Genomic DNA, 72,089 nt, shown 5'->3' on the forward strand with positions numbered 1-72,089 from the left:
AAATAACATTTTTCCAGAAAATGAAGAACAATATGATCAGTGTGCTCGGCTATATTTGGGGACTACTGAAACGGACTTCTCCAAAATTCAATTATTTCATCCCGAATAGCTCACTTCCTTCTTTTTTTAGAAAACAAAGTCTGTGATTTATCATTTTTACTTTGAAGGATTCACTTTTTGCTTGCTTTAGATTGATACAATTTGCTAACTATCAAGACTGCTTTTTGTTTAAAACTTTCTTCTTTCAATCTCAGATCCACAGGGAGCAAATTTATGTAGTATAAATATTTTTACATGAAATCAGTACTAAATGTTATTACAAATTAATTTTTTATTGAGATATAATGTATCACTATCTCTTAAAGTGGTTTTTAGTATATTCACAAGTCATGCCACCGTCATGACTAATTTCAGAATATTTTTATCACCCCAAAAAGAAACCCCATTCCCATGAGCAGTCACTCAGTACTTCCCCTCTCCCCCCAGCTCCTGGCCACCACTAATCTACTTTTTGTCTCTATGGATTTGCCTTTCCTGGACATTTCTTACAAATGAAATTATACAAGATGTGGTCTTCTGTCTGGCTACTTCGCTCAGCATAATGTTTTCAAGGTTCATCCATGCTGTAGCATGAATCAGCACTTCATTCCTTCTCATGGATGAATTATATTCCATTGTATGGAGAATTATCACATTTTGTTTATCCATTCATTAGTTGATGGACATTTGGGTTGCCTCCACTTTGGACCTAACGAATAATACTGTTAGGAGCATTCCTATACAGGCTTTTATGTGAAAATATGTTTTTAATTATCTTGGGTCAAATTAAAATTTTAAGACAAAAAATCATTTTTAAGACAAAATGCATAACATAGATTTGGGTGTCCTTATAGCAAAGGGCAGATTAAATGTCCTGCATCTGTGCATCAGGCCAGGTGACTTCCTGGGGAATAGGGGCATGCTGGGAGACTGCCGGCTGGCCTGTTTGGGACCCAGCTGGTACAGGCAGGAGCTTTCTCTTCAAGCCCCCATTACCACCACTACCCTCTACTAGGTATCCACACCCCACTCTGTATTTCAGGGGGTTCCTGAGCATCCTGGCTGTCATCCACTTGTGAGGAGTTGGGGAGGGGGCCCTGAACAAAATCTCAGAGCACAGATGGCATCACTCACGTCGGATGATTGATGAGCATTGTGCACTCCTCTCTGGACCTCAATAGGTGGCATGGATGGGCCCGTGCTTGGCTTTGAGAGGGCCTCCTGGCATGGGAAACACACCACGCCGATTCTGGTGGGAGCTCATGGTCCTTCACTTGTATGCTGCACCCCTTTCAGGTGCTTCCTCCCAATCCTTCCCAATATATTTCTTCCCACCCCCTGGGTTCTTTTAAACTATCCTGCCTTTCACCACCTCTGCAACTGTCTACCTTTCACCAGCATATGTTGAATTCAAGACTCAAATATGCCACCTGTATTGTGCTGTCTTCGGGGCCTCTCTCCACCCAGAGGAGAGGGTAACTCATGTCTGGCTACCTGGGTTGGGGGAAGGAGGAGGTGAAAAGCCCAAGTAAAGGAAACTCATTTTTATATACAACTTCGGAGTAGAAGGAGGAAGAAGAACTGATCATTTTCAACATTATCCCACACAGCAGTGCACTCAGTAATGCCATACCATTTCTTAACGATAAATTATCCCAGGAGACTAAGAATAACCATAGGTTTGATATTTTTCTGAGACATTTAAGAAGAAAGACATTCACTAGTATCCCTGTGAATTTCCCCCACCTGGCACAACCTTAGCCCTTTATGGAACCCAGTTTTGGAAATGAAGCACCCCAGAGCGTGCGGCCACACAAAGGATCTATTTTGAGCCTAGATGTCCTCAACTAGTCCCAACTGAGGAGTTAGGATAGCTAGGTATGCTGCAGAAACAAAAGACCCCAAACTTGAACTGGCTTACAATAACCAAGGTTTATTTCTCACATAGTTATATGCCCACGTGGGTCTGCTATGGCTCTGTTCTGTGTCATCCTCACGCCAGGATCCCCATGGAAAGCAGCCACTATCTTGGAACACTGCCAGCAAGAGGAAAGAGAGAGCAGGCTGAACCAGGCCCTGGCTCCCTGCCTTGCCCAGAAGTGACACACATTACTTCCTCCTCCATTTCATTGGCCAGAGCAAATCAAGTCCCACAGCCATGGCCAAATTCATGGGGTGGGGATGTACAACCCTCTCATGGGGAAGAGCATTACAGTGAGGAGCCCTGAATTTCAGTGAACAATAAAGAAGTCAACTATGGGACCAGAACCAGAAAGCCCCACAAAATCTGGACCCTCGTGTAGGTCCTAAGTCACCAAGCCATACATTCTGTTTCCCTCAATGAGTCCTTTGAGATCATTTGGGTCCTTCTCTACTGGGATCACACCTCCTGGTCAAAGCCATCTCATTCTACCCCATCTCTATATCTGCCTCTCACTTTGAATCTCAGAAAGTAGGGGTTGGGGTCTCAGACTCTTCCCTCTGAGCAGGCGCTTGGCTCCTTCCTCCTTGGCAATGGGCACAGCATTCTGCTGACTGCCTGTTCTACTCCCTACTCAGAGGCAATGTCAGGGGCAGGAAGCCACCTCAGGAATGGGCTACATAGCGAGCTCCAATCCCAGGCCAAGTTGTGGAGGGCTCTGGAAGTGTGAGCCACCAATTTTCCCTGTTCATGATTTCCTCCATACAGTCACATTGACTCATCAAAGAATAAGTACCACATCTTGGATATAAAACCATACAATGAATTAACTAAAGCCAGCAGGAGATGTAACAAGTCCAAAGCACTCAACAAGTTCTCTCAAACATGCACGTTTTTATTATCCTAAATCTAAAACCCTCCCTTGGGGCTTCCCTGGTGGCACAGTGGTTGAGAATCCGCCTGCCAATGCAGGGGACACAGGTTCGAGCCCTGGTCTGGGAAGATCCCACATGCCGTGGAGCAGCTGGGCCCGTGAGCCACAATTACTGAGCCTGCGCGTCTGGAGCCTGTGCTCCGCAACAAGAGAGGCCGTGATAGTGAGAGGCCCGTGCACCGCGATGAAGAGTGGCCCCCACTTGCCACAACTAGAGAAAGCCCTCGCACAGAAGCGAAGACCCAACACAGCCAAAAATAAATTAATTAATTAATTAATTTAAAAAATATGTACTTAAAACCCTCCCTTTCTCTGATCGCTGTATCAATTAAGATTGCATTCACTGCAAATAACAGATCCCCCCTCCCCCTCCCCCTGCACGCATTGGTGACTTAAATAACTCCCATAAAGGAGTATGTTTTTTTTCATTTAACATGACCTTGTAAGTTAAGCAGAGCTGGTACTGAAGTTCCACGGTGCTATCAGAGACCCAGACATTTTCTCTTTTTCTACTCCTTCATCTTTAATATAATGATGTTCACGTCGTGTTTGTCAATTCATGGTCCTCTGTTGGTTGCTGCCCCTCCAAGCCACACAACCGTGTCCAAGAGGGAAAAGAGCAAGAATGGCGGGCAAGGGGCTTTCTCTTCAGGAGGCTGTGCCTTTTTATGCAGGAAGTGACACAACAGGGGCTCCCTCTCAAGAGCTTCTGCCTGTATCTCACTGACCTGAAGTGTGTCATTTGCTCCACTGGCCATAATAGAGGCTAGAAAAGAAAATGTTCACCTTTTACAGCCTCTGTGGTTGAGACAGGTAAGGGAGAATGGAGGTTGAGTTTGAGTCAGCCAGTCTGCAACGTCTGCTGTGTCCGGGCTGCACAATTTCCACAATGCCACCTACTTCTGTGCCCAAATTAGGAATTTGATTAGATTACATTTATCTCCTGAGGAACCGCATGATTATACTCCTGGGAGTGGCTGGTGGCCCCAGCTTCCTTGTTTGATGCCTCTGCAGTCCTTCCTTGGTAAATACCCTAATGCCAGTTGGTTTTCACCCAAGTGTGTATAACCATATTAATCTTGGGTGATCAAAATTATACAAAGAAATAGATGCTTGCTTTCTGTTATACATTAGAGATGCTAGTTGGTATTAATATGACCTGATTTTCACTATCCTTGTATTTTTTTAAATAGATCTTTATTGGACTAAAATTGCTTCACAATACTGTGTTAGTTTCTGTTGCACAACAAAGCGAATCAGCCACATGCATATATATATCTCCATATCCCCTCCCTCTTAGGCCCCCCTCCCACCCTCCCTATCCCACCCCTCTAGGTCATTGCAAATCACTGAGCTGATCTCCCTGTGCTATGCTGATGATTCCCAACAGCCAGCTATTTTGCATCATTCGGTAGTGTATATATGTTGATGCTATTCTCACTTTGCCCCAGCTTCCCCCTCCCACCCCGTGTCCTTAAGTCCATTCTCTATGTCTACATCTTTATTCCTGCCCTGCAACTAGGTTCATCAGGACCTTTTTTTTTTTTTTTAGATTCCATATATATGCGTTAGCATATGGTATTTGTTTTTCTCTTTCTGACTTACTTCACTCTGTATGACAGACTCTTAGGTCCATCCACCTCACTACAAATAACTCAGTTTCATTTCTTTTTATGGCTAATAGTCCATTGTATACATGTGCCACATCTTCTTTATCCATTCATCTGTCGATGGACATTTAGGTTGGTTCCATGTCTTGGCTACTGTAAATAGTGCTGCAATGAACATTGTGGTACATGTCTCTTTTTGAATTATGGTTTTTTCAGGGTATATGCCCAGGAGTGGGATTGCTGGGTGGTATGGTAGTTCTATTTTTAGTTTTGTAAGGAACCTCCATACTGTTCTCCATAGTCGCTGTATCAATTTACATTCCTACCAACAGGGCTGGAGGGTTCCCTTTCACCACACCCTCTCCAGCATTTATTGTTTCTAGATTTTTTGATGATGGCCTTTCTGACCGGCGTGAGGTGATACTTCATGGTAGTTTTGATTTGCATTTTTAATTCTATTTTTGGTTCAAGCCCATTTTTCCTCAGACTGAGGCTACTGATTTCTAAAATACTAATTGAACCTGATCACACTTAAATATTTTATTCTGTTTTACTCCTACTATTTGACTCCCTAACATGTACCAATATAGCCCATGTTCAGGGCCTGATATGAACAGGGCATAAAAAAATTCCATTGCACTCTTTCCCTAGAGAAGTGGGTGGCTCTAGTTAGATAAGCGAGGAAGACGATTATAAGTGATTCTTCCCTAAATAAAAAATCTGTTTCAAAATAATTTGTTGTGTCTCACCTAGTAGAGTCTTTCAGTTACAAGTAGTCTAACAATTTAGTTGTAAAAATACTACCACACTTTCAAAAGGGGTTGGACAAAGAAGAACCTATAAATTCAAATAGTCTGTGTGCTAAAGCCAATAGTAAACACAGGTTAAGAAGAAAAGGCAAAGGTAAATACAATTACTGTCAAACTATATGTGACAGATATTATTATTCTTTGGATTTAGTGAGATGCAGGAATATATGGAGAAAGAAGAATCTACGCACATTTTTAAAATTGAATGTTCCATCCGTTCAATGTAACAGAGTTATCTGCAGTATGTCTGTCCTCACCTAATTTCTGCAGCACCATCATGCCCCTTCGAACTTCTGGGTGGCTTGCAACAAATACATTGATGGCAGTGCTGAGGACAGCAAAGAGAGAGTGACTGAGGATGCCCTAGGGCAGCTTTTTTTTTTTTTTTTTTAAATAAATTTATTTAGTTTTGGCTGTGTTGGGTCTTCGTTGCTGTGCACAGGCTTTCTCTAGTTGCAGTGAGTGGAGGCTACTCTTCCTTGTGGTGCGCGGGCTTCTTATTGCGGGGGCTTCTCTCGTTGTGGAGCACGGGCTCTAGGCACACGGGCTTCAGTAGTTGCGGCACACGGGCTCAGTAGTTGTGGCTCACGGGCTCAGTAGTTGTGGCTCACGGGCTCTAGAGCGCAGGCTCAGTAGTTGTGGTGCACGGGCTTAGTTGCTCCGTGGCATGCGGAATCTTCCCGGCCCAGGGATCAAACCCGTGTCCCCTGCATTGGCAGGCGGATTCTCAACCACTGCGCCACCAGGGAAGCCCCCTAGGGAAGCTTCTGAAAGTTTCCTTACAAGCCGGCTGACATTCACCTGTTGCTCTTCGTCTTCTCTTCCTCCTTTTCTCTGGCCAGAGTGCAGACTGATAGATGGCATTGGAGCCTCTATCTTGGACCACGAGGTGCCCTTGAGATTAGATGTCACACATGGTGGACCTACCAGACCCAAGCAGCCCTGAGTCATGGGGGACTTCCTGGAGCCATACTGCCCTGGACTGCCCACCTCCAGATTTTTTTTATTAGTTTTTATTAGAATATAGTTGCTTTACAATGTTGTGTTAGCTTCTGCTGCACAGAAAAGCCTCCAGACTTTTATATGACAAAAAAGTCAACTTCAATCTTATTTATGTTGTTATGCTTTGAGGCTACACTCCACACAAACGTAACCCTGATATACTTAGGGAACATATACTTAGGGAACAGTTGAAATATCTAAACACTTACTCTGTATTTTTATGTTCCTTTCATGGGTGATGTGGCTTTCCCCCATCCCCATTACCTCTGCAGGAAAGGGCAACAGAGCCTCTGGAAATTGACAAGATGAAGAAAAGATAAGGTGCCCCTGGTTGTACAGGTGCATTGTGGGAGAAGAAAGGGGAGCACGGGCTGTGAGACCCATGTATCCTGACATCCCCACCCCAGGTCAAAGCCCCAGAGGGCCAGGATTTGCCTGAAGAGGGGAGGAAAAGCCACTAGCTGAGAGGTGGGCTGCTGGGCATGCGGAGTAATGGTGCTGGAGCTGGGCTGGGCAGGGGTCAGGACGGGGCTAGCCCGAGCCCTCCTGCAGCCCGCCCACCCCTTCTCCCCTTGCTGTGCTTTGTAGTGTGGACTATGGTAGAGCTCGCAGAGGCATGTTGGGGTGGCCGCTGCCCAAACCCACCGCTACAGGAGTCTCAGGCCTGGGATCCGCAGCCCAGCAAGGGATTTACCCACACCTAAGGACGCAGCCAGGCCCCTCAGGCGTCACGAGCACAGAGAGCCACCCTGGCCACTCTACAGCCACAACCAGTGAGGGCCCAGCATGGATCAGAGGCCCTTCGTCCCCCTCCAGCACGAGGCCTCATAAAATCTCCAACTACCAGCTGCCGGGTTTTTTTAAATTTTTTTATTTATTATTTTTATTTTTGGCTGTGTTGGGTCTTCGTTTCTGTGCCAGGGCTTTCTCCAGTTGCGGTGAGTGGGGGCCACTCTTCATCGCGGTGCGCGGGCCTCTCACTATCGCGGCCTCTCTTGTTGCGGAGCAGAGGCTCCAGACGCTCAGGCTCAGTAGTTGCGGCTCACGGGCCCAGTTGCTCCGCGGCATGTGGGATCTTCCCAGACCAGGGCTCGAACCCGTGTCCCCTGCATTGGCAGGCAGATTCTCAACCACTGCGCCACCAGGGAAGCCCCCAGCTGCCATTTTTGAGAGAAATGGGAGGGAAGAAAGCTTCCCTAGAAAGAAATCTGATCCCGAGACACAAGTGAATTCACCCCAAAGGGGACTGCTCACACTAAGAGAGACTGAAATGTTACTGACAGGCCAGTAGGAGCTTTTGCGTCCACCTCATTCACACCCTCCTGTGTCCTCCACACCCTGGGACCCTAGGGGGCTCTACCGAAGAAAGTTAAAGAAGCTGCCTTGTCTCTGCACCTCTGAATGTAGCCTAGGTGAACACTGGACCCTGGTGACTCTGGTAACATCAACAGCAGTGGATTTTTAAAGATTGGGAGCCTGTGTATCTGCTGCCAACCCTGTGATAGGAAGGTGTGGTCCTTATATAACATCACGTCTTGAAGCACTTTGCTAAAACAATAGTGTTTATTTACTGGGTAAAAGAGTACTTTTTTTGTGGCCCTAATGTGAATTCATAAGTGGAGATTGTTTCTGCTTGGAATCAAAACCAAAAAAAATGTATTCCCCTTATTGTTATTGTGGATACATCTGTGGTCCAGTTGCGACATCTGGAACCTGTTGAATCCAGCTCTTTTTACAAACAAAAAGAAGTCTAATATTAATTTTGTTTTTTAAAAACATGGATATTTACTTACACAGGGTCTGTATGATATAAAATGTTCAGAGTGTTAGGAGAAAAACAGATTTGTCTAATTTGTGGCTTGAAACAAAAGATCTTGTGATACTGAATTCTGGAGAAATTTTGTTTTTACTTGTCAGACTTTTGCACAAATGCCCATTAAACATTTGGATGATCTGATAACAAAGTAGCATTCCTTTTAAACAATGGGCAGAGATGTCAAGAAAACTCAAATGATTTTAGACTTAAAACATAGCCAAGCAGACTTTTGTTCATTTTTAAAATTGTTTTCAATTAAATAGGAATTTTTAAAAGTACTTTAAGGGAAAACTTATGATTTGGTATCATGTGCTTTAAATTGTGTTAAACTTTTCTATGAGATTAATGTTATTCTGAGTTAAAAGGAAGTCAAAATCCAAATTTTACACAATTCAATGAAGGTCAAAGTGTCTCTAATGTTAAAGTTTATTTGTAGCATACCCTTAGACAAAAGAAGGAAATTAAAAAACATGTACTAAGTGGCCAAATATATTTTTTCCTGATTGCCTCTTTTGAAATTAACTTATTTCTTTTCAGATTCTGAAAGTAATTCATGGCCGGTGTGGAAAATCTGAAAGATTTAGATTAGTATGATGATGACAGATCCATAATACTATGTCTTAGAGATAACAATTACTGTTTTTGTATTGGTTTATGTCTCTTTGTTCTTTTGTCAATTTGCTATATTTTAAAAGATTTTAAATTCATCAAACCAGCAATCTGGAACTGCATTTTGCTAATCTGATGGATTATATACCACCATGTTTTTCTCTTTATCTACTTCTGGAACAGTTAAAAATATTAACTAAAAAAGAGTAGAAACCAACCAAACAATTATTCAACAAGTGTTAAGGGAGCTCATCACCCCTTGTGGTTAATACTATGGGAAATAAAATACACAATTGATTTCTGCCTTGAGGGATTTATAGGCTATGTGCAAGATGAGACTAACATGCATGAAACCATTAAAAAACAAAATAGGACAGTAAATGTTATAGTAATTATCTTAGTGATTATTAATTGAGACCATTTAATTGAGCCTCTGGCTTAATCAGGCTCTCTGATTTCAAGAAACAGAAACCCACTAAAAGGAGACTTATTGGAAAGATGCCGAGCTCTATCATAGAATGTAAGGCACTGGAATCAGGAAATACTGATTCTTGAGTTCTTAATTCAAATTCTAATGGGAGAGAATCTGATTGATCCAGGTTAGGTCAATGTTCATTCCCATACAATCAGTCATGGCTGGAAGAACTCAGGTGGCATCTTGAGTTGCCCAAAGGACAGTCATGGTTGACACCTAAAATATAGCCATCCCCTCTTCTTCCTTGACAATAGAACCCACTTCCGGTATCAAGCAGGAATGTGCCCAAGCCCAGAGGATGAATCACAACTAGTTCAGGTCAATTATTATAAATGCATTTCCCTTTGGCCAGATATGCACTTACCCAGACTCCCTTTGAGCTGGAAGTGGATACATCACACAGTTCTGGCCAATAAGGTACAAAAGGAAGTCTATTAGGAAAGATTTTACTCCCAAATAAAAGAGAGATGTAAGAAAGTTCCTTCCTTCCTTCCATGAGGGTAAGTCATGCTTTACGGTACTAACCAAAGAATCCCAGAGGTGCCAGTTCAGAGTCCTGACATCATGGAGCCTCAACACCAATGCTAGAACTGCTTATGTCTAGACTTCATAGTTATTAGGTGTTTTTTTTTAATCAGTATTATTTAATCACTTTTTATCAGGCATTTTTTAACCTATATCCAAAAAGCATCCAAAACAATGGGTATCTCTTCTGGGGCTGTGGTAGGAAAAGGTCCTCTCAGAAGGGGGTATGAGAACAGGAAGCAAAATATTGGCTTATCTGGTGTGTTTTTTTTTATTGGCAAGGCATGGTGTTAAGCACCAGATACCTATCCTTCCACCTGCCCTCTCCTTCCACTGATCCTCTAAGGTAAAACCATATTACCCCCTTTTACAGACAACAACAGAGCTTCAGAGAGGGTAAAGAGCTCCCCCACCCCCAACCATTAAGAGACAATGCAAACCCAGTGTAAATCCAAAGACTTGCTATACTCTTTCCCCAGTTTCAGAGGTTTTGCCATCCAAAATTGCATGTTACACAATTTGGGCACTGAAATGTCTAGGAGAGGAAGATAATGGTGGAATTGACAGAAAATTTCAAAGAGAAGGGGAAACTTGACTAGGCCTTCAAGTATAGGTGGAATTCAGGGAGGAAATGCACAGCTTGAAGGGCGTTCTAAAAGGAAGGAATACATGGGCTCCCCTAATGGCACAGTGGTTAAGAATCTGCCTGCCAAGATGACATGATACTATACATAGAGAATCCTTAAGATACTACCAGAAAACTACTAGAGCTAATCAATGAATTTGGTAAAGTAACAGGATACAAAATTAATGCACAGAAATCTCTGGCATTCCTATACACTAATGATGAAAAATCTCAAAGAGAAATTAAGGAAACACTCCCATTTACCACTGCAACAAAAAGAATAAAATACCTAGGAATAAACCTACCTAAGGAGACAAAAGACCTGTATGCAGAAAACTATAAGACACTGATGAAAGAAATTAAAGATGACACAAACAGATGGAGAGATATACCATGTTCTTGGATTGGAAGAATCAACACTGTGAAAATGACTATACTACCCAAAGCAATCTACAGATTCAATGCAATCCCTATCAAACTACCAATGGCATTTTTCACAGAACTAGAACAAAAAATTTCACAATTTGTATGGAAACACAAAAGGCCCTGAAGAGCCAAAGCAATCTTGAGAAAGAAAAATGGAGCTGGGAGAATCAGGCTCCCTGACTTCAGACTATACTACAAAGCTACAGTAATCAAGATGGTATGGTACTGGCACAAAAACTGAAGTATAGCTCAACGGAACAGGATAGAAAGCCCAGAGATAAACCCATGCACATATGGTCACCTTACTTTTGATAAAGGAGGCAAGAATATACAATGGAGAAAAGAGAGCCTCTTCAATAAGTGGTGCTGGGAAAACTGGATAGCTACATGTAAAAGAAGGAAATTAGAACACTTCCTAACACCATACACAAAAATAAACTCAAAATGGATTAAAGTCCCCAGTGTAAGACCAGACACTATAAAACCCTTAGAGAAAAACACAGGCAGAACACTCTATGACATACATCTCAGCAAGATCCTTTTTGACCCACCTCCTAGAGAAATGGAAATAAAAACAAAAATAAACAAATGGGATCTAATGAAGCTTAAAAGCTTTTGCACAGCAAAGGAAACCATAAACAACACGAAAAGACAACCCTCAGAATGGGAGAAAATATTTGCAAATGAAGCAACTGACAAAGGATTCATCTCCAAAATATACAAGCAGCTCATGCAGCTCAATATCAAAAAAACAAACAACCCAGTCCAAAAATGGGCAGAAGACCTAAATAGACATTTCTCCAAAGAAGATATACAGATTGCCAGCAAACACATGAAAGGATGCTCAACATCACTAATCATTAGAGAAATGCAAATAAAAACTACAATGAGGTATCACCTCACATCAGTCAGAATGGCCATCATCAAAAAATCTACAAACAGTAAATGCTGGAGAGGGTGTGGAGAAAAGGGAACACTCTTGCACTATTGGTGGGAATGTAAATTGATACAGCCTCTATGGAGAACAGTATGGAGGTTCCTTAAAAAACTAAAAATAGAACTACCATATGACCCAGCAATCCCACTACTGGGCATATACCCTGAGAAAACCATAATTCAAAAAGAGTCATGTACCACAATGTTCACTGCAGCACTAGTTACAATAGCCCGGACATGGAAGCAACCTAAATGTCCATCGACAGATGAATGGATAAAGAAGATGTGGCACATATATACAATGGAATATTACTCAGCCATAAAAAGAAACGAAATTGAGTTACTTGTAGTGAGGTGGATGGACCTAGAGCCTGTCATACAGAGTGAAGTAAGTCAGAAAGAGAAAAACAAATACTGTATGCTAACACATATATATGGAATCTAAAAAAAAAAAAAAGGTTCTGAAGAACCTAGGGACAGGACAGGAATAAAGATGCAGACATAGAGAATGGACTTGAGGATGTGGGGAGGGGGAAGGGTGAGCTGGGATGAAGTGAGAAAGTGGCATGGACTTATATATACACTACCAAATGTACAATAGATAGCTAGTGGGAAGCAGCCGCATAGCACAGGGAGATCAGCTCAGTGCTTTGTGACCACCTAGACGGGTGGGAGAGGGAGGGTGGGAGGGAGACAGCAAGTGGGAGGGAATATGGGGATATATGTATATGTATAGCTGATTCACTTTGTTATAAAGTAGAAACTAACACACCATTGTAAAGCAATTATACTCCAATGAAGATATTTTTTAAAAAACCTGCAAGATGAACAACGGATTTTAAAGGAACAGAATAAAAATTTCACTGAGCTTTTGCATACAAGGTGCTATTTAGAAATGACCAAAAATGGATATTTTTGCCAGTGATGTATGTAAACCCATGTACAAATTAAATAATAGAAATCATATAGATTTTGTGATTCTAAAGTGTCTCCTATATCAGGTAGTGCAGAGTATAAGTTCTCATGTCACCCTAGCTTCACTAATTTAGTAATAACATAAGCCCAGGCAAGTCATTTATGCCCTGCAATTCGCACTTTATTCATGCATAAAATGAGAGAAAGTACTTATTTGCAGAGTATTATCAGTACTGAAATAGGTAATACATGTAATAAGCTAGATAGAGTGTCTGACCCTCAATAAATTTTTTTTTTTGGTTTAAAAAAAAAAAAAAAGAATCCGCCTGCCAATGCAGGGGACACGGGTTCAAGCCCTGGTCCGGGAAGATCCCACATGCTGCGGAGCAACTAAGCCCGTTAGCTACAACTACTGAGCCTGTGCTCTAGAGCCCATGAGCCACAACTACTGAAGCCCACGCGCCTAGAAACTGTGCTGTGCAACAAGAGAAGAAGCCACTGCAATGAGAAGCCTGTACACAGCAATGAAGACACCATGCAGCCAAAAATAAATAAAGTAAATAAATTTATTTAAAAAAATAAAAGGAAGGAATACAGAAGGCAGAATGAGAAGGGAGTTGGTGAGACAGTCTGATTAGGGCTATGTAGGGCGAGGTCGTATAGTAACGAGATCTAATTGCCAGGCTGAAAAGGTAAAATTTGATATAATAAAGCTAGCACTAGGGAATGCTGGAAGGTTTGTGAGCAGAGCAAGAGAGCAATACACTGACAGTAGCGTCTGATGGAGATTTAGGTGGCATGGATTCCAGTCACAGAGCTATTGGAATCATCCAGGCACAAAAAGAAGAGAACATGACCTGATTTTTTTTTTTAACCAAGAGTATGTCCCATGGTCTAAAAGAAAGTTGTAGGAACAGAAAGGAAGCTCTGTTAGAAAATCAGTTTGAAGGAAAACTGACAGAACTTGTTGACTGACCAGATATGGAAAATGACAAAAGAATGTTTCCCTCAACTATTTCCTTTCTTTTTTTAAGTATGTGCATTTTCTCCTTTTCTATGTCTTTTCTTTCTTTACTCTCTGATTTTCTTTCAATTTGTGTTCTATTCTGCCCTTTCACTTCCGTTTCTTTGTCCAGGTTGGCTGAAATGCTAGCTACAGCTACAAAACACAAAATGTTTGCCAAAAGGGAGCTCTAAAATTAAAGACAGATTTTTTTTCAGTCAATTCCACATAGGACACAGGAAAAATCCTTAGTAGGGAAAAGGAAACAGTTTCTCCTTTTTAGGGTGATCAGAGATTAATTTATGTTTGTGTTAATCAAGTTGTTTTCTGAGCCTTTCCTGCTAGGCTCTAAATGCTGGTCCTGTGAACGATGTATTTATTCATCTGAAGTTTCACCTCTTTTCTCTACAGGTACTCTCACTCTAAACAGAGGGGACCAGGGGCAAGAACAGAACTTCAAAAGTTGTTGGATCTTAGTACGTTGTTGCCCTGAACAGATTTCTCTGGGGTTTTTTAGGCACTTTCTTTGAAAGTGAGGGACTAACTGATTTAAATAAGAGCTCTTATCGGGTTTTTTAGGAGGATGTCCAGGAACGGGTTGATGTTCAAAGGCACTGAAAGCGGGCTTCCCTGGTGGCGCAGTGGTTGAGAATCTGCCTGCCAATGCAGCGGACACGGGTTCGAGCCCTGGTCTGGGAGGATCCCACATGCCGCGGAGCGACTGGGCCCGTGAGCCACAACTACTGAGCCTGCGCGTCTGGAGCCTGTGCTCCGCAACAAGAGAGGCCGCGATAGTGAGAGGTCCGCGCACCGCGATGAAGAGTGGCCCCCGCTTGCCGCCAACTAGAGAAAGCCCTCGCGCAGAAACGAAGACCCAACACAGCCAAAAATAAAAATAAATAAATTAAAAAAAAAAAAAAAAAAAGGCACTGAAAGCTTCAACAGTTGATGTTTACACCACAGATTTCCTTTCCTCTCTTGTTTGTGGCTTACATCTCTTTAATTTAGGGAAAGAAACTCTTGGAAATGAAGGTAACTCTAATGCATTACACTGGACTAGAATTTCAAGTAAAGCACCAATACCACTGCAACCTTTGCCCAAGGGGCTGAGGAGGAAAAGAAAGAAGCCAGACTCCCACAAAACAATATACAAAAGACAAGCAACCCAAAAGAAAAATGGCCAATGGCTAAGAACAGGCCAGAAGAAGAAACTGAACAGTCAACAGACAGCAAAAAGGAGGCTCAATTCCATGAACAATCAGGGAAATGCAAAGTAAAATGAAAATTAGATGCTGTTTCTGTGCCATTGGGCTGACAAATTCAAGTGTTAAAGTATCAATATTGGCAAATGAATTGACTCACACTCACAGCTGTAAACTGGTATATACTGGCACTGCACTTTAAAAGGCAGTTTCCTGCTACCTATTAAAATTTGAAACGTGCATATCCCATGACCCAGCAGTTACACTTTTTGGTGTTCACTGCAGAAAAATACTCATGTGGCTCCAATTAGACAGGCTCATTGTGTATATTTGTAGCAATGAAAAAGTGAAAACAGCCTAAAGGTCCATTGACCAGGGAATGGCTAAGTAACTATGGTATATCCATATTATGTAAAATTATGCCACAGTTAAAAGGTATTGGGTAGATCTATATACTGACATGAGAAGTCTCTTAGTCATGATGTTAAAGGAAAAAAATCAAGTTGCAAGATGCATACAGTATGATACCATTTGTGTTAACAACATACAATAAAGTATTACATATTATAAATATACATATATAGTCTATAAGTATATACTATAGCATATAGTACATGTACTCTATAAACTATATATAGTACATATAGCGTAAGTAGCATAAGTAGTGTATATTTTCTACAAGTATACTAAAAGAAGTACATATTTTCCATTAGCATAAGTACTTTCTATAAATACAAACAGAAAATATTGCATATAAGTATACAAAAGGGAAAGCCTAGAAAAAGGTGTGCAAGTATTCACACCAAACTACCAACAGTGGTTATTACCTCTGGGGAAGGATCTGGGATGGAGAGTTGGCGGTCAAAGGGAATTTAAACCTTACCTTTAATGTTTTTCATTTCTTTAGAAAGGGAAACGTATTCTTGTATTCTCAAAAAAATGGATAAGGAAAAGAAAACATTTAAATACAGAAAAACTATGGAAATGAAGGTGAAGTTGACTAGGCCTGAGGAAAAGGAGACGAGCGAGTTCTACCAGCCTTTTCTCCCTGCTCCTCCACGGTGTAAAACAGCCTCTGCTTCTCTGATTTGCAAATGTCTGCTCAGTGATGCCTCCTGACTCAGAAAAAAGCAGTTTCAAAGCGATTGGGAGGAGTATAAGCATGAGTAGAGAGCCAGCAGTGGGAGCCAAGGCTGGAGATGAAGTTGTCAAACAGTATAGTTGTGACCCCAACACCTGGAAAAAGGACGAGAAGATTTTCTGACCGGCAAAGTTCAGAGGGAAATTTCTATTAATCGGGTAGCCTCCTCAAGGGCCAATTGTGTTGGAGCAATTCAATGGTGTAGGTTGGTTTGAACGTAGATTTGGGGGTTTTCCTTCATTTTGATGGAACCACTGAAGTCCTGGTCCTGGCCCTACTTATTAATGTGAATATATCAGAAATGACTAAAAAACCTTTTTTAATAGTGAGAAAAGACTCCCAACCTTCCTTCCTCTTTACTTGGCTACTCTCATGGAAGTCAGGGATTTAATTTGTCCCACTACATTAGCCCTTTCATCTTCCACGAAGCTTGCTAATACAGCATAATGGTTAAGAATTCAGACTCAGAAGCCAGACTGGATCAAAACTGCCACTCTGATATTTACCAGCTGTGTGATCTTGGGCAAGTTATTTGACCTCTCTGTGCCTCTGCTTCCTTCTGTATAAAATGGGGATGATAATAATAGTACCTATTATTATTATAAAGATTGGATGAATTAACAGAAGTAAGACGGTTAGAATAGTGCCTGGTACGTAGTAAGCACCATATCAGCATCAGTGATTTTTGTCATTGTTGTTACTTTTAATAAGTCAATCACTTTCACGGTCATGTTTAGGCAGGTCTTTTGAAGCCACTGTGAAGATTAGGTCAGCGTGGCTCAGGCCAACCCCCAAATTCAGGCAACCTGCTTATGAGATTAAGTGTTGAATGAACAAACTATTATGCAGGTACTTGGGTTAAAGGTGAATAAATGGGGCTTAAGCAACATTGCTCAGTGGACAGACATCTCTGCAAGTACACATAAGTGCCCTTGAGGTGTGTGTTGCTATGCTGGGCCATGTGAATATAGGCCCAATAGAAGCTAAGGTACCATACCTTGAGATTTAAATGGCATTGGCTCAGACTTCAGTGTGCAGTTGATATAGCACACATCTCTTTCTATATCTCTGGGAATTCTGAAAGTATGATTTATGGCTTCCAGGTCACTTCTGGCTCCAAGCTTCTGTCCCTGATGAATTATTTCATCTGTGGATCATCCTGCTGCACACCGTGCAGTCCCTGTCTATACTATGTTGCTCCGGAGAGGGAAAAGAGACACTTTCTTGAAAGCCCTCACAAAACGCCACTGGCACAAAGCCTTTGTGTATGTAGTAGAACCTTACTTAAGGTTGGAAGCAATAGAGCAGTATTGTGTTATGGAGTCAGAGCAAAGAGCCATAAATCTTTTGGCTGTTAACCATCTACTTAAAAGTACTTTGGCTGACCTCACTCTCCACCTATTTCAGTCAAGGTTTTTTGTTGCAAGCAATAGCCACAGTACTTTTGGCTGATTTAAATAGAAAAGGAATCTCAAAAAGGACTGAAGAACAAGGTTGGAAGTCTGTGTCTCCAGGAACAACACGTGGAATCATGCTGCAGAACTGGTCCAGTGAAGGAGCTTCAGCTGCTACTGCTGGGCACTGAATGGCATCACAGCTTGCACAACTGACCTCAGTGGATATCGCTGCTCTGACTGATGCCAGGGCTGCTGCTGCTGTCACTGCTTTGTGGCATTATTAGTCCCCTATTCAAAATTTAGGGTAGGTGCATCTCATTGGTGTTGTTTAGGTCACATGCCCAGGTCTAGCTGTAAGAGAGGCTGGGAAAGCAGTCTCTCCCTGTAAAGTGAGGGATTCTCAAATCCAAGAATGCAAGTTGTTTATGGCAAATATTCTCTATGTCAGTGCTTCCTGAACTTAATGTGTTTGTGAGCCATCTGGAGAGCTTATCAAACTGCAGATTCTGATTCAGGAAGTCTAGGGTGGGGCCTGAGATTCCACAGCACCCAGATGATGCAAAGCTGCTGGTCTGAGGACCACACTTTGAGTAGCAAAGGTCTATACCAAAGATTTTCAAATTTAGTTGCATATTAGATTAACTCGAGAAACATTTTTTTTTTTTTTTTAAATACTAATGTCTGGGTCTCATCCTGAATTAATTGGTCTGGGGTAAGGCCTGGGAATGTGAACTTTTAAAAGCCTCCAGATGATTCCAATGTACTCAGATAACATCTTTCATTGCAGTCTCCAACTTCTCACTTTGCAAGGTTATTCCTTTTTTCCAAATTCCCAGATTCCCACTTTTCCAGCCTTGCTTGGTTTCCCTCTTCAAATCGAATTACTCTCACTTATTATGAAGAACAATATGACACTCCACCCCCTAGTTGCTGGGACCTAACTTTGCATATCCAAAGACTGGATAAAAAGTTCTCCTAGGGGCTTCCCTGGTGGCGCAGTGGTTGAGAGTCTGCCTGCCAATGCAGGGGACACGAGTTCGAGCCCTGGTCTGGGAAGACCCCACGTGCCGCGGAGCAACTAGGCCCGTGAGCCACAACCACTGAGCCTGCGCGTCTGGAGCCTGTGCCCCGCAACAAGAGAGGCCGCGACAGTGAGAGGCCCGCGCACTGCGATGAAGAGTGGCCCCCGCTTGCTGCAACTAGAGAAATCCCTTGCACAGAAACGAAGACCCAACACAGACAAAAATTAATTAATTAATTAATTAATTTAAAAAAACAAAACAAAACTGATTAAACCCTTTGTAAGTTAAAAAAAAAAAAAAGTTCTCCTAATCCAGTATTTTTCTATTGCTCTGGGAAAGTGTGATCTGAAGTGATCCACAGACCAATATTTTTTTTAATGTTAATAATTATATATTTTAACATGCATTGCTAAAAAAATATAACTAACACAATAAATGTGATTTCATAAATATTTTTGTTATGACAAGTCAGTTTTTAAAAAGTTAGGTAAATAATGAAATAGAGATTCAGAGCAGATACAACTTAAATTATGAAAATGGTTTGCAAATGAATGAAGTTTGAGAGTGTTTTTACTGCTAATTGTAAGCCTTCTATCCAAAGTCACAGGCTTTAAGAGCACAAAAGAACTGGCAGAGGAGTTTAAAAATATCAGTCTTTTTTCTTCTCCCTTCCCTATCAGTCTTGGAGGATAAGGAAGCAATATAGAGATTTATTTCTGAATTTATGTGAATTATGCTACCAATCTTAACACATTGAAATACAGTCAATCTTCACCTTAAATCAATTCTTTTTCTCTATGTATATGACGATTCCATAAGGTTTTAAGAAAATACTATCATCCTTAGAAAAAGTCATGAGCTAAACAAAAATCACCATAAGAATTGCTTATGGAATATGAAATATAGGTTAAATTCCCTAACCAGTTAATCTTTGACAAGAAAATGGATGAAATTTTTTAGAATTCTTGAAAGCTAATCTACAAATCCAGAGAGCCCAAAAACTCCTAAGGTGAAGAAATTTTAAAAACTGTACACCTTGTCACATCACTGAAATTTCAGAACACCGAAGAAAAACAGATCTTAACCAGCAATTAGATTGATAGCAGATTTCTCAGTAGCAACAGAAACCAGAAGATAACAGAATAATATGTTCAATATTCTGAGGAAAAAAGACAACTGCTAACCTAGAATTATATCCAGTAGAATTACCTTCAATGAAGAAGGGCAAAATAAAAACATTTCGGGTGGGAAAAACCCTGAGTTTACCACACATCACACTTATTAAAGGAAATTCTATAGAACTTACTTCAGGCACAAGGGAAACAATGCAGAAGGAAGATCTGAGATATGCAAAGAAATGGTAAGCAAAATATTTTTACACATGCAGGTGGCTTTAAAAAACATGATGTCTAATTCGTAGAAGGAAAACAGGATAGAACTAAAGTAGTGATTAATAATAGCTTATAAATTGGGAGGTTTGTGCCAACTTAAAACATCCTAAGGTCTTTGAATTATTCGAGAGGAGAGCAAAGATATTTACTGGTTTGAGACTTTGCTTACAAGTTGTAATATAGTAGAAAAATCACCTTACAATATACATAGAGTGTATGACTCCAAATAAGAGAAAAAGACATGTGCCCAGGCGTATGCACACACACTCCAAAAGAAGTTTCTTTTGTTAAGTTTTTGACATTTTAATCTTCACTGTTTGCCATTCTTATTCATGGTAAATAGTATGTTATGACTTTTCATTCTGAGTTTAACTTTAAAGGGTTCTTTTCTCATGAGAATCCCTTTCAGCCTTTTACGGAAGCATCCCTCCAGGTTGGTTTTTCGTTTTTTTCTGCTAAGCATTCCAGTTGCACCCTGTCTGGGATCTCTTTTTGGGGAGGAGGCGAAGGTTAAGGGGAATCAATTTCTAGCTTTTGAAATCCCAACGCCACATAAGTGCTCCAGATTTAAACTCCAAACTCATGAAATGCAGGTCTAGGATTTTAAAATTTCATTGGAGTTAAATAATTTTCATTTTCACCCAGAAATGGGATAAGCTTCCTCACTTGCTTGTCCACTGGGTGTTTTACATTGTCCCTAGTCCACCCTTTTCCTGAGCTGATGTCTCGCAGGGACAAAGGCTTTTTGTAGCGTATTCAGTACCAGCTCCCACCCTGAGCTATTCCAGACCCTTGCCTCCTGTCCCTATACTTTCAGGCCTCAAGTCACAGAAACTAACGTTTTGCCCACACCTAAGATGACCAATTCTCCTGGTTTGCCTTGGACCTGGTCTCCAAGAATTTGGGGGTTTTCAGGGCTAAAACCAGGAAGGTCCCGGGCAAACCAGCTGCTTAGTCACCCTACACTCCAGCCCTCACACCCAGGGGCGGAGAAGAATCTGTTCAACAAGTCACTGCTCTCTGATTTTCAGTTTATTTTGATTTCTGGCCTCTTGGGATTTCCCTTCATTTCTTGAGTTTAACTGCACATTGAACTCAGGACATGAAATTATTATATTATCCAGTAAGGCTAGCTGTTTGTGGTCAGTTTTCCGGTTACAGCTGACCACCATTTTGCCAGCTCACAAAGTAACATTTTCTAACTTTTCATCAGTACCAAAGTGAAGTTGGAGGATAAAAGTCAGTCAGTTACCCCCTGTGGATACAGGGTGCTGGAGTGGTTACCAAAGTTATGTGACTTGCTCCACCAACTGCCCCACAGCTCACCCTTGCTCTAGACCCTGTTTCTCCGACCTTGAGAAAGTTCTAGAATTCTCTAGACAGGCCTAGCTTCCTGTAAGGCCTAGAAGAAAAATTCTCCCCCTCACAACTTGAACTCCCCGAGCGAAGGAATGTTTGGCTGTTTTGTTCACTCCTACACCTTGGGTATCCGGCAAATCGCAGACCTAGATAACTATTTCTTGAAAGAATGAACGTCTTGAGCACCAAGTTGGCCTGCCCTAGCTGGTGTTCATTCCAATCCAGCCCCATCTCCCTCAGACTTGACAGAAAGTCGTCCAAGTTTCTGGACTTTTGATGTCTCCCTCCCTGTTCTCCATATACGTGTTTCTAGTTTCTATTTCTGTTGGCATTTCAATTGATTCTGTGGCCGATGATAGGAATAATCGCCATCGATCGGGCTAATCCTGTGACTTAAGGACGCCATTTTGATACCAGCGCCTGGACACATTAAAATTTTGTTTTTAACTTTAACACATATTTGAGAATGCATACTTATTTCAGGCGTGCCTCTAAGGCACTTTTGGGGTGATGCCTGTCTCTGTGGGTCGGTGGGCCCCTTCGTCTGGGGCCTGTGCCTGGGGCGTGGGGGGAGGGGCACGATGCCGGCCCGCGCGCACCCCCTCCGTGCCCCCCGGCCGGCGCAGTCGTGCCCCGCGAGTCCCCCCCCATGGGGGGCGGCGGCGCGGCCGCCCATTGGCTGACGCGTCTCTCCGACGAGCCCCCTCACCCTGCGCAGGAGCCACGTCCGGGCGCTCCGCTGGCCACGCCTCAGTCCGCCTGCGCCCCTCGGCCTCGCCGTGAGGCGCTGCTTCTCCTCGCTCGTCCATCTCTGCGTCCTCTGCCCAGTCAAGCCGGGCGGTGGGTACGAGCAGGCCTAACAGCAGCCCCGGTGCCTGAAGCCAGCCTCAGCTCCTTCTCGAGCCCCTCTGTGGGAACACTGGCTGCCGCCATCATGGTGAGTGGAGGAGGCCTGAGGGGTTCCTCAGGGCGGCCGGGGCGCTGAAGGGGACGGGGACGGGAGCCGAGAGCGGGGCCACACGGCTTTCCTGTACTGGGGCCCGGCCTGAGGGCGAGGGGGAGGCGGTCCAGCACGGCCTACAGGGCGCTGAGGGCTGGCGGAGGGGCGGGAGGTCTGGCTGTGGGAAGGGAGTGCCCGGGGCCCCGCCCAGCACGTGCAAGGCCCGCGGCCATCCCGGCAACGCAGCCAGGGTGTGGAGGGGCTTCCGGCCTCCGCCGGCCGGACTGGGGGGCGGGGACCTCACTCCGCCCCACCCCCATCCCACTCTAGAAGCCTCCCTTCCCAAGCTTATTCTGAGGAGACAGGCGGGGGCGGCCTCCGCGAGATGGCGTCGGGCCTGCCGAGCGCCACATAGCGCGGCCTCGGGGGCGCCTGCGTGCAGACGCGGAAGCCGGGCGGAGCCACTTCGGGAGGCGGGGCCCCACGGGTCTGGCGCGGGGCGGGGGTCGGGGTTCCTGGGGGGCCTTTGGGGGTGTGTCCAAGCCCAGAGTGGGGGCGGGGCGGGATCTGGAGAGCTCGAGCCCACGGTGCCCCTGGGGCAGCCTCGTGCCTGCGCGGTGGCGGCCGCGGGGGCCTCGGGGCGGAAGCTCACCCGACGCCATCATTTCCACACGAGGTCGGCGCTGTCCACGTCTCTGAGCGGCCGCAGCTTGGGGAAGTCTAGCAGTTTTTAATCCGGGGAACACTTTTTCCCAAGAGAAACCAGAAACCTTCAACAAAATGTCCCTAGAGTATTACATGCTCTGTTGGGTGACATTTATGTGAGTTTTGTTAAGTGCATTTAGTTGATTTCACCACCTCAAGGTACAATTCTGAGAACACTTTTGACCAACCATCAAGTCACAGGTGTATTATATATGTGTAGTTGTCGGTAGTGTAATAACTTATTTTCTGTATTTTTAGAGGTAAAGGGAGGAAATTTATATACAATTTATTAGAATGTATAAATTTTAAAGTAAAAATTTGATTGTAACTATTTGTAATAATTATGTCATGTACGTATCCATATCAATAATTAATAATTGGAGTTACTGTAATTTCCAACTTTGTCCTCTCCTCTTTTTAGAGGAAAAGGGGGGAAATGCTAATAACTTTACTGATTTTTTTTTTTCTGATACAAAACTAATACGTAAACTCATTGGAAGATAATCAGTGTAAGAAAGTAGAGGTCCATCTTAATCCCAACATTCAACCACTGTTGAAGTTTTGATGTACGTATGCCCTTCCAGGTTGTTTTCAAGCATGTATTGCATATATATAGGTACATTTTATTTTATAAAAATTTTACCGTGCTATATAATACTATTTTACAACCTGTATCCTTCACTTAGTGTAGTGGGCCTTATTCCAAACAGAAATGTAAAATAATTTTGAATATATACTTAGTTATTTTACCAAAAATTATGTATTTCTATATTACCATTACTTAATTTTACCAAATTCCCTTATAATGAGTAATTTGTTTACATTAAAACAATACCATAATGAGTATGTTTGTGCAAATGTTTTGGCATGCTTATTCTGTTAATAACTTGAAATAAATTGCCAGGAGTGGAATAACTGGGTGAAAAGGTTACGCTCATTTTGTAACAATTTTGAATTATGATACATTTTTCTTAGTAACTCTTGATAAAGCACATACCACTATATATTCCCACTGATGGTGTGTAGTGTGACCCCTTCTCCACACACTTTCCAATGAAAGGTATTGTACTTTTTAAAGTTGCCAGTCTAATAACTGGAAAATATTTCACTGTGTTGATGTACTTTTTCTTTTGTTTATCATTAGTGAAGTTAAAGTTTGTCATTAGCTTTTTGCATTTCTTTTTTTTTTTAATTCTTAATCTACCTTTCTATTTGCATATTTATCTTTTGTTGATTTATAACAACTATTTTAGTACATTAGTTATATATAGGAAAAAATTTATAGGGGTGATAAGGAGAGACCCTTATTTCTAATTTTAATGTAAATTACTATCATGTTTCACTTTAAGCTTGATGATAGCCTAGATTTAGATCAATAGAAAATAAGATGTTTTTATTTTACTTGGGTTTTTTAAAAATTAAGAAATGGATGCTGTATTTTATCAGATGCTTTTGCAGTGATGAATTGCAGTAACACATTTCCTAGGAATGAACCATCCTTGAATTTACAATGTAAACTGTTCTTAATTGTATATTTTTTGGTATACTGCTAGAATGTAGCATCTCAGTGTTGGGGGCAGGGGTGGACCATCTTAACCAGATTTTGTTATTTAGATGGTGTTAGTTTTATAAAATGCATTGAGAAATATTCTTCTTTTCTCTGAAAATTTTTTTAAAACATTTGAATTTTCCTTCTCTTCCACTCTCTCTCCTGTCTACCGTTGTTTCTGTCTAGGTGCGCCCCCTCTTAACCACCCCGTTTGCCCTCCACACACAAATTACCTGTTTCTTTACAGTTTGAGAAAACTCCCAGTGAAACTGACCCAGGAATTGAGTGCTCTTTGTTTTCTTAAGATTGTCTTTAAAAGTTTACATTTTTCTGGAAAGTTAGTCATATTATCAAGATTTCCAAACTTATTCCTACAGAGCATTCTAATCTGTACTCATATCCCAATTTTTCAGGACTAATGTGTATTTTTGTATTCTTGCCTTTTTCTTGCTTAGCTTTCCCAGGATTGTTTGTTGTTTGGATTCCCCTTGCCCCCCCCAGAGTCCATTCTTTGATTTACTTAAAGGGTTTTATTCTGATTTTCATTTACTATTTCCTTAATAGAATTTCCTTTTCTCTTTAATAACTACTTCCTTCTGTGGATAGGACACTGATGACTGCAAATTATTTCAGTTTGCTTGCATGTAGACGTAATAGTTGAATAAAATGTCAAAGAGCTGACATCCCAGAAGCTTTAGTAATGATAAAGGTTTTTTTCCAGCTTTTAGTTATCTTTGTCATTTGGTCATCCAAATATAAAAGGGAATATATTACTGAATAGCAGTGATGAGAATTTTGTATATGATGCCCTCCAAGTTCACCCCTACTTAATATTCCAGAATTACTCATTTCAGACCCATCAACTCTACTTGAAGGTGTAATTAAGAAAAATAATTACTTCTTTCATTCAGTTTATTTTCTACATGCTGTTGGTAGGTAAGATGAATTTCTTCACCAAACTTTTTGCTTTAGCCTAAGAGTTCATTTGTGAAGTATTTTTGGCAATAGTTTAAAAGTAACCAAAGGTTGTGTATGGTTCTGGATTTGTATATATAAGTTATAACTGTATGTAAATACACATACAGGCGAAGTTTTAAAATCCCTGTTGTTCAGGCGTCTTAAAATGGAGTACTTTCCTTACTTTAGCTTTGAGCACCATCTGCTGGCTCAGGACTAGGATGGACATAACGATGCCTTCCTTAAGACATTATGATACTAGTGAAATGATTTGATCAATTTTATACTTAATACCTCAATTAAGCAGACAGTCAATTTGTACAACCCAGCCCGAAACCAAACTTTCTATAATATCTAATGGCTTTTTTCTGTTTCGCAAATTACTGTTTAGTTGTCTCAAATCTCCATTTTACTTTTGTAAATAGGATATAAGAATTAGAACTTCTCTCTTCAGTTCTGGCAACACTATCACAGGTTTCTCAACTGTGACACTACGCAAATTTGGGGCCAGATAATTCTTTGTTGTGGGAGGCTCTCCTTTGCATTATAGGATGCTTATTGTATCTGTGGCCTCTGCCAACCAGATACCAGGTACACCCCTCAGTTTTGACAACCCAAAATGCCCCTGGGCCACAAAATCTTCCCTGGTTGAAAATCAATATATTATCATAACTCTTTATAATTTGGCACAGTTTTCTGGCCTAACGTTATACCTCTAATTTAAAATACATTTATCCATTGTGGTTCACAGACAGCTAATACTATAAATAGTTTGTCAAATAAAAAGGTATCCAAAGTTCATCCACAAACGAAGGGGAAATTGAGAAGGAGAAAAAGTCTTATAAGAATTTCAGAACTGCTATTTTTGTTTTATTCCTGTTTTGGGTTTTTGAATGTGAGCTAATTGAAAGAGATTGGTGAATTGTCTGTCACGAAGGGAAATCTAGTCAAATTTCTCGATAGTTCAAGGTATGTGACTTACGTAATATAGTCCCATTTAGAAAAAAAATAAAATTATAAAACATTTAAAAATGGAAAAGCTTTAGAAGTGGTTTTTACTTTCTCTGATTTTATTGTCTTGGAATATCACTGTACCATAGTTAAAAGAAAGAATCAGGAACTATTCAAACAGAAACACTGAATAGCAAGTATGAACACAAATTAATAGAGAAAAGCCCAAATACTCAAATTTGGTAATTTAACAATTTTGATTTCATAGCTAATTAGTACAGCAGTTTATAGAATCTTAAATTTATCAGTAATTTCTAACACCTAACAAAGTAGGAACTCTACCTGCTTTTCATTATTGTAATTAATTTCTGTAAAAATTATTTTGCTTATCTTTTTAAAAATATGTATCAGTTGGTTTCTTTTGTCCTTGTTTTTGTTTTCCTTCATAAGCTGAAGTATAATATCTATATCTGTCTCCTGCAGCCTTTTGTATTTGCTACTTATAATCAGTAGGCACTTCATAAATGAATTTCCAATGAGCAAATGTGCCATAAAGTAGTTTCCTGAGGTTCCAACTCAAATTCGTTGTTAATTAATAGAGCATCTACAAAATAAGTACATAAATCGTAAAACCAGGAAAGAAACCTTTCTTTAACCTATTGAAAATAAATTCAGATACCAGGATGCTAACTTGTATTGGCATACCACTTTATAGTTTACAAAATGAATTTACAGATGTTATCTCACTTCATTCTCAAAGCAGTTTTCCAAGAGATAAACAACTGCTAAGTAAGTGATTTATAACTTAGTAAGGGACACGAATGTCTGACTAAACCAATTTTTAGATCTCCTGGCTAAATCAGTTTTTGTTTCCGAAATACGTATTACCAGTAAATTCTGATTCAGAAAAATCTACATTAATCTTAGTGTGGGAAGCCTAAAAGACAGAGTTCTGACCAGAATTCAGAAAAATAATAAGTTTCTTGTGTGGGTCTCTGAAAATAAAGATGATATCATTTGTATTTTTCAGCTCATTGTGAAAATTAGAATTATCAGTAGGCCTTACTTGGTATTATTCAAGAAGAAAACATTATTTTAAAGATGCTATGAACACCCTACCATTAGGGAAAAGGATTTATAAACCCTTTTTTTAAAAGCAGGAGCTATGATATGTGAGCAAAGGATGTTTTCATGATCCATTTCCAAAGTAAAGCAGGCATACTAACACAAGGAGTGTTACAATTATAAAGTCTGTGTTAGTTTTGGTGAAGAGGAAGATGAGTGAGGCAAAATAAATTGGTTTAAAACCTTCTTGTTTCCGTTTTGATGCAACTTATAAAAAAAAATTGGTTATCCTTACCATACTTTTGAATAAGGTACTCAGAAAAGTGAGAATTTGCTTATTGACGTACAACAGGATGATTTTAGTAACTTTACTTTTTACAAAGCTGAACTTTCTAATTACTTAACCAGTTCACGTAGTATTTCACAAACTCAATATAAAATCAGTATTCTGCCACAGCACTGTACCAGGGATAGTGGTGAGTGACACTGGGTTTGAGAAAGTACTATATACCCTTCTGTTAAAATTTCATGCTGGTCTACTCTGATTACCCTAGACCTTGAGCCTGAACTAAGCTATATTGATGACTAATTTACAATGAAAGTAATTTATATGAAAATATTTTGTATTTTAAAAACATAAATTATATTTCATATCATCTGTGATTTTAGCCTGTATATCTAGTGGTGATATCTGCTTTCCAAATTACAGTCTGCTGCAGATCCTGACACTCCAAACTCAACCACCTCCAGAGAGGCCAGCACCCAGTCTTCATCAGCTGCCACCAGCCAAGGCTATGTTTTACCAGAAGGCAGAATCATGCCAAACACTATTTTCGTTGGTGGAATTGATGTTAGGGTATTGTATTCATGTTTCATTTATTTTTAAAAGTATTCTGTGAATAGTGGGATTTGGGCCCTGTTGTAAACATAAGGCTTTTTTTGGGGATTGTTTTTATGTTTAACCTATAGGGACTAAAAATATCTTTGACAAAGAACTACAGGTAATTTGGGGATACATGGAGGAGATACTTCCACATCATCAAATCTTCTTTATAGTATAATTGAAAATTTTGAATGTTGAATTTTTAATCTTGAAGTCAAATTCTTCTTCATAGATGGATGAAACCGAAATTAGAAGCTTCTTTGCTAGATACGGTTCAGTGAAAGAAGTGAAGATAATCACGGATCGAACTGGTGTGTCCAAAGGGTAAGTGAAACATATGTTTAATATAAATTATAATAAATATCTGAACTATAGCATCTATAGAGTTTCAGAAAAGAAAAATTCAAATCTGGTATTCTAACATTTGTATAAATGTAATTTGTTGCTTTGTAATTTTTTTCATGTAGAGAATAAAAGTTTGCTGCCAGTTGTTTTATTTAATCATTTGCCTAGTGTTTGTATTTAAATGTTTCCCATCTTCATTTGTTTCACTTAAGTGGATTAATCAGTTTTATTGAAGAATTGTTTTCTTCACACATTTCACAGTATCTTAAATTTTGACCATCTTGCCATAGATAGTAAGTTAAATTCAGGTTCATAGGTATGAATTTTTTGTTAATCTTTGTGCGTTCTGATACAGGTGACGGTAGGAAAATAAAACAGTATTTATAGAGGATCTATCATGTACATCTTACAGTTATTTATCTCAGTATATTCTTCATCCTTTATCATTATTACTTCTGTCAATTATTTCATGGAATACTGAAGTTTCAAACCACGTACTGTTACGGTAGTGATTTTATACATTTATCTGCCTTTCTAGCTATGGATTTGTTTCATTTTATAATGACGTGGATGTGCAGAAGATAGTAGAAGTAAGTAATCTTCTTTTGGGAAAAAAATCTCTTAATTACCTTATGGATGCAGTGTTCAGTATTGTTTGAGTCCTGAATATTTACTCAGTCTTGTATAATGTATAGAAATAAATGTATTTTCTGTTTGAAATCCAGACTTAGAATAATCTTACATAACTTGTCAGAACCTGTTTATTTTTGATTGGGCATCCAGCCTCATGATCCAGAGACAGGAAAGATTAGAGATAGAGAGTAAAAGTTTTTGATCAAATTCCACACCACCTCTCAACATTTGATTAGAGTAGTGAAGGTAAGTAAGGTAACTTCAGGCTGATACATTTTGATTTGGTATGTTCTTAGCAATGATCTTCTCCGATAGTAGTAATTTTAGAGAACTTGGGTGTTTACCAAAGTCTTGGAAGTAAAGATTTAGACATTGATTCTAGTTTTGTTACTGTCTTATTTTCAGTCACAGATAAATTTACATGGTAAAAGGCTGAAACTGGGCCCTGCAATCAGGAAGCAAACTTTATGTGAGTAAAGAAAGGAATTGTTCTTGTTGACACGTGTAGCTTTTCAGAGAACTAAAAATAAGTTTTGTTTTCTTTTTGTTCTTTAAAAAGGTGCTTATCATGTGCAGCCACGTCCTTTCGTTTTTAATCCTCCTCCTCCACCACAGTTCCAGAGTGTCTGGAGTAATCCAAACATGGAAGCTTACATGCACCCTCCAACCATGATGAATCCTCTAACTCAGTATGTTCAGGTAAGAATTACCTACATTCCTGGTTTTTTTGTGTATTCTATTAGAAATCTTATACAATAAGATGGGGGCACCTTAAAAATTAAGCCAGTCTCACTTCTTACCCTCTGTGGAATTACGTCAACAATTTCCATAATAAGTGACGATATTATTCCTGTTTGAATATTTTTGAGTGATGGGACATCTGTTACTCCTGTTAGAAATCTGTCATTCTTAGTGTTACTTCTCATACTAAGCTAAAATCTGCTTCTATATATAGTTTGTAAGCCTTTATCTTAGAACTGACGGCTGTAGCCACATAGAATGTATCTTTTTTTTTTTTTTCCCAAATAACTCCTAGAATATTTGAAGGCAGCTTTCCTCATGTGTTTGCCTGGTTTGTTCTTTTCTAGGGTCAGCTATTCTTTATTTGCAATGATTTCCAGATGCTTCCTCATATAGATTGTTGATTTCTGGATGTATTATGGTTCTAGAATGGATAAATTTCTGATGACTTAACTATATTTGTAAACTCTGTGAGTTTCTGGCATATAATTTGTCTTGTCTTGGTTACTTTAATATTTGAAGTGGGATTTGGAATACTTATCTCCCATTGATAATATTTATTTTCTTAGTTCAGTTTACTTTCTTCAGTTTAAAAGACATTTTATTTTTAGGAAAAGAAAGAAACAAAATAATAGTGAAATAGTTCTGCAGTGTCTCTCATTTGTTTACATTTTCCATCTACCTGAAGTGTAGGAAATATCTTTTTTTACTTTTCTTACATAAAACACAGAAGAAAAGCCGTACTTGTTCCTAACATTTACCATGAGGTGTTATTACCTATTCTGGTATATTTATGTATGCTACTACCTAGATATTTTCAATCAGTAAATACCTTTTGAAAGATATAAAACATTGTATTGTCTCTTTTCTAGTTTGGGGTAATATACTGCCCTTAACTTTTAGAAGTGAAATACAGAAAGAGCCAGAAAGTCTGTAGGAGGATTCCACGTTACCCCGAAATACTGTCAAAGGAATACAAAACTGCTTAAAAGTATTTTTACAAAAGAAAGAGAACACATGTATTAATATAACTCTAACATGGAAATCTGTTCTAATAGAGCCTTATCATCATGTAAGAAAGAACTTCTGGGTGGGAATAAATATACAGATAAGATAAACTTAGGCTGGCAAAATCAGTCACTTACCTTATTTATGTCTTCCTTCTCCCAGCCCAAAAGACTAACATTTGACAGAGAATACTTATTTCTTCATGAAGCCAGTCACTCAAATAGAATCTTGCATTGTATATGAAAAAGCTAAGATTTCCTTATTTTCATATTTTAGTTACATTGGGAATAATATTCCTTCTTTCTGATTTTTAAAAATATATCTCGTTCATTCATTCATTCTGTAAAATTTGTTTTCAGGCTTATCCTCCTTATCCAAGTTCACCAGTTCAGGTTATCACTGGATATCAACTGCCTGTTTATAATTATCAGGTAATTTAAGAGGGATCAAAATGATTTACATTGGAATATTATTGAGGCCTTTATGTAAATTTCCCTAATAGTTTGTCGTTTAAAGTAGTTTAGTGTGCTTAAAATTTAAGAAAAAACTTGGAATTAGTCTAGGATTAGGGCTTCTCTGTTACTTAGAAATAAGGGAATGAGCTTAGCAAGAAGCTTTTGACAGGAATGAGTTTAGGAAGAAGCTTTTTCTTGTACTGTCTTACAAGATTTGGTGTCCCCTTCTATATTTCAGCATGTATTCTTTATCTTTTCTGTCAAATAGCTGAAACATCCAGGCTGACTTTTATGAGTTTTTCTAATGGCATAGGTTGAAATAAAATGACTACTCAGTTCTTAGAGCATTGAATTCCAATTGTTTGATAGTGTTTATTTCAGCTGGTTGCTACAAGATAGTAGTTCTCTGAATTTCTGTCCATGGATATGACCATATCTGTGATAATATATTCACAGAACTGTATGTTTGAGTTTTCCTGTAGACCAACTCCAGAAAATTGAGAAAAAGATGGAGTTTATATATGAAAGTAACAATAAAATCCTTAGGTATCAGAAACAGGAAGTACTTTTATTCTTCCATTTTGTTTCTTTTATTATAACAAGGTCAAGGAGCCAGCATGACAGATACCTCAACATTGTCTATCTCATATCTCTGTGAAAATGTGAAGGTATATTTAAATAATTATTTCCTATTTTTTCCTAAGATGCCACCGCAGTGGCCTGTTGGGGAACAAAGGAGTTATGTTATTCCTCCGGTAAGGTGAATTAGCGAAACATGTACTTCCTATTTTAAAGTATTTTATTGTTTAACTATTATATATTTTAAAGTATTTTACTGTTCAGCTATTATATATTTCTTGACCTTTTGCCATATCAAATATGCCTAGAAATATTTTAAATGCTCTTTTACATTATGTGTTATTTCTTGTCAACCCAAGTATATACTCCCGTGGGAGAAACTGTGCTTTTTGTTTCTCAGGTTGTTGTGTGTGTACTTAAGCAATGGCTGCCCTGCATACAACAAGTGCTCAGTTACTTGTTGATAGAATATGTAACCAAGAAAGGTAGTATTAATAACTATGCTAATTCTAACTCCAGGGATTTAGAATTAGTATTGAATCTGCCTCTAGTTTTCTAGCCATAAAAAATGTGATGAAGAGAAGCAAAAATGTTTTGCTGTCAATACTGTTATATGTTATATAAGAAAAGGAAAAAAACAAGAGAGGGTGCTACCTCTAAAACACCTGAGCCTTTGTTATCTTCTGTCTTTCATCAGGATTGGATAGTTGAAGGATATAGTATGAGCTGAAATTCTCAGGCACTAGGAAATTCCCTTCTCATTCCCTTACTATATGTTGGAGTTTCTTTTTCTTAGGGAAATTCTAATTCTGATTGTGTTGACATTTCAAAATAAAAAATTGCCTTATTGCATTTCAACTCTACAGTTTGAAATAGTTTCTGAAATAATTTAATTGAACTTCACAATCCACATTTAGACTTTCAGTGTCAGCTCACCATTTTGAAGAATAGATTGTTTAGAAATGTATGTAATGTACATCTCTTTAATTACACTTTTATCATTTTAAATGTAGGCGTATACAGCTGTTAACTACCACTATAATGAAGTTGATCCAGGAGTTGAAGTGTTGCCAAGTGAACGCTCAGTTCTTGAAGCTACTGCATCCTCTGGAAATGGCCCACAAAAGGCAAACATCTAATTTTGCTTATTAATATTTATATTTTTATATTTATTTTTTCAAGTTTTAATGGCCATTTGAGAAGCAAGCATCTTTGCCCTAATTTAAATACATAACAAAGATTGAGTCATTGGCTAATAACTTTGCAGTTTACGTAAAAGTTAATGAAATTTTAGGCATCCCCAAACTTTCAGTGTGTATATATAGTTGTTGATTCAGTAGTCCTTCCCTCTGTTCTGTTTTCATTGGGGTTTTTTTGTTGTTGTTCTTTAACCGTAGTTTAATAAATATTAACGTGATTTGGCAGAGTGCAATGGGTTGGTTTCCTCAAGAATCCTACTCTTCAAAAGAGGGATTAGTATGAATTATATCTACTTTGTTTTTTGCCAATTTATTTAGCTAAATAGTAATATACAGTTTTTTATGGTATTCTCTCCATAACATTGTATATGGTAGCAGCTCTCAAGAGTGGTGGAGCTGCTAGTAATTGAAATACTAAAACAGGCAGAGTTGTTTCTTTTTTATCATTAGAGCAGATCCCTATAATAACAGTGCCCTCACTCTTGAATTCTGTGTTTTCTTGTAAGGGTGAGAATATGGAAGTAATTGATGTGATTGGAATGTGCATAACATTGGATGATTCCCATTGGAGTATGTGTACTTTGTTCATGTGTTTCTCAGTGGAAAAATGTTGAGAACTACTGAACTGTGGGGTGAAAAAATTCCCAGATTTGTTACACAACTTAAAATTTGAAAAAATATCAAAGTAACTTACAGTATAATTATATTACCAAAGTTTAACCTAAATGTTTCTTGAAATGTTGAAGTCCACTGTTTTTTATCTAACAGGAAAAATTAAAGAGGCTTAAGCAAATATCTGAGGGCTTGACTAATTGAGCTTTTTAAATCAGTACTCTATCACTAAGTTTCTGAAATAATTCTTAAATTTGGTACAGAAGTTACACACTAAGTGACACGTGGCACGTATTACAAAATTACCTGAGAATTGTTTAGAAATAAGTGTATGTATTCATTAAACTTTTTCAAAAAGCTTGTTACCAGTGAGTAAAAGGAGGAATAGTCTTTACCGAAAACTTCTGTGTTTCAGAAATCTGTGGACCGAAGCATACAGACAGTGGTATCTTGTCTATTTAATCCAGAGAACAGATTGAGAAACTCCTTTGTTACTCAAGATGACTACTTCAAGGTATGAAAGGAATAGTATACAGGATAAAAAGCACACTTGTCAGCCATAAAGTATCTTTTTTCTGTGGTATATATATTTTGATACTACATAGAGCATATATCAGTAATTGAACTGTTAGTTTCTGACTGTAACCTGGTAAATCTCTGTGAGTGAGTTTTAAGTGGCAGTGTATTCTAGCTGCTCAAATCTTGATACAGTGTAGTTTGCCCTTAGGGAAGATATCTTTAGCAGAAGCCTGTACTGTAATTGATAGGGTTCATGAGAGTTGAATGAGAATATTGGCTTGACCAAATAGGAGAAGAGAAAATTTTAGAAACAGAAAGCAAAACTTGAGAGTATGTAGATATTGGACTAAAGAGAAGAAAAGAAATCAATCACTTAGATGATGCTTGAACAGTGTTTTGGGGGGAGAAAAGAGGTAAAATGAAGTAGTAAAAAGAGCTGAGTAGAAAGAAATGGAAGTTGATTCAGAGTTGGTGAAGTGGAGAAGAATATGGGTGTTTGAATTTAAGAAAGTTCTGGTTTCTGATCCTGGTTCTATCACCTTGGACAAATCACTTTAAATCTTATTAAGGCTCCAGTTTTTATGAGTCTGAAATGAGTCTCTAAGATCCCTTTAAGTTCTGAGTCTCTGAATATGGAAAGGAACCAGTCGCTTCAATGAAGGAAGAATATTGTGCTTATTAGTAAAGGGAAGGTTTTTGTTGTTTTTTGTAACAGGTTTATTGAGACAACGATTTTCATACCCTACAGTTCACCCATTTAAAGTGTGCAATTCAGTACTTTTTAGAGTATTAACAGTTGCACAACCATAACGACAATCAATTTTAGAATATTTTAATCACCCCCAAAATAAACCCCCTACCCATTAGCAGTCACTCCCTATTCCCCCATACTCTCTAGCCTTAGGCAACCACTAACCTCCTTTCTGTAAGGATTTGCCTGTTCTGGATATTTCATATAAATAGTATAATATGTGACCTTTTGTGACTGACTTTCACTTAGCGAAATGTTTTCAAGGTTCATCAATGTTACAGCATGTATCAGGACTTCATTTCTTTTTATTTATGGATCTGCCACTTTGCGTTTATCCATTCATCACTTATTTGATAGACATTTGGGTTGTTTCCACTTTTGGGCTCTGATGAGTAACACTATGAACATTCGTGTACAAGTTATTGTGTGGACATACGTTTTTATTTCTCTTGGGTATATACCTAAGAATGGAATTGCTGAGTCATATAGTAACTATGTTTAACTTTCCAAGGAGCTGCCAGAATTTTTCCAAAATGCACCATTTTGGAACCATTTGTAAGCCATTGCTTTGTATCTTAAAACAGGGAAAGGAGAATAGCTTTTTCCATCTATGAATGGAAATAGGATAAAGCTTGAAGTGTTGTTAAAAGGAATACTTAGGAGTTCCTTTAATGCAGAAGACTAGAGCTGTAGCAGAGTTAAGTTCTTAACCCCCTTCTCATTGGGGAGTAAACCCATTCATTTAAAGTTGATCTTTGTTCTCTTGTTTCATTCTGCATAGACAGGACAATTTAAAAGGAAAGAACTGGGAGCTGTAGGACAGCTTACTTTTGCCCAAGGTTCTGCAGGTTAAATAGGTAGTACTAAAGGATTTGTTTGCAAAGCAGAAAATCTTTAACCAGCAAGTCTTTAAACTTGAATTTTTACCTGGTATTAAAAGTTTCCCTTTGAACCTTCCAAAATTTTCTGCTCCTCTGAGCTAAGAGTTAGAAGTTGTGTAGCATATCTAGACTTATTTTGATTAGCTAAATGTTGTTGTTGTTTTAATTGAATTAGAATGCACTGAGGCAGGATGTACACTGTTTCCATGATAAATTCCAGCTCCTTCATAATCTTTCATATCCTGCCTGATCTCTGAAGATACTTGAGTTTGTGACCACTTTTCTGGGCTTTAACCTAAATAGGATATTACCCTGTTAACAGATTACATAATTTCCAGAAGTCACCCTTCTTTATGTGACAATGGAATTTAATCCCTAGGAACAGGGCACAGTTAAGCTAAGCTAAAAGTGCAGAGAAGAAATACTATTATTATGTTATTGCTGGTTTACTCGGCTCCATTCCTCTTTGTAAGGCTTCATTTCTTCTATCTGCACATCTGAAAGCAACATAAAGTGAAAGGAAATTTTTGCATATATTTTTATTTTTATATTCATTTCCTAAAAAATTATATATTTTCATTATAGGTTAAGGATATGCTTTTAAATATGCCAAAACTTCTCTTTTTTAACCTAAAAGCATGGGGTTTCAGATTGAAGTGGATTACTCTTCTCAAGCCATGATTTCTGTCAGATGTATTTTAATAAAAATAGGACTTTTAAAAATCTCATGTGCTTTCTTTTCATTAGCTGTCTTTTTGGGACATCACTGCCAAATCATGAGTTAATCTACATAAAAGGGTATTGATTCTAAGTCCTCTTTTTCTGAGTTACTGATATTTCTTTTTTAACTAAATTGTTGAATAAAACTGGTCATTGGTACATTGATTATCACAAAGTTCAGGAATGCTTCCCCAAAAGGATCACTTTTCTTTCATTATTTATAGCTTTTAAACCCAAAATAAATGCTTTAAGTACAATATTTTTCAACTCTCTTAGGTCATAATCGTAATAGGAATTTTCAGTGAAGTAAAATGGACTATTTCTGTCTTTTCTAGGATAAACGAGTTCATCACTTCAGAAGAAGTCGGGCAGTGCTTAAGTCTGTTTGATCCTCTGCTAACTTTCTAGTCTCACAGGAAGTTGGAGGTTTTGAATAGTAAGAAGAGACTGAAAGTTTTTCCACTATTTAGAGATTTAATTTTGAATTTTGATAAATCACACTTAGACTTTCTATACAAGTTATATTAGATTGCCTAGTTTTATTTTACATTAGAACTGTTTTTCATTAGACATTTACTTAGAAACTGGTTCTGTGTTGAATATATGGTTAAAAGTAAAAATAAATTGAGACTGAAAGGAGGAACTTTAAGATTTATCTGTAAGGATTTTTTTAAATTGACATTTTAAGAGTTTAAAAGCAAATGCTGATTTTCAGAAAAATTGTTTTAGAAAACCTATTTTGAAAGGTCAGAATTTTGATTGTTTAAATACAAGCACTTCACTTCTCCAACAAGTACCTATGAACAGTACAATATCTACAATATTGTGCTTTTATGATTTGTCTAGAAATTTACCACAAAAGCAGAGTTTTTAAAACTGCATTTTTAATCAGTGGAACTCAGTATATAGTTGGCTTTACTGAAGTTTTCCTTATCTAAACCCAGTAAAACAGATTCTAAACAAATAGTCCAATCAGTGGGTCTTACATTTATTAGTTCAAAATATTTAATCTTATCTAGAATCCACACATAGAGATATCCGATTGGGATGGTAACTAGGATAACTAAAATTCTGGGCCTAATTTTTTTTTTAAAGAATCCAAAACAAACTAAACTTTACTAGGTACATAAGCTTCTCAGTGAGTTACCATTCTCCTTATTTTCTTTTACTTTATTTTCCTTGAAATGATAAATTCAATGGCTGTATCTTAAATTGTGCAAAATATTGGTATTGAAGAAGGCTGAAACTTTTTTTATGTCACTTAAAAGGTAATCAGAGTATCTGAAAGGAATTGTTTTTATAAAAAACATTAAAATATTAGTTATTTGTTAAAGAACAGGTCGATTTTTATTTTTGTTTTTTAGCCTATTATATTCCCTTTTTTAAAGTAAAATACGTCCAGTAGAATCGAAGTAGGTTTGGCGTTTCTAAACCACAAAAGTTGTTGAGTAATACGCATAGCCCAAAAATATACTAGCGTTAAGTGTTAACAATCCATTTTTAGATTAGCTAGGCTCCTGGTTAGACATTGTAAATTGTGACAAACAACGAGAGATCCAGAGCCCCTTTGCTCTACCCACAGTCTTGCTTTTCCAGTCTGTAGCACCATTCTTCCAGGAGGTTTGCTCTTAGAATAGGTGATGTAAAGAAGAGAAGTAGCAGTATAAGCAGTATGTGGGCTAATAAGCCTTGGAAAGGTAGCAATGGGGTAATACCTTTCTAAGGGAAACACTTGTATCAGCATCATTTGACCTGCCATGGACATGAGTTTAAAGTGGCTTCCTGGCTTTTCTTTCATTGGCCTGCCCCTTCACTAAAACATGGAAACTCCATTTATCCTTATCCTAATGAAGCTTCCATGGGCCATATCATCAGTGCCCACTGTTTTATAATCCCTAATAATTTTCATTCTGAATCTGAAGGGAGGAGTCTTTTAACTTGAGGATCCCCAAGAGAGCTTTCTTAGGCCTCAGAACTTGAAAGTGCCCTGAAATTTGTTCTTTTTAAAATTCTTTGTACTTTTTTGTGTGTGTGCTATAACATCCTTACATGTATTATTCTGTGATTAAATCTCCAGGTTACTGTAAATGATACCTAAATTCTAAAGAGCCAATTCTGATTATCCCAATATGACCTTAAGAAAAGTAAGGAAATAAACTTTTTGTCTGCTGTTTTGTTGGACTGAAGTATTTAAAAGAGTAAGGTAGAAAGAAGAGTCAAAATCCTGAACCTTTCAAAATGGAAAATTAATTTTAAACTTAAAAGTGTGTTCCTATTATAACCTGTGCTGATACTGTCTTTGCATAAATGAATAAATAGAAATAAAACTTTTTTTCAAAAGCATTTTAACCTACTTACTCATGTCATATTATCTAAAAAAATGGTGGGGATTTGGGTGGGTAGTATGTGACAAGATTTAGATCCTTGAAATTCAGGAGTGTAAATATTGTTCAGTTTCTTAATCTGGGCGAGTTTGTTTATAAAAGCACATTTTGGTACATTGTATTTTTGCTCCTCTCTCTTATGAAATTAAGAGAGATTTTCATGAGAAAATAATTTCTCTTAGTTGAGTTGGAGATGGTTAACAGAGGGTTCCAATGCAGTGCATCAGCAGAGCAGTGCCTAGTAGGAATGCTGGAGAGTCATGTATATGACTGCAGTCCCATGGCCAAGGTCCCTCTCTGTAAACAACTTGGACTTTATAAACACTTTGTCTGTTGCACACTTTTGGTCTAATCTCTGTGACACTATTATTTTGGGGAATTGTGGTTGTTGATAATAGAGCTTAGATTTTTCATACTGCATGTACTTCATTAAAAAGAGTGCCTTCTGAATCACCAAAGATTAAATTTTGATGTTTAAAGTATAATTTGCTGACGATTAGTAGTACTTAAATGTCTGTGTATACTCATACATATATACTAACCATTATCCAGATTATTTGATTAGTTCTGATCAAGCTAAATTACAGTTTATAACATTTTGAGACCCTAAAAGTAGACTATATATTTTAAAACAGTGGCTTTAAATCTACTTGATAATTTAAGCATATTTGCAGTTGAGGATTACCACAAAATTCTCAACACAAAGCCAAGTCTTGGGATTGAAAAAAATTTCATAGAACACCTTTTTGTAAAAAGTTGCAAGTTATGGCAAAATCAAGCAACTCCAAAAAGTTTGGTCACCTCTGTAAGAAGTTTATTCTGCATGCTTTCTTTTCTTTTCCTAGTAAGAGCATGTTATCTTTGTAATTGTTCAAAATAACTATTCAATATTGATTAGCACCCTTAAATTGCCAGGAAGTCATTGAGTTTCAAAAATAAATACTCCACTGCAGTTCCCTGTTAGTTTATAAAGCCCTGTACCTACTTCTCTAAAATTCTCTTGGTTGTCTTTAAAGGTAAATTCATAAAAATGGGCTGCCACATTGCTTAATCATTTTGCCTGCTTTCATTGCCATTGTTTGAGGGTAATTAGCAACAACGATAAGGCAACATGCCACTCTGCTTTCACAAAGAAGTATTAGGGTGGGGGACCATAAGGCAGAGAAGAGCTTCCCATTGACCAAATCTTACAAAATAGGCCCAGCTGTTGAGTGTGATCATTTGGAATCCCTGAAACACTTCTAGATGAAGATTGCTCCTGTACATATTTCGATAACTATGTAATCTAGCCCTTCCCAACGTTATGTTTTCTCTGTGTGTAACTGAATCTTTCTGAGCAATTCCTCACCACCCATCATCGAAGACTCTGTAGACAGTACATTTGGTAGTAGGACACAATAAACATAAAACTATAAACATGCGTTTTTGAATGCTCATGCAGAATATTCAGTCTGTATAGCAAAGAAATGATAGGTAATTCTGCATTGCATTTAGAGTTAAAAACGTGTCCAGTATGGCTGTAGCTGTGGGCCAATCCTAAGAAAATGCAAAAAATGGTCTCTCAATACAGAAACTGAAACTGCCACTGTACAATTAAGCTCTGTGGTAGCTATATTTTATGTTTTTAACTGGTCTGAAAGCTTTCCAGTTGAGTCTCTAGTTCATTTTCCCAAAGCACACGGGGCTTTGTATCATACATGCACCTCTATTAAGGCTGCGTGGCAGGAATATGCCTTTTCTCATATGAAATTCCCAGATACCAGTTAACTAGATCTTTAATAGAACAAATGCTTGCATTACTGGGATATTGAAGTCATGAAAGCTCTTTATAAATTTGAAGCAACAGTAACATTTCAAGCGGTTCAGAAAGTTGAAGGTTTTAATCCTTAATCAGTTCTTCTTTACAAAAAACAAATCTAGCAAAAGTACATTAAGGCTCTAGTCAAATCTATTGTCTTTCTCCAAAAGAAAATGAATAGAGACACACTATTCTGGCTCAGTGTTGGGTGAAGCTATTTACTATAGAAGAAAGGCAGGGCTGGCACTCAACTGATCTGTGCTGGTAAAGCCAGATCAGCTGTTTCCAGTGGGCTGGTCCCCTCTGCCCATGCACACATGTTAAACATTTTTAATATTAGCAACTTAGCCCCATCCCCCAGAATAAATCTGGCTGGACCAGTGAGAATGGGGAGGGGTAATTTAAAATACAGAGGCCGTTTTCTCTTTGTTTTTACCTAAGCTAGACCCCCTTCACAGTCAAGTCTGAACAACGTTAAAATAGTATACCTGGTTAACTGCACTTTCTTTCTGAACAGGGCGTGGTTGCTGCTCATCATTCTGATTGGTGGTATGTCTGTCTTTGACAAAGTAAAAACCCATACACTCACTATCCAAGGTTTTATCAATGATTAGATCAACCTCATATTTAACAGGTCAAGTTTCAGTGATCCCAATCTCACAGGGAAGTCAAAAAACATCGGAACCACCACCTGGGGTGTTTCTCAGAGATTCAGACTCCTGGTCCCCATGCTCAGATACACTACTCTGTAGACGTGGGTGGGCTCAGTAATATGCATTTTTTTAAAGTCCCTTGGGATTCTGATCTCTGTGACATTCACTTTGAGAAGTACTGCCCCAGATGGGGATCTCAGTTAGCATCTCAGGCTACCCCTAGTTTGAGGATAGCTGAATTTGGAGAACAACGCTGTCAAGTCCATTGTGACTCCTTCTTCATAAGGGATTGTGTTGGCTTAATTAATCTTTCCCTGCCAAGCCTGTGCCCAGGAGTGCCGGTTGTCCTCAGGCCAGGTTGACTCGTGAACAGGCTAAAAAGTGGATTGAATGAGGTCTGAAAGCCAAGACTTGTGACCAAAAATGAATGGTAAGAGGGAGTGAGTGCAGGAGAAAAGCCGGATGTTGAGTCCAAGTGTAGGCCGAGTGTGAGGGACTAGGCTCAGCTTGGAGGGCAGAGTGGACTTTATGGAGGCTGAGATGCCCTACTTCCTTCCTGGAGGGTGTTTGACCCACTTGGCTAATTTTAAAAACATACTACCTGGATTTTAGAAAAGTATGGCCTGTCATTTCTCCTATTCATGCCTTGGAATTAACTAGTGTGTCTCATCCTTAACAAGACTATTAATAACACATCAACATTGGAAATAATATGTTAAAAAATCAAGTTCCAGAGACAGTCTTCAGCATACTGAAATCTGAATTGTGTTTATGTGTGTGTATTTTAAAAATTCACCCATAATTCATGTGAAAATGAGTATAGAAATAAGTATACCTTTAAAGAATAATAAAATACCCAAGTTAGCCTAAGAAATATTTACTAATAAATAGCAATTTCCTCCTCAAAAAAAAAAAATAGAATATTCCATTAATTTAAAAATTCCCTATATGCCTTCCCTCATCACACCCTCTTCCTCAACAAGAAGTAACCACTAAATTGAATTTTGGTTTAATTATCCACTAAATCGTTGGTTGTTTCTTTTCACATTTTTTTTAGATGCTTTTAAATTTTTATTTCACATTTTTGAGGATTTTATTTGTTTATTTAAAGATTTCACTTTTTCAGAGTAGTTTCAGGTTCATAGAAAAACTGAGAGGAAGGTACAGAGATTTCCCATATGCCCCCTGACCCCACACATGCACAGCCTCCCCCATCATCCACATCCCCCAACAGAGTGGGACAGTTGTTAACGATGGATGGACCTACATCGACACGTCATAATCACCCAAAATCCATACCTTACTTTAGAGTTCACTCTTGGTGGTGTACATTCTATGGGTTTGGACAAATGTATGAGGTGAATTCACCATACAGAGTACTTTCACTGTCCTATAGATCTTCTGTTGCCTATTTACCCCTTCAACCTTACCCCCAATCCCAAGCCCTGGCAACCACTGATCTTCTTACTGTCTGCATAGTTTTGCCTTTTCCAGAATTTCATATAGTTGGAATTTTACAGTATGTAGACTTTTCAGATTGGCTTCTTTCACTTAGGAATATGTATTTGTTTCCTTCACGTCTTTATGTCTTGATAGCGCATTTCTTTTTTTTTTTTTTTTTTTTTTAAGGATTTTCTTATTTATTTATTTATTTATTTATTTATTTTTGGCTGTGTTGGGTCTTCGGTTCGTGCGAGGGCTTTCTCCAGTTGCGGCAAGCGGGGGCCACTCTTCATCGCGGTGCGGGGACCGCTCTTCATCGCGGTGCGCGGGCCTTTCTCTATCGCGGCCCCTCCCGTCGCAGGGCACAGGCTCCAGACGCGCAGGCTCAGCAATTGTGGCTCACGGGCCCAGCTGCTCCGCGGCATGTGGGATCTTCCCAGACCAGGGCTCGAACCCGCGTCCCCTGCATTAGCAGGCAGACTCTCAACCACTGCGCCACCAGGGAAGCCCCTTGATAGCGCATTTCTGATGAATATTTCATTGGATGTACCACAGTTTATCCTTTCACTACTGAAGGCATCTTGGTTGCTTCCAAGTTTTGGCAATAAAGCTGCTATAAATATCCATGTGCAGGTTTTTGGTTTTTTTTTAAATAAATTTATTTATTTTTGGCTGCATTGGGTCTTTGTTGCTGCAGGCAGGCTTTCTCTAGTTGCGGCGGGCTTTCTCTAGTTGCGGCAAGCAGGGGCTACTCTTCATTGCAGTGCACGGGCTTCTCATTGCAGTGGCTTCTCGTTGCGGAGCACTGGCTCTAGGCTTGTGGCTTCAGTAGTTGTGGCACACGGGCTCAGTAGTTGTGGCTCGTGGGCTCTAGAGCACAGGCTCAGTAGTTGTGGTGCACAGGCTTAGTTGCTCCGCGGCATGTGGGATCTTCCCGAACCAGGGCTTGAACCCTGTCCCCTGCTTTGGCAGGTGGATTCTTAACCACTGCGCCACCAGGGAAACCCCCATGTACAGGTTTTTGGGCAGTTTTCAAATCGTTTGGGTAAATTCCCAGAGTACAGTTGCTGAATCATATGGTAAGAGTATGTTTAGTTTTGTGAGGAACCACCAAAGTGGCTGCACCATTTTGCATTCATTCTCACCAGCAATGAATGAGAGTTCCTGCTGCTCCACATCCTTGCCAGCATTTGGTGGTGTCAGCGTTCCAGATTCTGGCCATTCTAGTAGGTGTGTAGTGGTATCTTATTGTTTTAGTTTGCATTTCCTCGATGATATATGATATGGAGCATCTTTTCATATGCTTATTTGCCATCTGTGTATTTTCTCTGGAGAAGTATCTGTTAAGGTCTTTGGCCCATTTTTTAATTGAGTTGTTTGTTTTCTTATTTCTGAATTTTAAGAGTTCCTCGTATATTTTGGAAAACAGGTGTTTATCAGATGTATTGTTTATTTTTACTTTCTCCTCCAGGATGTTTCAGATGTACCTTTTGAAAATATTTTCTACAAGTCTGTGGCTTGTCTTCTTGTTCCCTTGAAATTGTCTTTTGCAGAGCAGAAATTTTTAATTTTAACAAAGTCTAGCTTATTATTTCTTTCATGGATCATGGTGTTGCATATAAAAAGTCATCTCCATACCTAAGGTCATCTAGGTTTTCTCCTGTGTCATCTTATAGGATTTTTATAGTTTTGCATTCCACATTTAGTTATATGATCCATTTTGAGTTAATTTTTGTGAAGGGTGTCTAGATTCTTTTTTTTTTGCATGTGGATGTCTAGTTGTTCCAGCACCATTTGTTGAAAAGACCATCTTTGCTCCATTGCATTGTCTTTGCACCTTTGTTAAAAATCAGTTGACTTAGGGCTTCCCTGGTGGCGCAGTGGCTGAGAATCTGACTGCCAATGCAGGGGACACGGGTTCGAGCCCTGGTCTGGGAAGATCCCACATGCCACGGAGCAACTAGGCCCGTGAGCCACAACTACTGAGCCTGCGCGTCTGGAGTCTGTGCTCCGCAACAAGAGAGGCCGCGACAGTGAGAGGCCCACACACCGCGATGAAGAGTGACCCCCAGTTGCCACAACTAGAGAAAGCCCTCGCACAGAAACGAAGACCCAACACAGCCATAAATAAATAAATAAATAAATAAATAGAAAGAAAGAAAACTGATTCCTTATTAAAAAAAAAAAATCAGTTGACTACATACTTACATGAGTCTCTGTCTGGGCTCTATATTTTATTCCATGATTTCGTTTTTCCTTTTCTAGTTTTTCTTTTCTCCCTTCCTTCATTCCTTCCTTCCATTTTTTTTTTAAAGGATTTTCTTTTTTTTTTTTTAATTAATTAATTAATGTATTTATTTTTGGCTGTGTTGGGTCCTGGTTTCCATGCAAGGGCTTTCTCCAGTTGCGGCGAGCGGGGGTCACTCTTCATCGCGGTGCGCGGGCCTCTCACTGTCGCAGCCTCCCCCGTTGCGGAGCACAGGCTCCAGACACGCAGGCTCAGTAGTTGTGGCTCACGGGCCTAGCCGCTCTGCGGCATGTGGGATCTTCCCAGACCGGGGCACGAACCCGTGTCCCCTGCATTGGCAGGCGGATTCCCAACCACCGCGCCACCAGGGAAGCCCCCTTCCTTCCATTTTAACAGCTACATTAAAGTTGTATAATTGGTGTACATTAAACTACATATATTTAAATTGAACAATTTGATGAGTTTTGACATAGATATATATGTAATATATATATATACACAACCATCACAACAATCAAGACAAGTAGCATTTCCATCACCTCTTTGTAATTCATTCGCAACTCACCCTCAACTACTAACCTTCTTTTTGTCACTATAGATTTGTTTTGCACCTTCTAGAATTTTATATAATGGAATCATACAGTGTATATATTCTTTTATGTCTGGCATTTTCACTCAGCACAGGTATTTTTAGATTCATCCATGTTGTTGCATGTATCAATAATTTCTTCCTATTTATTGCTGTGTTGTATTCCATAATATAAATTTACCACCATTTGTTTATCCATTCTTCTGTTGATGGACAATTGGATTGTTTCCAATTTTTGGCTCTTGCAATAAAGCTGCTATGAACTTTTGTATACAAGTCTTTGTATGGACATATGCTTTCAATTCTTTTCTATAAACATCTAGGAATTGAAGAGCTGGGTCCCATGATAGGTTCATTTTAAATTCATAAGGAAACTTCCAGACCGTTTTCCAGAAACGTGCAAGGATAAGGTAGCATCATCATCTCTCCTGTTATGTTTATGCTACAGTGATGTTTGAAGGTTCTTATAAAATTAAATGAGAGCATCTGTTTCACCTGTGCCTCTGATTGCCTGGAGATTTCTTCTTTTTTCCTCCTGTAGTTCCTAAAACAGTGCTTTGTATAAGGCGGATGTTTAATCCGCCTTGGATGAATGAATATCAGGTAATGGTTTATCTGAACAAATGTGATGATGATTTAAGCACCAAAATGAATGACAGAGCAAAATTTGAGAGATCGAGAAATAGGTAAAATAAATAAAATAGGTAAAATAAAATAGGTAAGTAAATAACACTGTCTTTTAAAAATTATGCAAGTAATTCATTATGGAAAAATCAGAAAATACAAAATAGATTGAAGGAGAAAATAAGTCACCTGTGATCCTTCCCATTCCCTCTTTAAAAAAATATTTTATTGCTGTTCTGTTTTCCCAATATACTTTTAAAGTTAGGGCCAGTGGTTCTCAACTCTAGCTACACATAAAATCACCCAGGGAGCTTGCAATGGACTGAAGCCCTCATGAGTGGGATTAATTCCCTTACGAAGGGCCTGAGAGAGTTCTCTTGCCCCTTCTGCCATGTGAGGTTACAGCAAAAAGATGGCCATCTAGGAAGAGGGCCCTCACCAGACACCTGAATCTGCCAGGACTTGACCTCAGACTTCCCATCCTGCAGAACCCTGAGAAATAAATTTCTGTTTATAAGTTTATAAGTCAACTGGTCTATTGTATTTTGTTATAGCTGCCCAAACAGATAAGATAGAGCTCTTATCTGGATAGGTCCAACGTCTGGGTTCCATCCCAGAGATTCTAATTTAATTGGTCTAAGGTGGAGTCTGGGTGTCAACAGTTTTCAATCAACTTTTTTGAGGTGTAATTTACATACAATAAAATGCATCTATTTTAGGTGAACAGATCCAGTTTTGGCAAATGTATATCCCCTTATAAACACTATAATCAAGTATAGACCATTTCTATCATCCCCCAAATAATCCCTGTTCTGTCACCAGGTAACCACTGATCTGGCTGGTCACTAATTGTGACTCTGTAAGCACTAGAATTTCGTGTAAACAGAATCAAGCAGTCTGGCTTCTGTCACTGCATCATGTTTATGAGAGTCATCATGTTGCTACATGTTTCAGCAGTTCATTTTTTTCTTATAAATATTTTTTAACATCTTTATTAGAGTATAATTGCTTTACAGTGTTGTATTAGTTTCTGCTGTAAAACAAAGTGAATCAGCTATATGCATACATATATCCTCATACCCCTCCCTCTTGCATCTCCCTCCCACCCTCCCTATCCCACCCCTCTAGGTGGTCACAAAGCACCGAGCTGATCTCCCTGGGCCATGCAGCTGCTTCCCGCTAGCTATCTATTTTACATTTGGTAGTGTATATATGTCTATGCCACTCTCTCACTTTGTCCCAGTTTACCCTTCCCCCTCCCCGTGTCCTCAAGTCCATTCTCCTATTACCATTTTCTTAATTGTTTTGGGTTTGTTCTTGTAGGTCTTTTCCTTCTCTTGTGTTTCCTGCCTAGAGAAGTTCCTATAGCATTTGTTGTAAAGCTGGTTTGGTGGTGCTGAACTCTCTCAGCTTTTGCTTGTGTGTAAAGGTTTTAATTTCTCCATCGAATCTGAATGAGATCCTTGCTGGGTAGAGTAATCTTGGTTGTAGGTTCTTCCCTTTCATCACTTTAAATATGTCCTGCCACTCCCTTCTGGCTAGAGTTTCTGCTGAAAGATCAGCTGTTAACCTTATGGGGATTCCCTTGTATGTTATTTGTTGCTTTTCCCTTGTTTTAATATTTTTTCTTTGTATTTAATTTTTGATAGTTTGATTAATATGTGTCTCGGTGTGTTTCTCCTTGGGTTTATCCTGTATGGCAGTCTCTGTGCTTCCTGGACTTGACTGACTATTTCCTTTCTCATATTAGGGAAGTTTTCAACTATAATCTCTTCAAATATTTTCTCAGACCCTTTATTTTTCTCTTCTTCTGGAACCCCTATAATTTGAATGTTGGTGCATTTAATGTTGTCCCAGAGGTCTCTGAGACTGTCCTCAATTCTTTTCATTGTTTTTTCTTTATTCTGCTCCCTGGCAGTTATTTCCACCATTTTATCTTCCAGGTCACTTATCTGTTCTTCTGCCTCAGTTGTTCTGTTATTGTTTCCTTCTAGAGTATTTTTAATTTCAGTAATTGTGTTGTTCACTGTTTGTTTGCTCTCTAGTTCTTCTAGATCCTTGTTAAATGTTTCTTGTATTTTCTCCATTCTGTTTCTGAGATTTTGGATCATCTTTACTATCATTACTCTGAATTCTTTTTCAGGGATGTTGCCTATTTTCTTCATTTATTTGGTCTTGTAGGTTTTTACCTTGCTCCTTCATCTGTAACATATTTTTTGGTTGTTTCTTTTTTTTTTTTTTTTTGATGGGTGGTGCTGTATTCCTGTCTTACTGGTTGTTTGGCCTGAGACGTCCAGCACTGGAGTTTGCAGTCAGTTGGATAGAGCTGGGTCTTGGTGCTGAGATGAGGACCTCCGGGAGGCCTCACTCCAATTGATGTTCCCTGGGGTCTGAGGTTCTCTGTTAGTCCAGTGGTTTGGGCTTGGAGCTCCCACCCCAGGAGCTCGGTACTGACCTCTGGCCCGGGAACCAAGATCCTGCAAGCTTCATGGCGTGGCAAAAAAAAAAAAAGGAAGAAAGAAAGAAAAAGAAGGAGCAGTACAATATCAAAGAATAAAAAACAAAATAAAATTAGAAAGGTAAAAAATATATTAGAAACAATAAGACTATAATTGAGACAACTGCAACAATGTAAAATAAAACCACATCAGAAAAAAGAAAAAAAAAAGGGGGGGGTGGGGAACAATCCAAAAGGAGAGATCACTAACAAAGTATAAAGAATAAAATAAAATTAGAAAAATAAAAGATTTATTAGGAAAAATAAAAATATAAAAGAATCAACAACAATGAATCAACAAGGTAAAACAGAACCCCAATCTAAAAGAGGAAAAAAGAAAAGAAAAAAAAAAAAGCCTTGGCTATGGGGGTGGAGTTTAGGTGGGGGGTGGAACTTTGGCAGGGGCGGGGTTTAAGGTGGGGCGGGACCTAGGCAGGTGGGGGGTGTTTGAGCGTGGGGCGGGGCCTAGGCGGGGCTACGTTCAAGCGTGGGACGGGGCCTCTGCTTAGGACCTGTGCAGAAGGGGAGAGGCAGCACGTGGAAAGGAGGGCTTCTGGAGTTTGGAGGCAGGGCCCTGAGTGAGGGTGTGTGGGTGGGGCTTAGGCACAGTGCAGCTGAAGGGAGGGGGTCTCCGAATGCAGAGGTGGGGCCCTGGGTGGGGGTGTAGGGGCGGGACTTGGGTTCTGTGCAGCAGGAGGGAGGCTCTGAGGGCAGAGGATTAGGCCTGGGAGCCCAACAGGCTCCCCAGTGCCTAAGTGGACAGGGAAAGCGCTGGCCCTGTTCCCTTCCGTTCCTCTGTGCCCCTCCCCCCCACCTCCCTCAGGGTCTCCCCAGTCGCCGCTGGACCCCTAACCCTGGGTGGGTCCCCCTGGGTGTAGGAACTCCTACCCTCCCCCAGCCGCCCCTCAGGGGTGCCGTCCTGGAGATCCAGCCTTTACTTTTGCTCCCCCTTCCCTCCCTCCACTCCCTCAGGACCCACACGGCTGGAGGGGGCCTAGATGGGTAGAGGATCAGGCCCGGGATCTCAGCAGACTTCCGGGGGCCCAAGTGGGCAGGGGAAACCTGGCCACACTCCCTTTTGATCCTCTGCCCTCCCAATGGTTCCCCAACTTCCCCCTTCTGGTGTGGGACACCTTCCCCTCCCCCAGCTGCCCCTCAGGGGCGCCAGTCCCCTCCCGCCTCCACTTCTCCTCCCCCCTCACTCCCCCCACGCCCCACGTCCTACCTGGTCACTGGGGGTTCCTCCCGTCCCCTTGGGTGTCCGTAGTCCCCCACCGGTGCCTGGTAGGTGCCCTAGTTGTGAGAAGATGCGATTTCTGCGTCCTCCTAGTCTGCCATCTTGAGTCCGCCCCCATTTTTTTTTTTTTTTTTTTACTGCTGATTAGTATTCCGTTGTGTGGAGGCATCATGTTTTGGTTTGTCTTTTTTTATTTTTTGGCCAGGGCACTGGGCATGTGGGCTCTTAGTTCCCCCACCAGGGATTGAACCCAGGCCCCTTGCATTGCAAGCATGGAGTCTTAACCACTGGACCACCAGGGAAGTCCCTCACCACGTTTTCTTTACACTCACCTGTTGTTGATGGACATCTGGGCTGTTTCCAGTTACCAAGCATTATGAATAACGCTTCTATCAACATTCATGTAAAAGGTTTTTGTGTGGATATGTGTTTTCATTCTCTTGGGGAAATACCTAGGAGTGGAATTTCTGTTCCTATGCTGAGTGTCTGTTTAACTGTATAAGAAACTTCCAAACTGTTTCCCAAAGTAGTTGTATTATTTGCATCCCCACTAGCAATCTGTGAGTGCTCGCTTGTACTGCATTTTGTCCACAGCACTAGGTATTGTCAGTGTTCTTAATTTTAACCATTCTCAAGCATAGCAGTTTTTAAAAGCTCCCCAAGATACATATACTTTTCTGTATACATCAATAAAAGGTTAAGAAAAAAACAACTCCCTAAATGATTCTAGGTTGAGAACTGCCAAGCCAGACTAGACAAGTTCCAAATATCTTTAATTATGCATTCATGGTTGTTTTTTTCCCCACTCACCCACTTATTTAGCTCTTTACTAAGCATAGAGAATGTAAAGATAACACAACACCACTGCCTGCCCTCAAGAAGCTCAGTGTCAAGTAATTTTCTTTTTTCTCTCGTAAGAAAACCAGTTTCACATGTATGACCACAGTCATTTCAGAGAGTTTGATTTTTTTTTTTTTTTTTACTGATCTTGGAACTTTGCAGCTCTGGCCTACATTCAGTCCTGGTGAGGGGAGGCAAGGGAGTCATTCATGGTGTTTGAGATGTTGCTTTGTTGGTTTTGCACTTTTCCTTCCCTGCTTCCTTACCACCAGTACTTTCTTATGTACATATTTAACTTTGGGGACCATGTGTTGTTTTTTTTTTTTTGGCTGCACTGCGTGGCCTGTGGGACCCTAATTCCCCAACCAAGGAACAAACCCATGCCCCCAGCAGTGGAAGCGCAGAGAGTCAACCACTGGAACAATGTCTTTAAATGAGGTGGCAGGGGGTTATAACAATAAATATAAAATGAACATATTTTACCCCTGGTAATCACATTGGTGCCTGCACAGAGTATCACGGCTGGTTTCTGATCTTTGTATTTTATTTCTCTCCCTGGTTTGTTTCTTTAATACAGAAAATCTTCAATTAACAGAATATTCTATTAAAAATAAGACCAATTGGCATAATATTATAAAACTGTCACCAAAAACCTAGTAAAGAAATATAGTAGATGGGTGAAAATAAGATGGCATGTAAACCGAACAAGACTCACATGTAAAATTGTGTCATTAAATAGTAAACTATTTTCTTATTTGCTATTAAACTTACACTATACAAAGATTTTGAAATGATACAACAAAGTCTGCCTCCCTGGAACTGTTAGAAAGAGGTATAAAACTGAAGCAGAGTCTATGCAGAAATTTTTTTATCTTCTAGGGTAGAGGTCAGTGTCAGGATTGTTAATATTGCCCCTTCTTGCAAGAGCAACTGATATAAAATAGATTCCATTTTCCTTTTCCTTGGGGCCTTAGTGGTTCCAGAGACCCCAGAAATCTTATGGAAACGTGGCTAATGAAAAAATTCTGACAAAGAGTAGAAAGCTATTAGTCTACCTTTGGGCCTAAAGAAACCTCATCTCTAACATGGATAAATTTTCATCAAGAAAATATTTTCCAGAGCAATCTCAAGCCAGTTTAATCCCTTGATTGATATTCTATACAATGGAATGAAGCCATTTTCAATATTTGCTGTGTTTCTTTTTATTTCATTGAAACTTTTCACTGCAATTGTTCTTTTTTTTCAGCTATGGAAAATTCCATTCTTTTTAAAAATTTTTATTGAAATATAGTTGATTTACAATGTTGTATTAGTTTCAGGTGTACAGCAGAGTGGTTCAGTTATACATATCTATCTATTCTTTTTAAGATTCTTTTCCATTATAGGTTATTACATGATATTGAGTATAGTTCCCTGTGCTATACAGTAGGTCCTTGTTGGGTTCTTTTTCTATGTGTATTGTTTTTACACAAATTGGATTCATTATCAGTTTTTTCCAGATTATTAAGGTATGATTGACAAATAAAAATTGTATATATTTAGGTTGTACAATGTGATTTTTTAAAGTATACAATGTGATGATTTACTATACATATATATTGTGAAATGATTACCACAATCAAGTTAATGAACACATCCATCACCTCACATAGTTACTTTTTGTGTGTTTGGTCAGAACAGTTAAGATCTATTCTCTTAGCATATTTCAAATATACAATATGGTATCATTAACTATAGTCACCATGGTGTACATTGGATCTCCAGAACTTACTCATCTTATAACTGAGAGTTTATAGCCTTTGACCAACATCTCCCCATTTCCTCTGACCCCTGACCCCTGGCAACCACCAGTCTACTCTCTGGTACTATGAGTTTGACTTTTTTAGATTCCATATATAAGTGAGATTATGCAGTATTTGTCTTTCTGTGTCTGGCTTATTTCACTTAGCATAATGTCCTCTAGGTTCTTCCATGTTGTCACAAATGGTAGAATTTTCTTCTTTTTATGGTTGAATAATACTCCATTGAGTGTGTGTATATACATATACCCCACATGTGTTTTATTCATTCATCCATCAGTGTACACTTACATTGTTTCCATATCTAAGCTATTATGAATAATGCTGCAGTGAACATGGGAGGGCAGATATCTCTTTAAGGTATTGATTTCATTTCCTTTGGATAAATAGCCAGACGTGGAATTGCGGGATCATATGGTAGATCTATTTTTAATTTTTTGAGGAAACTCTGTACTATTTTCCATTAGTGGCTGCACCACTTTACATTCCCACCAACAGTGTACCAGGGTTCCCTTTTCTCCACATCCTCGCCAACACGTGTTATCTCTTGTCTTTTTGGGAATAGATTAGTTTCTTGAACCACATCAATTTTTCCTCATTTAGTTTCAACCATTGTGATTTTTGTTTTGCTTTTCCAAATCCAGAATTCCCCAAGGTCAAATTTTGTGTATCTAAATTTTGTCAAGAAAATGTAATCCTTCTGTCCAGTTTTAGTCAATAGCATTTTTTTGCCATGTGTGGTTTCATTTGTTGTCAGTTTGATTTTGTGTTGATTATTTCTGCCAGTAGTAACAATTAAGAATTAAGCAAAAATTGATTGTATTTATTTCCTAGATAATCAATGAGAAAATTCGGGGTCATTTAGTGAGACAGAGATATAGACGCACAGAAAGAGAAGAAGGGCTACAGCTGTGTATACATGGCTGAACTCTCAGTTACTGGGTGGGATCAAAGTACAGAGTGGAGTGGGATTGCTGGATCATACAGTAGTTCTATATTTAGTTTTTTCCAGCAAAAACCACAATTTGAAAAGATGCATGCACCCCAATATTCATTGCAGCACTATTTACAATAGCCAAGACATGGAAGCAACCTAAATGTCCATTGACAGATGAATGGGTAAAGAAAATATAGTACATATATACCATGGAATATTACTCAGCCATAAAAAAGAATGAAATAATGTCATTTGCAGCAACATGGATGGACCTAGAGATTGTCATACAGAATGAAGTCAGACAGAGAAAGACAAATATCATATGATATTGCTTATATGTGGAATCTAAAAAAAAAAAAAAAGGTACAAATGAACTTATTTACAAAACAAAAGCAATCATAGAGGTAGAAAACAAACTTATGCTTACCAGGCGGGAAGTGGGGAAGGGATAAATTAGGAGATTGGGATTGACATATACACACTACTATATATAAAATAAGTAACTGATAAGGACCTACTGAATAGCACAGGGAACTCTACTCAATACCCTGTAATGACCTGTATGGGAAAAGAATCTAAAAAAGAGTGGATATATATAGATGTATAACTGATTCACTTTACTGTACAGCAGAAACTAACACAGCATTATAAATCGACTAGACTCCAATAAAAATTTTTTTTAAAAAAATGCATAGTGGAAACATCCACCGTCAAAAGGGCAGCTCCAAGGGCAGAGTCCAAGTACCCTGCGTCAGCTCCTGGCCACTCTCTCTGAAGTCAGGTCACCTTCATTCTTCTCCATTCCCCACCACATCCCTGTCCTCTTCTCTTCGGGGCTGCCTGGCCATGAGCTCTCCTGGCTGAGAAGCCACTGACCTGGATGTGGACAGAAATTCCTAATCCCCTTAACTGAGCTGATCACAAGTTGAACTTCTTCAAAAGGAACGAATTTTACTTGAGTCAACTAAACACAACCAAGCTACATGAAGAAAGTACAACAGCATATAAGTGGATGAGGTCAGGGGCCAGTGTTTCAGTACTGGTGTAAACAGCAGATTCGTTCACTCCAGAACAGCTGTGCTTTGGACATTTTAATCTGGTGTATGCGTTACAGGTACACGTGAAACTTTACAGAGCTTGTGCTGACACAGCCAATCCACTTCTAGGAGTTTATCCTAAACTGATATATTGCACCCGTGTCCCAAGATGTATATATAAACTTGTTCATCAACAAAAAGTGGCAATAAACTCAATAGGTACCAATAGGGGAATAATTCACTCAGGGTATTTTCATACTATTTAGTACTCAGCCACAAAGCAAGGGTTGGCAAATTCCTCTGTTAAAGAATAGATAGTACATACTGAAGGCTTTGTGTATGGTTTCTGTCACAAATAATCAACTCTGCCACTGTAGCATGAAAGCAGCCATAGACAATATGTAAAGGAATGGACATGGCTGTGTTCCAGTAAAACTCTATTTATTAAAAAAAAAAAAAGGGTAGATTTGGTTTATGGGCCTTAATTTACAGACTCCTGGTTTAAAGAGAAAATATGGATTTGCATTTATTGACATGGAGAGTTCATCATAATATACTACTGGGTAAAAAAACAACAGATTTTGTTATTCTGATGCCACTTGTGTAAAATGAAGGTTTATTTGTGTACATATGCCTAGAGAAGGATCTAAAAGGACGATGAGCAAATGTTAAGTATTATCTCTAGGTTTCTCCTTTATGTTTTTATATATTTTTATTATCAGAAAAATACTTTCATTTAGTAATGTATACTCTGACAAAGTAATTCCATGGTTGTTGTTAGGGTCACCACATATAGCTGTGCAGCCTGTGCACTGCACAATTTTAGAAGATGCCACTCACATTGACTACAGTCTGAAGGATGCCCCCTGGAGTTGTGTTACAGAGCAGCCCTCCTATCTCCCATTCTCTGTTCAGCCCTGTCCAGTTATTTCAACAAACATTTACTTGGCATCTACTATGCCAAACATCGTTCTAGGCACTACGGAAATATCAACAAAAAGTAGACAAAAAATTCTGCCCTTGCAGTGCTTACACTCTAGTGGGGGAGAAAGGTAATAAGCAGAATAAAGATTGAAGTGTGTTAGAAGCGGCAATAAAGCAGAGTGATAAGGGGCACCCAGGATGCTGCAGGAGGGATGGGGTTTCAATTTTAAATAGTTTCAGCTGGAAAAAAATGCATAACCTAAAAGTTGAGAACTACGTTTTATTTGGCGGACAAAACTGAGGACTTAAGCCTGGAAGAGAGAGTCTCAGATAAGCTCTGAGGGACTGTTCCAAAGAGGTAAGGAAGGAGCCAGGATATATAAGATTTTTTTGCAACAAAACCCAAGTAGTTGGAACATCAAAAGATTACTGTTAATTAAAGAAAATCAGACATCTCAAGTTCATGAATTGAGCTTGCTTCTCTACATATGGGAAGACGCAAGAGTCTGAGCTTACTGAAATTATTCCTTTGATATGCACCTCAGCTACCTGGGGCCAGTATCCTGCTTCTCTCCATCATGAATTCTGTCAGGGTGCATCATGGGGGGTGGCTACAGTGGCTGCTGGCTCGATGGCCCCAATATCCTTTGCTTACTGACATGGCAGGTGACATTCTTCATCCACAATAGGATGGTCAGAACTGACCTTACTCAGGAAGTCGCAATTGAGCAGACTCGAAAGAGGTCAAGGAGGAAGCCGTGTTGCTATCTTGGAGAGAGCATTCTAGATGGAGGGGACAAGCCAGTGCAAAGGCCCTGAGGGAAAAGCGTGCCTGGAGGTGTGAGGAACAGCAAGGGGGCCAGTGTTGCTGCGGTGAAGGGAGGGGTGGGGAGCAGTAGGGGATGAGGACAGATGGGTAATGGGTGGCCAGATCACAGAAGCCCCTGGAGGTCAGAGCCACTTACGTGTTTTTGAGTAGAGCAGTGACATGATTTAATTGATGCGTTTACAGGGCCACTCTGAATGCTGGGTTGAGAATAGATTGTCAGGATACCAGGGTAGAGGTAGCCCTTGACACAGTGTTTGGTAATTGCTTTTTTCTCTCTCTCCTCCCCAGTGGCCTGTGGAATCCTGGAGGTCAAGGAGTGGTTTGTGGTCTCCTCTGTTCCTAACACAGTTTCTGGCAGAGGGAATAACTAGTGCAAAGGTCCTGAGGCTCCTTTACTAAGTGAAATAAGGCAGGTAGGACACATACTTACTACTCTTGTTCTACAGAAGGGAAAAATTGGAACTTAAGGAAGTTTAAGTGATTGCCCAGAGTCAAAACAGGGTCAGTACCAGAACCAAGGCCCTTTTGAGTCCAAGGTCAGGGTTCCTAAGAACTTGGGACAAAAGACAGACACACCTACAAGATTCAGTGGAGTTGAGCTTCCACTGCATGGGGCATGAGTTTGATCCCTGGTCCCCTGGTCAGGGAACTAAGATCCCACGAACCTCTGGTGCAGCCAAAAAAAAAAAACATTCAGTGGAGTTGGTGAAAAGAAGTCCTGAGTTAGATTCTGCAGACATTTATGAGAAGCCAAGGCATTTTGATTTCATACAGTGATAATGATAATAGCTAACATATTAAAAAAAAGATGACATATACTTACCTGGTAGGAGATCCACTGCACATTGCTGATTTGAAAAGGCAGGTTGAAAAATAGCATTTAGAGTTTAGGGACTTCCCTAATGTGGCAGTGGTTAAGAATCTGCCTGCCAATGCAGGAGACACAGTTTCAAGCCCTGGTCTGGGAAGATCCCACATGCTGCAGAGTAACTAAGCCCCTGCGTCACAACTACTGAGCCTGTGCTTTAGAACCCGCGAGCCACAACTACTGAGTCCGCGAGCCACAACTACTGAAGCCTGCGTGCCTAGAGCCTGTGCTCCGAAACAAAAGAAGCCACTGCAATGAGAAGCCCGCGCACCGCAATGAAGAGTAGCCCCCGCTGGCCGCAACTAGAGAAAGCCCACGCGCAGCAATGAAGACCCAGCGCAGCAAAAAATAAATAAATTTATTTTTAAAAATAGAGTTTAATTTCCATGTATCTAATACATGAACGCATAAGAGGAAGGATGTTCACCAGATGTTAGTGATACTTATTTCCTGAGGGTAGGATTTCAAGGGAGTTTTTATTTTCTTCTTTATTCTTTTCTCAGTTGTTTGAATTTTCTACAATAAGAACGTAAGACAGAAGAAATCAACTTAAAATGTTTGATGTTAAAAAGATATCACTAAGCCAATATTTACATGCACTTTGCAGTTTCACAGCACCTTTGTTGCGCATGTTCCTTTGTAAATTCTTCCAGGGCAGGCACGGTTTTATTCGGTGTTGGATGCCTAGAGTGCAAAGCCTGCCACAAATAGGTGTTCGGTAGGGCATGTGGAATGAATCAAAGTGCCTCTGGGAACTGTAGTTCATATAATCTTCAGTAGACCCCTGGGAGGCGGAGGGGCTCAGGAATGACGTGAACACAGGTTTTGGTTTTTTTTTTTAATTTTTATTGGAGTATAGTTGCTTTACAGTGTCGTGTTAGTTTCTGCTGTACAGCAAAGTGAATCAGTTATACATATACATATATTCCCTCTTTTTTAGATTTCCTTCCCATTTAGGTCACCACAGAGCATTGAATAGCATTCCCTGTGATATACAGTACGTTCTCATTAGTTATCTATTTCATACATAGTAGTATATATATGTCAATCCCAATCTCCCAGTTCATCCCACCCCACCCCCCTTCCCCACTTGGCATCCACAAGTTCTCTACATCTGTGTCTCTATTTCTGCTTTGCAAATAAGTTCATCTATAGCATTTTTCTAGATTCCACATATAAGCAATATTATACGATATTTGTTTTTCACTTTATGACTTACTTCACTCTGTATGACAGTCTCTAGGTCTATCCACGTCTCTGCAAATGGCACTATTTCATTCCTTTTTATGGCTGAGTAATATTCCATTGTATATATGTACCACATCTTCTTTATCCATTCCTCTGTTGATAGACATTTAGATTGCTTCCATGTCCTGACTACTGTAAATAGTGCTGCAATGAACATTAGAGTGCATGTATCTTTTTGACTTACGGTTTTCTCAGGGTATATGCCCAGTAGTGGGATTGCTGGGTCATATGGTAGTTTTATTTTTAGTTTTTTGAGGAACCTCCATACTGTTCTCCAAAGTGGCTGTATCAGTTTACATCCCCACCAACAGTGTAGGAAGGTTCCCTTTTCTCCACATCCTCTCCAGCATTTATTGTTTGTAGATTTTTTGATGATGGCCATTCTGACTGGTGTGAGGTGAGACCTCATTGTAGTTTTGATTTGCATTTCTCTAATTATTAGTGATGTTGAGCATTATTTTCATGTGCTTTTTAGCCATCTGTATGTCTTCTCTGGAGAAATGTCTATTTAGGTCTTTTGCCCATTTTTGGATTAGGTTTTTTTTTTGATATTGAGCTGCATGAGCTGTTTGTATATTTTGGAGATTAATCCCTTGTTGGTTGCTTCATTTGCAAATATTTTCTCCCATTCTGAGGGTTGTCTTTTCATTTTGTTTATGGTTTCCTTTGCTGTGCAAAAGCTTTTAAGTTTAATCAGGTACCATTTTTTAATTTTGTTTTTATTTTCATTACTCTAGGAGGTGGGTCAAAAAAGATCTTGCTGTGATTCATGTCAAAGAGTGTTCTGCCTATGCTTTCCTCTAAGAGTTTTATAGTGTCCAGCTTTACATTTAGGTCTTTAATCCATTTTGAGTTTATTTTTGTGTATGGTGTTAGGGAATGTTCTAATTTCATTCTTTTACATGTAGCTGTCCAGTTTTCCCAGCACCACTTATTGAAGAGACTGTCTTTTCTCCATTGTAATATATTCTTGCCTCTTTTGTCATAGATTAGGTGACCATATATGCATGGGTTTATCTCTGGGCTTTCTATCCTGTACCATTGATCTATAATTCTGTTTCTGTGCCAGTACCATACTGTCTTGATTACTGTAGTTTTGTAGTGTAGTCTGAAGTCAGGGAGCCTGATTCCTCCAGCTCCATTTTTCTTTCTCAAGATTGCTTTGGCTATGTGGGTTCTTGTGTGTTTCCATATGAATTGTAAAATTTTTGCTCTAATTCAGTGAAAAATGCCATTGGTAATTTGATAGGGATTGCATTGAATCTGTAGATTGCTTTGGGTAGTATAGTCATTTTCACAATTTTGATTCTCCCATTCCAAGAACATGGTATATTTCTCCATCTGTTTGTGTCTTCTTTGATTTCTTTCATCAGTATCCTATAGTTTTCTGTTTTACATGGAAGGAGTTGCATCTCTTTCCTGATTGGCACAGCCCTGGCACTCAGGAGACCAGAAATCCTTGTAAAAAGCCTAAATGGTAAATTTACAGATTTTTGATGCCTGGTCTCAGGTCCCACCTTCACACTCAGCAAAAATTAAGTTTTTCTTTTTTCTTTTTTTGGCTGCATTGCGTCTTTGTTGCTGTGCACGGGCTTTCTCTAGGCAAGCAGGAGCTACTCTTCATTGAGGTGTGTGGGCTTCTCATTGCGGTGGCTTCTGTTGTTGCGGAACACGGGCTCTAGGCACACGGGCTTAGTAGTTGCGACACGCCTGCCCTAGAGTGCATGGGCTTCAGTAGTTGCGGCGCGTGGGCTCAGTAGTTGTGGCTCTCAGACTCCAGAGTACAGGCTCAGTAGCTGTAGTGCACGGGCTTAGTTGCTCCCTGGCATCTGGGATCTTCCTGGACCAGGGATCGAACTCATGTCCCCTGCATTGGCAGGTGGATTCTTAACCATTGCACCACCAGGGAAGTCCCTTAAGTTTTTAAATCGAAGAGTTTTAGGAAAGAATCAGTGATGTGGCAACGTTTACTCTGATCGCATTTCAATCTAGCTTTTGGGTTTTAAAGACAGTTGCCATCTGTGTTGGGTTACATCATGCTCAGGAAAGCCTTTTTTTAGTTTTATTTTTAAAAATTTCCTGGCTGTGCTGTGGTGGCTTGCAGGATCTTAGTTCCCAGACTAGGGATTGAACCCAGGCCCATGGCAGTGAAAGTGCCAAGTCCTAACCACTGGACAGCCAGGGAATTCCCAGGAAAGCCTTCTTTTATTTTTTAATTTTTTTTAATTAAAAAAAAATTTTTAATACATCTTTATTGGAGTATAATTGCTTCACATTACTGTGTTAGTTTCTATTGTACAACAAAGTGAATCAGCCATATGCATACATATATCCCATATCCCCTCCCTCTTAAGCCTCCCTCACACCCTCCCTATCCCACCCTTCTAGATCATTGCAAAGTACCGAGCTAATCTCCCTGTGCAACTGCTGCTTCCCACTAGCTATCCATTTTACATTTGGTAGTGTATATATGTTGATGCTACTCTCGCTTCATCCCAGCTTCCCCCCTCCCACCATGTCCTCAGTTCCATTCTCTATGTCTACATCTTTATTCCTGCCCTGACACTAGGTTCATCAGTACCTTTTTTTTTCTTTGATTCCACGTATATGTGTTAGCATACGATATTTGTTTTTCTGACTTACTTCACTCAGTATGACAGACTCTAGGTCCATTCACCTCACCACAAATAACACAGTTTCGTTTCTTTTTATGGCTGTGTAATATCCCATTGTATATATGTGCCACATCTTCTTTCTTTTTCTTTTTTTTAACATCTTTATTGGAGTATAATTGCTTTACTTCACATATTCTTTATGCATTCTTCTGTCAATGGACATTTAGGTTGGTTCCATGTCCTGGCTATTGTAAATAGTGCTGCAGTGAACGTTGTGGTACATGTCTCTTTTTGAATTATGGTTTTCTCAGGGTATATGCCCAGTAGTGGGATTGCTGGGTCATATGGTAGTTCTGTTTTTAGTTTTTTAAGGAACCTCCATAATGTTCTCCACAGTGGTTGTATCAATTTACTTTCCCACCAACAGGGCAGGAGGGTTCCCTTTTCACCACACCCTTTCCAACATTTATTGTTTCTAGACTTTTTGGTGATGGCCATTCTGACCAGTGTGAGGTGAGACCTCATTGTAGTTTTAATTTACATTTCTCTAATTATTAGTGATGTTGAGCATTATTTTCATGTGCTTTCATGTGCTCTTCTCTGGAGACATGTCTATTTAGGTCTTCTGCCCATTTTTGGATTGGGTTGTTTGTTTTTTTGATATTGAGCTGCATGAGCTGTTTGTATATTTTGGAGATTAATCCCTTGTTGGTTGCTTCATTTGCAAGTATTTTCTCCAATTCGGAGGATTGTCTTTTCATTTTGTTTATGGTTTTCTTTGCTGTGCAAAAGCTTTTAAGTTTAATTAGGTTCCATTCATTAATTTTTGTTTTTATTTTCATTACTCTAGGAGGTGGGTCAAAAAAGATCTTGCTGTGATTTATGTCAAAGAGTGTTCTGCCTATGCTTTCCTCTAAAAGTTTTATAGTGTCCAGCCTTACATTTAGGTCTTTAATCCATTTTGAGTTTATTTTTGTGTATGGTGTTATGGAATGTTCTAATTTCATTCTTTTACATGTAGCTGTCCAGTTTTCCCAGCACCAGTTATTGAAGAGGCTGTCTTTTCTCCACTGTATGTTCGTTCCTCCTTTGTCATAAATTAGGTGACCATATGTGCGTGGGTTTATCTCTGGGCTTTCTATCCTGTACCATTGATCTATAATTCTGTTTCTGTGCCAGTACCATACTGTCTTGATTACTGTAGCTTTGTAGTATAGTTGGAGGTTGGGGAGCCTGATTCCTCCATTTTTCTTTCTCAAGATTGCTTTGGCTATTCAGGGTCTTTTGTGTTTCCATACGAATTGTAAAATTTTTTGTTCTAATTCTGTGAAGAATGCCATTGGTAGTTTGATAGGGATTGCATTGAATCTGTAGATTGCTTTGGGTAGTATAGTCATTTTCACAATATTGAATCTTTCAATCCAAGAACATGGTATATTTCTCCATCTGTTTATGTCATCTTTGATTTCTTTCATCAGTGTTTTATAGTTTTCTGAGTACAGGTCTTTTGCCTCCTTAGGTAGGCTTATTCCTAGGTATTTTATTCTTTTTGTTGCAATGGTAAATGGGAGTGTTTCCTTCATTTCTCTTTCTGATTTTTCCTTGTTAATGTATAGGAATGCCAGAGATTCCTGTGCATTAATTATGTATCATACAACCTTACCAAATTCATTGATTAGTTCTAGTAGTTTTCTGGTGGCATCTTTAGGATTCTCCATGTATAGTATCATGTCATCTGCAAACAGTGACAGTTTTACTTCTTCTTTTCCAATCTGTATTCCTTTTATTTCTTTTTCTTCTCTGATTGCCATGACTAGAACTTCCAAAACTATGTTGAATAAGAGTGGCGAGAGTGGACATCCTTGTCTTGTTCCTGATCTTAGTGGAAATGCTTTCAGTTTTTCACCATTGAGTATGATGTTTGCTGTGGGTTTGTCATATATGGCCTTTATTATGTTGAAGTAGGTTCCCTCTATGCCCATTTTCTGGAGAGTTTTTATCAGAAATGGGTGTTGAATTTTGTCAAAAGCTTTTTCTGCTACTATTGAGATGATCATACGGTCTTTATTCCTTAATTTGTTAATATGGTGTATCACATTGATTGATTTGTGTATATTGAGGAATCCTCGCATCCCTGGGATAAATCCTACTTGATCATGGTGTATGATCCTGTTAATATGTTGTTGGATTCTGTTTGCCAGTATTTTGTTCAGGATTTTTTCATCTATGTTCATCAGTGGTATTGGTCTATAATTTTCTTTTTTGTGATATCTTTTTCTGGTTTTGGTATCAGGGTCATGGTGGCTTCGTAGAATGAATTTGGGAGTGTTCCTCCCTCTGCAATTTTTTGGAAGAGTTTGAGGAGGATCGGCGTTAGATCTTCTCTAAATGTTTGGTACAATTCACCTGTGAAGCCATCTGGTACTGGACTTTGTTGAAAGATTTTTAATTACAGTGTGAATTTCATTACTTGTGATAGGTCTGTTTATGTTTTCTAATTCTTCCTGGTTCAGTCTGGAAAATTGTACCTTTCCAAGAACTTATCCATTTCTTCATGGTTGTCCATTTTATTGGCATATAGTTGTTTGTAATAGTCTCATAATCCATTGTATTTCTGTGGTGTCAGTTGTTATTTCTCCTTTTTCATTTCTGATTTTATTGATTTGCATCCTCTCCCATTTTTTCTTGATGAGGCTGGCTAAGGCTTTATCAATTTTGTTTATTTATCTGCTCAAAGAACCAGCTTTTAGTTTTATTTATCTTTGCTATTGTTTTCTTCATATCTATTTCATTTATTTCTGCTCTGATCTTTATGATTTCTTTTCTTCTACTGACTTTGGGTTTTCTTTGTTCTTCTTTCTCTAGTTGCTTTAGGTGTAGGGCTAGATTGTTTATCTGATATATTTCTTGTTTCTTGAGTGAGATTGAATTGCTATAAACTTCCCTCTTAGAACTGCTTTGGTGTGTCCCATAGGTTTTCGGTTGTCGTGTTTTCATTGTCATTTGTTTCTATGTATTTTTAAATTTTTTCTTTGATCTCTTCAGTGATCTCTTGGTTATTTAGTAGCTCATTGTTTAGCTTCCATGTATTTGTGTTTTTTACAGTTTTTTTCCTGTAACTGATTTCCAATCTCATAACATTGTTGTCAGAAAAGCTGCTTGATATGATTTCTATTTTCTTAAATTTTCCGAGGTTTGATTTGTGACCCAAGATGTGATCTATCCTGGAGAAATTTCCATGTGCACTTGAGAAGAAAGTATTCTGCCACTTTTGGGTGGAATGTTCTATAAATATCAGTTAAATCTATCTAGTCTATTGCGTCATTTAGAGCTTGTGTTTCCATATTTATTTTCTGTTTTGGTGATCTGTCTATTGGTGAAAGTGGGGTGTTAAAGTCCCCTACTATTATTGTGTTACTGTTGATTTCCCCTTTCATGGCTGTTAGCATTTGCCTTATGTATTGAGGTGCTCCTATGTTGGGTGCATATATATTTATAATTGTTATATCTTCTTCTTGGATTGATCCCTTGATCGTTATGTAGTGTCCTTCCTTATCTCTTGTAACAGTCTTTATTTTAAAGTCTATTCTATCTGATACCAGTATTGCTACTCCAGCTTTCTTTTGATTTCCATTTGCATGGAATATCTTTTTCCATCCCCTCACTTTCAGTCTGTATGTGTCCCTAGGTCTGAAGTGGGTCTCTTGTAGACAGCATATATACGGGTCTTGTTTTTGGTTCCATTCAGCCAGTCTGTGTCTTTTGGTTGGAGCATTTAATCCATTTACATTTAAGGTAATTATCAATATGTATGCTCCTATTACCATTTTCTTAATTGTTTTGGGTTTGTTATTGTAAGTCTTTTCCTTCTCTTGTGTTTCCTGCCTAGAGAAGTTCCTGTAACATTTGTTCTAAAGCTGGTTTCATGGTGCTGAATTCTCTTAGCTTTTGCTTGTGTGTAAAGGTTTTAATTTCTCCATCAAATATGAATGAGATCCTTGCTGGGTAGAGTAATCTTGGTTGTAGGTTCTTCCCTTTATCACTTTAAATATGTCCTGCCACTCCCTTCTGGCTTGCAGAGTTTCTGCTGAAAGATCAGCTGTTAACCTTAAGGGGATTCCCTTGTATGTTATTTGTTGTTTTTCCCTTGATGCTTTTAATATTTTTTCTTTGTATTTAATTTTTGGTAGTTTGATTAAATGTGTCTTGGCATGTTTCTCTTAGGATTTATCCTGTATGGGACTCTCTGTGCTTCCTGGACTTGATTGACTATTTCCTTTCCCATATTAAGGAAGTTTTCAACTATAATCTCTTCAAGTATTTTCTCAGTCCCTTTCTTTTTCTCTTCTTCTTCTGGGACCCCTATAATTCGAATATTGGTGCATTTAATGTGGTCCCAGAGGTCTCTGAGACTGTCCTCCATTCTTTTCATTCTTTTTTCTTTATTCTGCTCTGTGATAGTTATTTCCACTATTTTATCTTCCAGGTCACTTATCCGTTCTTCTGCCTCAGTTATTCTGCTATTTATTCCTTCTAGAGAATTTTTAATTTCCTTTATTATGTTGTTCATCATTATTTGTTTGCTCTTTACTTCTTCTAGGTCCTTGTTAAATATTTCTTCTATTTTTCCCATCCTATTTCCAAGATATTGGGTCATCTTTTCTATCATTACTCTAAATTCTTTTTCAGGTAGACTGCCTAATTCCTCTTCATTTGTTTGGTCTGGTGGGTTTTTACTTTGCTCCTTCATCTGCTGTGTGTTTCTCTGTCTTCTCATTTTGCTTAACTTACTGCGGTTGAGGTCTCCTTTTTACAGGCTGCAGGTTCGTAGTTCCCATTGTTTTTGGTGTCTGCCCCCAGTTGGTAAGGTTGGTTTAGTGGGTTGTGTAGGCTTCCTGGTGGAGGAGACTGGTGCCTGTGTTCTGGTGGATGAGGCTGGATCTTGTCTTTCTGATGGGCAGGACCACATCCAGTGGTGTGTTTTGGGGTGTCTGTGAACCTATTATGGTTTTAGGCAGCCTCTCTGCTAATGGTTGGGGTTGTGTTCCTGTCTTTCTAGTTGTCTGGCATGGGGCGTCCAGCACTGTAGCTTGCTGGTCGTTGAGTGGAGCTGGGTCTTAGCATTAAGATGGAGATCTCTGGGAGAACTTTTGCTGTTTGATATTACGTGGGACCAGGAGGTCTCTGATGGACCAATGTCCTGAACTTGACTCTCCCACCTAAGAGGCTCAAGCCTGACACCAGCTGGAGCTCCAAGACCCTGTCAGCCACATGGCTCAGAAGAAAAGGGAGAAAAAAAAGAAAGAAAGAAAAATAAACAAATAAATAAAATAAAGTTATTAAAAATTTTTTAAAAATAAAACAAAGAAAAAAGTATAAAGAAGAAAGAAAGAAGAGAGCAACCAAATCAATAAACAAATCCACCAATGATAACAAGTGCTAAAAACTATACTAAGAAAACAAACAAACAAACAAAAAACTGGACAGAACCCTAAGGCAAAAACAAAGCTATACAGACAAAATTACACAAGGAAGCCTACACATAGACACTCACAAAAAGAGAAAAAGGAAAAAAAAAAAAATATATATATATAAAAAGAAGAGAGCAACCAAATTAATAAACAAATCTACCAATTATAATAATCTCTAAGTACTAAACTAAGATAAACATAAAACCAGAAACAAATCAGATGCAGAAAGCAAATCCCAAGTCTACAGCTGCTCCCAAAGTCCACCGCCTCAATTTGGGATGATTCATTGTCTATTCAGGTATTCCACAGATGCGGGGTACATCAAGTTGATTGTGGAGATTTAATCCTCTGTCCCTGAGGCTGCTGGGAGAAATTTCCTTTTCTCTTCTTTGTTCGCACAGCTCCTGGGGTTCAGCTTTGGATTTGGACCCACCTCTGCGTGTAGGTCGCCTGAGGGCGTCTGTTCCCGCCCAGACAGGATGTGGTTAAAGGACCGGCTGAGACAATGGTCTCTTGCCTCTTCGATAGGTCGAGACTTTTTCCCGGACTCCCTCCCGGCTAGCTGTGGCGCACTAGCCCCCTTCAGGCTGTGTTCACGCCACCAACCCCAGTCCTCTCCCTGGGATCTGACCTCTGAAGCCGGAGCCTCAGCTCCCAGCCCCCGCCCACCCCAGCGGGTGAGCAGACAAGCCTCTTGGGCTGGTGAGTGCTGGTCGGCACCGATCCTCTGTGCAGGAATCTCTCCGCTTTGCCCTCCGCACCCCTGTTGCTGCACTCTCCTCCGTGGCTCTGAAGCTCCCCCACTCCGCCACCTGCAGTCTCTGCCCGCGAAGGGGCTTCCTAGTGTGTGGAAACTTTTCCTCCTTCACAGCTCCCTCCCCGAAGTGCAGGTCCCGTCCCTATTCTTTTATCTCTGTTTTTTCTTTTTTCTTTTGCCCTACCCAAGTACGTGGGGATTTTCTTGCCTTTTGGGAAGTCTGAGGTCTTCTGCCAACATCTTGAAGGTCCCCCATATCAAAATTTCTTAATCTCTTCACCTGTTGATCAACATTTGGGTTGTTTCCAGTTTGGGACTTTTACAAACAAATGTTAAATGTTGCTACAGATATTCCTGTATAAGTCTTTGTATGGACATGTGTTTTCATTTCTCATGTAGATACCTTGGACTGCAATGGCTGGATCATATGGTAAGTGGATGTTTGACTCTAAGTAAATGCCAGACTGCATTCCATTTTGCATTCCCACTAGCAGTGTAGGAGAGTTCCAGTTCCTCCACATCTTTGCCAACACTTGGTGTACTCAGTCCTTTTGATTTTGCTTTTTAAATAGATGTGTAGTTGTTTTAATTTGCATTTCCCTAATGACTAATGATTTTGGACATCTTTTCATGTATTTATCATCCATATGACTTCTTTGTGGAAGTGTCTATTCAAATCATTTGCCCATTGTTTTATTAAATCATTTGTTTTTTTAATCACTGAAATTTGAGAGTTCTTTCTGTATTCTAGATGCAAGTCTCTTACCAAATATGTTCTGTGGAAATATTTTCTCCCAATCTCTAGCTTGTTTTCTCATTCTCTTAACAGTGTCATCTGAAAGACCAGAAGTTTTAAATTTTGATGAAATCCAGTTCATCAGTTTGTTCTTTTATGAATTGTATTTTTGGTGTCATATCTAAGAAATCTTTGCCTAGCCAAGGTCATAAAGATTTTCTCCTATGTTTTCTTCTAGAAGTTTTAACATTTTAGGTTTTACATTTAGGTCCATGACCCATTTTCAGTTCATTTTTATATATGGTGTAAAGTATGAATTATTATTTTTTAATTTGAATATCCAATTGTTCTAGCACCATTTGTTGAAAAGACCATCCTTTCTCCATTGCTTGCTTTTGTACCTTTGGGGAAAAAAATCAGTGTCCACATATGTGTGAGTCTCTTTCTAGGCTCTCTGTTCCTTTTCAATGATCTCTTTTGTCAATACCTGATGTAAATGTTCAACAATCAGCCCTCAGGAAGGACCCTGCTTGTAGTTTATCAGTGGTGTAAATACTCTCATGGTGGCTGATTTCAAGCTTCTTTCTTTCCTCCTTCCTTCTCTTCTTCCTTCCTTCCTCTCTTTCCCCATCCCTCTTTCATTCCTTTTTTCCTCTCCCTTCTTCTTTTAGTTTTTCCTCCCTCCCTTTTCTTATTCTCTGCCCCCTTCCTTCTCCAGAATTTGCATTCCATGACAGGAAGATCCAAATGTTTGTCTTAGTCATTGCTTAGAAGTGTCAGACACACAATAGATGCTCAGTAAATATTTGTTGAATGAATGAATGAATGACCCATTTTTAATGCTGTACTTCCAGCATTTAATAACTGTTCAAAGTAGATGGCATATTTTTTTTAACCTTTAAAAGAATTGTTATACAATTTTTAAATGTTACTTTACATTTACAGTTATTACCAAATATTGGTTATATTTCCCGTGTTGTACAATACATCCTTAAGCTTATCTTACACCCAGTAGTTTGTACCTCCCACTCCCTGACCCCTATATTGCCCCTCCTCCCTCTCCTCATTGGTAACCAATAGTTTGTTCTCTATGAGTCTGCTTCTTTTTTGTTATATTCACTAGTCTGTTGTATTTTTTAGATTCCACATATAAGTAATGTTATACAGTATTTGTCTTTCTCTGTCTGATTTGTTTCACTTAGCATAATGCCCTCCAAGTCCATCCGTGTTGCTGCAAATGGCAAAATTTCATTCTCTTTTATGACTAATATTCCATTGCATATATATACCACATCTTCTTTATCCGTTCATCTGTCAATGGATATTTAGGTTGTTTCTATATCTTGGCTATTGTAAATAATGCTGCTATGAACATCGGTGTGTGAAAATGACATAGTTTTAAAATAACCAAATACTGTTTAGCACTTTCAAGTTTGCAAAGCACTACCTCACATGTCATCTCATACAACCTGGGCACCATCCTGAGAAGCAGCCAGACAAGGTGTTCCCCTCCCCACTTCACAGGTGAGGAAACAAAGACCCAGAAAGGTGGAGGTGCCCACCCCAGGTCACACCACAAATGACATAATCTGCAGGGTCTGACTCCAGGTTTGGGGCTCTTCCCCAAGGCTGCCAGTGACCACCTTGCTCTGGGGGGATCTCAGCAGGGAAGGCTGGCGGCTTCAGGGAGAGTTGTCCCAAGGAATAGGGAGGCAACAGAGGGAGAGTGGGAAGGGGCAGCTGATACCAGGGGAAGGCCTACCTGGGCCGCTACCAGGCTGTGACTCTCACCTCAGGGCCAACACAGTGGTGACATCAGACCCCCCACCCCATTCCTGTCGCTGGACGTTCACGGCCCCCTCCCCCAGACCCAGCTTCCCCCAGAGAGCAGGCTTACTCCTAGCATCCGCGTCTTCTTACATGTCTATAAAAATGAACAGCAGAGACTGAAAGCTGGAGACCCACAAGCTGAATTCAGTCCCCATGTATGACTTATTTAGTACCTGCAGGGTTTTAAAATGTGGGCCAATTTACAGAGCGGGAGACTCCACGTGGGTAGTTGATTTCTTTTGGCAAAGAGGGAAATCTGGCCACCCAGGCCCACAGTCCCTTCTGGATGCCCCCTGAGACCAGATAAGTGTTGTCCAGGTCACTACAGTCCCCACCATTTCCTAGCACTTCTCCAACCTCGAGGACAGCCATCACCTGCTGTTTACTTTCACCCTCACATTGTTTATTCTTATTGTTGAGAAACATACCTCGGAACCCATATCACTAACAAAAGGAGGAACACAAAACATGTAGGACCTCATGATTTTATTACATCATGACAGGTAGTCATCTGAGTCTGAGCGCCTTGATTTACATCTGCTTTCAAATACACCCTCTCAACAATCCCACAAAGAAGGCTTGGAGAACCACCATTTAGGAGAGGATCCTGGGGTTCAGAGGTTGATGGGCTTACCCAAGGCTTTATAACTAATTGGAAGCAGACATAAAACTTGAAGACAACATCTCACCCGGCACGGAAATCTGCATAAATTGCCTCTGCAGCCATACGCTGCCTTTGTGTCCACTGTAGGACAGTGGGTGCAACCTGATGGAACAGCCCTGTGTAATCTTCCGCGTGCCCATTAGGTGGCGCCCTAAGCCAACAAAGCTTTCCGGGACAATGCCTTTGTGTAAATTGCTTTTCTTCCATTATTACTGAATTTTAAGCCAGAATGGTTTTTCCACTTTCTCTAAGGAAAAAAAAAAAAAAAAAAAGGTCTTTCAGCACAAAATAGAGCATGGCTTTCGTGCCAGGCTTAAAATGAAATTTTCTTTAATCCATCCCCTAGGGAGAAAGTGTTTATATGTCACAATTGACATCTGTTAAATTTTAAAATGAAGTAAGCAAGCAATAAGAAGGTCTGAAACACAGTCTTTGTTCAAGAAGTTGTGCAGACACTGCTCAGCTGTTCTGTACAATTAGAAATAAAACAAGCACCTTTTCTTCCCCAGCATGCCCGGCTGAAAGCCCCAGTGAGGAAAAAGGCGGAGGGCGGATGGACCTGGGCTCTGAGAGAGGTTAGCACCTGCGTTCAGGCAAATCTGCCCGCACAGCAGGGATGACCTGTTTCTGCCCAGAAGGCCTCGCCTTCCTCACCTGCTCCTTTTTTTGCAAAGTGTAAGAAAGTGTGAGGAATTTCCGAGCAGCCAGGTCAGTTTTAACCATCAGCATATTTTATGGTGAAATCTATTCTTAAACCAATAGACATTTGTTCTTTTGTATTTCACACTAGCAAGGAATCTGGAACCAATCCCTCCAAAGTTAGCCCTTCCTATCTATTATTCAAGCTTCATTATTAAAAAGAGAATGAGAGCAGACATAATTCCAATATGCAGCTTAAGTATCAGTTAGCAATCTGGCCTTTTGAAGATGTCCTAAGACCATCAAATGAGAAAGTGAGGCCTTGCCTATAAAACCAAATATTACAGTTGTGGAATGCGATATTTGGGTATTGAAATTTTTTTGATAAATGTGGGAATAGGAAGCAAAGCCCCCTTCACTGACTGTATTGGAAATGTAATAACTTTTTTGGCGTGTTAAGCCATTGAGATTTGGGCTTAATTTGTTATTTCAGCATAACCTGTCCCATCCAAGAAGGTAGGACTGTGCCTTTGATCACTGGAGCCTTGAAGCCCTCGGTAAGGAGTCGAGGGAAAGAAATGCTTATTGAACACGACTCATTTGGACAGTCTTCCCTTAGATTATTTGAAATACTTCAGTACCCATGAATAAACTCTCCTTTCTGATCAGTTAGCTTGAGTTGGGGCTTGCCATTTTTAACTAAGACATCTGCTTAACATAAGTCATTTCTCTCTCCTGGAATCATTCTTCTTTTTTCTGATAAATAACACTT

General features: G+C 39.3%; 1 protein-coding gene across 1 annotated transcript; it reads left to right on the forward strand.

The window, feature by feature from the left end:
• Window positions 1-21,806: 21,806 nt before the first annotated feature.
• On the forward strand, window positions 21,807-38,983 carry DAZL (deleted in azoospermia like). The gene is made up of 11 exons (XM_007167016.2): window positions 21,807-22,094; window positions 28,034-28,180; window positions 28,440-28,531; window positions 29,091-29,142; window positions 29,591-29,654; window positions 29,745-29,884; window positions 31,294-31,365; window positions 32,094-32,144; window positions 32,982-33,095; window positions 34,195-34,293; window positions 36,986-38,983. The coding sequence occupies exons 1-11, from the start codon at window positions 21,807-21,809 to the stop codon at window positions 37,037-37,039; spliced, it is 1,173 nt and encodes a 390-aa protein (XP_007167078.2). The 3' UTR covers window positions 37,040-38,983.
• The last annotated feature ends 33,106 nt before the right edge of the window (window positions 38,984-72,089 follow it).

Source organism: Balaenoptera acutorostrata, chromosome 4, assembly GCF_949987535.1.
Source record: "Balaenoptera acutorostrata chromosome 4, mBalAcu1.1, whole genome shotgun sequence".
NCBI lineage: Eukaryota > Metazoa > Chordata > Mammalia > Artiodactyla > Balaenopteridae > Balaenoptera > Balaenoptera acutorostrata.

Excerpts from the sequence above, each read along its gene's own strand:
- DAZL (XM_007167016.2), top strand. The coding sequence starts at position 21,807 with ATGGGGGGCGGCGGCGCGGCCGCCCATTGGCTGACGCGTCTCTCCGAC. Across the intron at positions 28,181-28,439 it reads TTGGTGGAATTGATGTTAGG|ATGGATGAAACCGAAATTAG; the intron begins GTATTGTATTCA and ends TCTTCTTCATAG. Across the intron at positions 32,145-32,981 it reads GGAGTTATGTTATTCCTCCG|GCGTATACAGCTGTTAACTA; the intron begins GTAAGGTGAATT and ends TTTTAAATGTAG.